The 72089-nt window shown below is 34.1% G+C and overlaps 4 protein-coding genes and 1 pseudogene across 6 annotated transcripts; 2 read left to right on the forward strand and 3 right to left on the reverse strand.

The window, feature by feature from the left end:
- Positions 1-4021: 4021 nt before the first annotated feature.
- LOC111613003 lies at positions 4022-6488 on the reverse strand. The gene is made up of 2 exons (XM_023354297.1): positions 5849-6488; positions 4022-5142 (listed from the first exon to the last, which is right to left on the reverse strand). Exon 2 carries the CDS (start codon positions 5135-5137, stop codon positions 4139-4141), a length of 999 nt encoding a protein of 332 aa, XP_023210065.1. The 5' UTR covers positions 5138-5142; positions 5849-6488; the 3' UTR covers positions 4022-4138.
- A 3279-nt stretch (positions 6489-9767) lies between these two features.
- LOC111613006 lies at positions 9768-18818 on the reverse strand. 3 transcript variants are annotated; one of them, XM_023354299.1, is made up of 3 exons: positions 18752-18818; positions 18534-18659; positions 10589-11824 (listed from the first exon to the last, which is right to left on the reverse strand). In XM_023354299.1, the coding sequence occupies exon 3, from the start codon at positions 11806-11808 to the stop codon at positions 10828-10830; it is 981 nt and encodes a 326-aa protein (XP_023210067.1). In that variant the 5' UTR covers positions 11809-11824; positions 18534-18659; positions 18752-18818; the 3' UTR covers positions 10589-10827. The 3 variants fall into 3 exon arrangements, with proteins under 3 accessions (XP_023210069.1, XP_023210067.1, XP_023210068.1); XM_023354300.1 differs by lacking the exon at positions 18752-18818 and adding an exon at positions 18731-18749; XM_023354301.1 differs by lacking the exons at positions 18534-18659; positions 18752-18818 and adding an exon at positions 15174-15293 and having other exon boundaries at positions 9768-11824.
- Positions 18819-19202: 384 nt separating this feature from the next.
- LOC111613004 (high mobility group B protein 6-like) lies at positions 19203-24939 on the reverse strand. Its single transcript, XM_023354298.1, has 2 exons — positions 24236-24939; positions 19203-19242 (listed from the first exon to the last, which is right to left on the reverse strand). Exons 1-2 carry the CDS (start codon positions 24937-24939, stop codon positions 19203-19205), a joined length of 744 nt encoding a protein of 247 aa, XP_023210066.1.
- A 1135-nt stretch (positions 24940-26074) lies between these two features.
- LOC111613005 lies at positions 26075-30216 on the forward strand (annotated as a pseudogene).
- Positions 30217-33035: 2819 nt separating this feature from the next.
- LOC111613001 (protoheme IX farnesyltransferase, mitochondrial-like) lies at positions 33036-47111 on the forward strand. Its single transcript, XM_023354295.1, has 7 exons — positions 33036-33239; positions 36141-36295; positions 38171-38723; positions 45717-45841; positions 45915-45985; positions 46054-46286; positions 46613-47111. The coding sequence occupies exons 1-7, from the start codon at positions 33191-33193 to the stop codon at positions 47008-47010; spliced, it is 1584 nt and encodes a 527-aa protein (XP_023210063.1). The 5' UTR covers positions 33036-33190; the 3' UTR covers positions 47011-47111.
- Positions 47112-72089: the final 24978 nt, after the last annotated feature.

The raw sequence follows: 72089 nt of genomic DNA on the forward strand, positions 1-72089 counted from the left end.
AAATATTCTCAACATTTAAATTTATCTACAGAAAACTATATTTCTTTCAATGAGAATGGCATTTATTATTCTCGTCGATAGAACGGCGTCGGAGTATAAACACTTGGAAAACAGCGTACAAAAGTAACTTAATGTCCTATATAAATCCTCATAACCATCTTCTGTTCTATAAAATCAGTTTCTGCGCAAATCTAATTTAATTCTTGAATTAGATGCGCGTAAAAGCAGACTTTAAGGGGCGGAGGGATTGCTTTTCGTTACTTAAATTTGCTTTACTCGGTAACCGGCTCACGTATTAATTATTATATTTTAAACTAAAGTTTACCTGGCTGTACTCGTTAATTAAGTATAATACCACGGAGTAATATGGCAACGTTAATACTGTATAATACAACCCAGTCTCGTTATAACGCCCTCCCAATTGTGTCGCTCGTAACGCTCCACGGAATACTCCCGAACGGATCTTCCCAGAAATATTAAATAGGAAACTCCTCGGTATCCGCCAATTATTAAATGTACGATTTTGTACCGTAAACCACGTCGCTATCGCACGATTTCGGTCTGTCAAAATTGCGCGTACACCTCGTTACTACGCGTTAATATAAGTTAATCTTATCATTTGAAGTAGTTCGGAGGCGAAAAAATGCTGGCACTAAATTGAAGTTTGATCGTCTATAAAGTTATATATTACATACGGTAATGAAATACATCCTACGTACCGTGTGTATAAATCACCAACTTCAACTTAATTCCATTCGTTTTCGTCAATTCTCTTTAGCGTAATCTTTATAATTGTGCCATGTTCGATCGATTATCCAGAGATAATTTCTTAAATAATACAAATACGAATAACACGTACAGGATGTTGTGTTTATTTTATAGTAGTTTGTACGCCATCGCGTATATTAGGCATTTAATTATTAATGCGTGTAGTAACTTATATCTAGTTTTATGACCGCTCGCTCGATTTAAATTTTCTATTCTAACTGTAGGAGAGAGATGCCGATGACTTCAATTCGATAGATGTATACAAAAACTAGATTTTCGGTGAAATACAGTAAACATAACAGTAATTTAATACAGTGGCGCGTAATCCCGTGGGCAAAAAAGAGGCCCCAAACCAATCTTTTATAGGAAAATACTCCCCCAAAAATATCCGAAGCCAAACACTGTACACGGGGCCCCCTAATTCAAATTCGTCTTCCCCCTCCAAGTTGTAACGTTACGATTTAATAACATAAATTTTACTACATAAGTAAATATACTTAACAGTAGAGCGGAACCTGGCTTTACCAGCGCGTGGCGTAACCAGTGACCGGGAGCGCGTTTAGCACTCGTTCCGCTAGCATCTTAGTGTCGCCGGTGATCGCACATATTATTTATAAACGTTATATGATCAACGGGCCAAAGACATGCCAAATTCTTGGCCTATGTAAAGGCTATGAATTCGTTTGACCAGAGCATAGGAGATGGCAGTTACGCCGCCATCTCCTATTAAATTTAATGAGAAATTCCAAATTAAATTTTACAAATGTTTTACTTAAAAATGAATTATTTATAATTATTAAATTTAGTAGGAGATGGCGTCGTAACTGCCCGCCTCCGGTCGAATGAATCCGTTTCTAATATTTAATTATAGCCTTTACATAGGCCAAGAAATTAGAATATGGTTTGGCCCGTTTATCACACGTATTATCTGAAATATTTTTGTTTTCTGCCAATGGAGGTTGGTTCGTTCCGCGCTAGAAGAAAAGACCAAGACGGTTCACGCTCCTTAACCGCGTATATTGTAGGATTTTCTTTGAATAAACGTTATACGTACAATATTTGAGTATTTTTTCGGCCTGGACACGTTATCGTATTTTACATCGAATTGTACGGGGGAAATTGTTTCGCATTACGCTGGTTAAGCGAGGTTCCGCTGTATTTTTATACGTATAAGAAGGACGTGGCGCGATATTTAACTGGCTCTTACGCTACACTTAACTGTTTTTATTCTTTTATTCAAATTAACGCAGTAAAATCGAACGAGTATTAGGCCTATAATTTTGACTTAATTTAATTACATCCGCCATTAAAAAATACGATAAACTCGGGTTAAGTCGATAAAAGAATCAAAGTTTGCTGACCTTTCCGCGTGAGAGAACCGGATTTTACAGATAAATTGGCTGTCGTCGATAGAAGACGAAAGTAGTTGCCGTCTTATATTTACAACTGAGTGACGAAAGGAAACAAATTCGATGGGAAATATTTAGAAAATGGCCGAGGTTTCCGGGGGAAGACGACAATTTCGATCGTAAATGCTTAACAAAATAACGACGAAAGGTAAATATTAAGTTACTATTTTACACTAAATGGAAGATTAGTTGTAAGACAAGACTTAAATAGCTAAATTGTTAAATTATCTGGCTACATTTTTATATACGTTAATCCCTCGTACGATTATGGAAAAGTATTTTACTCTTATCTAGAATTTGTGGCAATATGCAATGCTTCTTACGTCCCATTTTATTTACTTCATTTTTTGTTAACTTAATTCACTAATTTATGAAATTACCAGTGCCACGTGGTCATCGTTGACTTAATAGTCATTGAATCATTGACAGTCGAACGACGTTACGCTCCAGGCTATTTTAAAGTGTTTTAAAGAAGCGATTTAAGTACCTAACCTATAATAAAGGATCATTAATATAGAAAAAAATGTGTGTGTATTTTATTTCAATATTTCAGTGTCGTTTACTCTAAAATTTCTTTTAAAATATATCGATATAAGTTTCAACCTTAAAGCAATTTTTATTGTAAATATTAACTTTAAATGTACCTTTATTGTTTATAATAATTGTAAATACGTTGAATTGTGTTTAAGTGTTTTATTTTAAGAGAAATTTTGCGACTTATTTTAAAATTCTGTAAGAATATTATAGGATAGAAACTATATTCGAGTAATAAAAAAGCGTTTAAGTTATTAATTTGCCTGTGTGTCCGTCCATAAAGGTTGAATAAAAATCTCGAAAACTTAGGAATTTCCTCGACCAAAAATGAGCTATTTTTAACTTTATCTCTATTATTTTCTATGACAGCCATTCGTTTACGTATTGTGATAATCTATCCCTCCGTTCTTTTTTAATCATCTTGACAAAAGTTGAAACTCCAATTTTCGAGACAGTTTTAAGAAACTAATTTAATAATATTCTCTCGTCAATTTGATCGGAATTGGATCGAAAAGTCGCATCGATTATCATATAAAATCCCCATTGAACAGAGACCGGGCCTTTAAACGACTCTTTTATTACTTTTATTTAGCAATCCATTTCGGATTGAAATGGTTTATAGCACTTTTTATAGTTTATTATGACGTCATAATAAACTGGTACGGTCACGGTATGGTTATAAACTGTATGGTATATAAACTATAGTCGTGAACTATGACCTTATCGTAGTACTTCATAACACGTCATACAGTTAGTCGTATGACGTTTTGTTTTTATACCCTTGTAAAATTGTGGTTTATTTGTGAAAGATATTTATATATAGGATTTTTTTAATTTGTAGCCCGAGATTTTTTGTTTTCAGATGGAAGAAGACAAGAAATCTTGTTGCAGAGAACAGTCGGCTCAGTGATGATAGGCGAAAAGAGAGACGAAAGAATCCTTTACGTAACATTATACCCGTTTCTATTTTAACAATTTTATTTAAGTTTTTAAGCAAGTATAATTGTCATTTATTTAATTTTATTTCGAGAATTAGCCTATATCTTATTCTAATTTAACAAATTATAATATCGATATTTGATTTGTAATGCTTACTTTAGAATGAATTTAAAATAAAACAAGTGACTGCGCAATATCATGCGCTTATATATGTCTCAATGTAAGCATTGATAAGCGCAATAATATGCGCTTATCAATGCTTACATTGAGACAATTAATTTAACCAATTTAATATTAATTAATGTACTTTCAGAAATTTTGAAGAATTACAACACATTTAAAAGTAATTAACTTTATTTTATTTCTTTCGTATTACAAATACAGAATTTGATTAAATGTGTACAGAATCTGAGCGACGAGGCAAATGCAAGCTCGTTAATACAATTCTTCCTAAAAATAAGCGTAACGGTTAGCATCCGTGTAGTGTATTATTTACCCTTTCTTCCGATTCGTACACATTTTCCACCGACCAAAATTCGATTAGAAAACCCGCAAACAACGTTACGACACTTCTTAAAAAATGGATCGTAGTATTCTCCGGTATTGCAATCGCTGGTTTTGATTTCCAGTAGAGAAGCCAAAGAAACCACTCTGCGATACAAAGACGGATCCAATTTCTCGGGGCTACACTTTAACAAATGAGTGCTTACGTAATTGCAAAGGGCGCAATGGACGTTCTTGTATCCGTTTTCGCTCCCGGTACGGAACACCATAGCCGTGTAAGATTGGCATTTGTGTCTAATGGCTTCGATCCTCCAGTTTGGAGCGCAGTGCGAAGTTACGTCCGGAAAACAGGTCCTGAAAACGTCGTCTTCGTAATCGCTCGGTGGATAAATGTTCATTTTGCCGATATGGAAAGTACCGTAAAGCCAAACCCCCCATTCTCTACAGTAGGGGTTGTAAGTTAGATGCGTTTTTATATAATTATTAACTAACATTTCCTTCTCGTTAGCTTCCAACGTCGAGAAGCGTAAAGATACTAACCAAAAATCTAAATCGTGACTATCGTAATTACAAATGGCGCAGTAGTAATTACGATAACTCGTGCTGGTCACCCCGCTGGTTACCGGAATTTTCGATAGGGGATCGGTTATGTCGGCACTTTCTTGACATTTTCGTAAAATGTAGCGGTCTTTCCAGTATCTGTCGCACGATGCAACCACGTAATAACCTTTAGAAATGCCCGTCTTATGGCATTCCATTTTGGGTTGGCTGATGTTGCTGGCGTAGTACTTAAATTTTGCGTCTAGACAGCAGTCGCCATATTGGGAGCAATATCTATCGCATTTGCAATTTCGATTATGTTGAGACCGATCGGAGCTGTGGCAGGAATCGAGCGGATAACACGACATTTGATACTTTTCCCTGTGGCATGCCATCTCTTCCGCAAACAGCAGTGTCAACAGCGATGTTACGATAAGTTTCATGTCATCTGTAAAAAATTCAAAAATTTTTCTATCTGCAATTTATAGAATAATAAATTTTAAGGATAAATGCTCAATAATTGTATTATTAAAATCAAATTTGCAGTAATTAACACGAATCCTTCAATATTATGGAATCACACGTTTATATGTTAATTTCATGCCACCTTAATCAGAATTTAAATAAGACGAAAGAAAACTTGGAGAAGTTTTTTATGTTATTTAAATTGTATTTTTTCAGTAAGGAAGAATCACGTAACGACGGTTGTTCGAGTGGAAACTGTTTTCATACGAGACCTACAATTACTGATGTTAACCATACATCACTTAAGATTTTATCCATAAATTTTATAAAGTAGTTCACAATAGCTATAAAGCGATGATTACCATAAAAATTTCCACGTTATCTATGCTAATTTTTACGCTAATCATTTTACATTTTTTCATTTTTTTGCAATTTTTAGACTAAATCGTAAAACCAAGCAAATTCTGGAGCTAAATCTTTTAATAATAATTTACATTCTTATTAGTGTGAAATTATGAAATTATGCTTTCTTGGATAATCAGAAATGCTTCAATTTAGTTTAATTACGAAGATATAGGCCATTAAATTCAGAAATGATAGGATGTGCGATATCTGAAGAACAAAGGTGACGATGATTCCCGGCTTATCTACATCAATTTATCACGAATATTGGAAAGTCGAAAACTTACCTGATGTGTAACTGACGAATAACAATGCCGATTCTGTTCTTTGAAAGGATATCCATGGATTTCGCAGAATTTTCTCTTTTTTTAATAACTTTATCTCTATTGGATAGTGGTATAAAGGGGAAAAAACAATGACCAATCTAGCGACCGTTTTCTAATTATATACATCGTCCTTCACGCCCAAAACGGCCACGATGCACTCGCAGACAATCGCGAAGTTCTCAAGGACGTGTATCTCAATAAATTTTACGAATTGCTACGAGATACGTCATATAAACTTAGTCTAAATCCACCTTTCTTCCTCTTATGAAATACGAGTTAAATAACTCCTTTCTTCGTATCGTTACAGCAACGAGACTGCCAGAACAATCTGGTAAAAATATGAATGAATGCATTTCTCAACAAAGAAAACCGCAATAAATTCAATTAATTACTACTTTAATTAGTTACTTTTCGTGTTAGACGATTCACTATCGGCTACTTTATGTAAGGAATTTGGATATACTCGAAATTATGTAAATTAAGCGAATATACGAGCCTACTTGGCTTTCGTAAACAACAATATAGTAAATATACTGCATAAAAACTACTGGGATATTTTGATTTATCAATATCATTAAAAACCTTAATAGATGCCGATGTTGCAAAGCGGAATAAAGGCAAAGTTGTAAATCGGAATATCAAGTATGTAAATAAATATAAAGAGGAAAAAAGGAGTTTTAGTACAAATAAAAGCCTCAATTTTTCCTGCTTCTCTATTTGATGACCTACCTTAATATCGTCTCAGTGATTTAACGTAAAAATAATACAGTACTATACGTGAATTAATATTAAAGACAATAGAAAATATTAATAGAATCAAAGTAAGAAGCCGAGTTAAACAATAATTAATTAATAAAACTTAAATTGGATTGAGAATTTAGTCTGCATATTCCAAAAACAAATTATTTTATACAAATTGTACAGAATAAATCGGGGTTAGATAGGTAACACGTGTTAGTCGAAGGGCACGTTTAGGCGCAGTAGGTGAATAAATTGAACGTTTCTCTTTGTGACTGGCACAACTTTTTGCACGTATTTATGTTTATTTTAGCCAAGAAAATCTCAAGACCCGGTTGAACCTATACCGACAATCTATAAAAGTAGGAATAGATCGGTGCTAAATTATTATTAATTGTTTATTGTTGAAAAAATCATTAAATATAATGAAATTTGATGTTTATCGTACGATATGTTTTTAACTTTACATTCACAAAAATATTCGCATTACGAATGTGTATAGAATAAATAGGATAATTGTACAATAAACTAATTATAATTAATTTTTTGTGATTAATTTCAAATTATCTTTTAAAAATTTTTATTTCATCTTTCTTTCAACACTCGATTCATTTTTATTTTCTCGGCTCTGTTGTAGGCCTACGTAACAGAGGAAAAGTATGGCGATGGGTTTAAAAATGACCCACCTCTAAGATTTTTATATTTTTGGACTCGGAAACTCGAAACGTCGAGAAATGCGAAAAAATTCAGGGGTTTTTTCTGTATGTGTGGATGTTAGCGTGTGCTTGGGGGCATGATTTTGTTCACCCTCTTCCAAGCCTAATAACTCCTGCAATTTCTGTCGAAAATTTCTGAAATTTTGTGGGGAAGTTTGTGTATTAGTGGGATTGATACTACTAAATTTTGGTAGTTAAAGGTCGAAGTGGTAGGAGGTAAAGAGAGTCACGTGTCATATTTTGTATAGGTTCGGACTTATGACGATTTTAACCGTTATTAGCATTTACACTTTTTAAAATAAAACTCATCCTTACCCTCAAAATTAAGCATTTTCCATTTTATAATAATTAAAAATAATATGAAAAGTTTTTAAAAATAAAATATCGTAACAGATGGCACCGCACGCAGTTTTAATTGTTGTCGGAAAAGTTAAGCAACTCGCTACTAGATTTTTAAAATTATATTATTTTTTGTTTTATTTCTAGCATAAAAATGGATTATAGATTCTTTCTTTTATCATTTCTAACGGCATCCTTCCTGTTCGTCTTCCTCTTCTCCGGATTTCCTCCATTCTCAAATTATATACTGCGATAAAGTTACGTCCAGCTTTTCAAATTTTATTTCTGACTGTAGAAAAATTCATAAAAATAAGTAAATTATCAATATTTGTTTATTAGGCTGTATTTTATATAAATTCATCTATTTTTGTTCGTTATTGCAACTAAATGTTGCAATAACCAATGAAATTTCTGATGTAAGTTATTGACCCGCGGAAGCAGGCAAATTCAGCCTGCAAATTTGCTTATTGCAACATTCAGTTGCAATAAAGAAATTTGCGTGGCTTCTCGTCTCATTGATTTGTATCAAAAAATTTAAATATAATTGCTGAATTTTAAGATCTTCTTTTACTTTTTTAACTTCATTTTTAGTTATAAGTTATAATTGTTTTCTTGTTAAATTAAAGTGGTTTGATTGGATGGAATATGGATATCTGCCAAGAAGGGAAGGTGTTAGATACGCGAAAAACACCTGGAAAACACGTGGCAGTTGGTCGGTTGACATATCGTTCAGTGTTTAGCCAATCGACTAGGGTGGAAGATTTAAAGTGGAATAAAGTGTCAATAGGTAAACATATACGAAGGACAATGTTTACAGTAAAAGTTCATTTTTTTACATTCAAAATGTATTTTCTAAAATAAATATTTTAAAGATCAATATTCAATTGAAAAATATGAAATTTTTTATATAAAATAATTTAAAAGAGTGCTTTTTAAGTTTTATTACAATGTAAAACTCTTCTTTCCATCCTTATCCAAAATACTTTCTTGCGAATAATTTTAATAAATATAAAGTTAAATTAATTAAATTTAAATGTTTTCTATAATTTGTCACATTCCTCAAGTTAAAAATCACTACTTTAACTGTAATATATTTTTAGAATTTAATAAAAGATATGAGAATTATGAGTACAGTAATTGACGAACGTATAAACCCCCGATTTAAAACTGCAAATTATGCAATTAAAACACGATATTCGACATAAAATTGCTAGAAAATATTTTATATAATATCAAAATGGCCGTTCAAGGATACGTTATAACGTAGACCGTAAAAATATTTGCCTAGGGCCACCAATTCCGAAAGACCAAACCAATTTTTTATTATTATTTTTTATTCTATTGTTGTTATAATAGAGAAAAAATGAAGGTTAATACTAAATGTGACTATTTATCCAAATATTATCTGTTTAAAAATACATTTATCTTATGCGGTACGCTTAGGGAGTGGGAGCTGAAAACGTGGCACCCCGAGATCATAACGCGCCATTACGATAATTATATTGTGTCTATGTGATGATAATAATATAATAACTTAATGTTCTGTCTGTCGCAATCAATTTTTATAAAGAAAATTAAAGAATAAAAATTGAATGGCGTGTATGTATATAGAGGTAAAGCACCAAACTCGAACCCGGCTTATTTGGCGAAAGAAGTGTTGCAAACTAGAGTTAAATGAAGTAAATACTTCAGTTCTGGTTTCTCCTCTGTTCAAATTGTGTGGGTTCCGTTCACGAAATTGTTGAAACGTGACGTCGCTTCACTCGTTCCTCATTACTTATATATACGGTAGTAGTAGAATAAAATTAAAATATTAGGCGCTTTGTTAACCGTTTCTGATATACAATAATTAACGCCGAAGCCTAAGTGCCATAGAAATAAGATAGAATGGTAAAATCAGTAAAAATATTTCGGACTATTTTAATAGGGTTTTCGTGCCGAAAATGCTGCCTGCATGTTTTATGCCGGCCATCGGATTGCTGCGATGAACTGCGGTTGGGACCGTGTAAAATGTTCGAGGGCCAAGGGATTTGTTGCAAATAAACATTTTTTACACCTCAACGCGTAAAAATGCTTCAATAAATCATTTTTTGCCATAATTTATTTTTATTTTCTCATAAAATTCCATTTATATCCGAGGACTTTTTCCAAACCGTCATCGTTGGCCCGGTTTGCTAATTTCAAAAACGCTCTTTACAAAAACTTTATAATCGTTTCTAAAGAAGGAAGTTATCGAACAAATAACCAAGCTACTTTTTTGTATTAAAAAACAATTTTAGTTTTAATATTACGGCAAAAGAATCGATAGTCCGACGTTGGTGCGCTTCTCTACACATACATATATAGGATGGATGGCCCAAAAATAAATTACAATTTAATTCATGTACTTTATGTCAAGCGAGTTTAAATTAAAGTTATGTTTTCTAAATAATAATTATAATAATGCTAGAAATTACAACAAGAGACGGAAAAAGGAATGAACGAATAAAGATATGGTGGAGAAGATAAAAGAGAACGGATGGAGATGAGCAGAATGTGTTGAAAGAGTAAAAATTTTGAGATAACGGGTAGACAAAGAGAGTGGAATAATTTGGAAGACAACTGGAAAGAAAATGGTTAAGATGACAGAAGTTTCCCTTTTCGGGTCATACATCTTGCCCAATGTCTTTTGCTGGATATAGGTTATATATACGAATATGGGCACTAAAATAAATATATATTTGTTTCCCCTTATCTTCCAGCGCTTTCTCGAGTCTTCTACCTCCCTCGAGAAGGTAGCACCCACTTTAATGTGGCTAATTACAGCTAATTTAATAATCTCGCGTGGAAATTATTTAAAAACTTTAGCATAATTTGTTAATATTGGAAAAGTCTGCTGTAGATTTATACGCATTTATTTAATTTAATAATTAATATGAAATTATCATGGCCGGTTTAAAAATATTTACTTTCAAAAATTCAATCATAAAGAATACATAAAAACCATAACATAAAACGTTACAGTTTCGATATAAGAGATTTAAAGTGACACACATCCGTAATATATAGGTCTATATATTTAGATACATTTTAAAGCAATGCATAAGCTTTAATTTATTGTTATTGCGATTTCAAATGGTTAAATCAGCGCCAACGAGGCGTGTTTTTCTATGATTTTCGAACGCATTTACCATCTCTAAGTTCGAGAAAAGGCAAACCGCAAGTGAGCTCGCGACATTTTCCGAATGCTTTATCGTGAACTTTGTTTTCGCAGGTGCAATTGCCGACACTAAAGAGGCAAACGATATTCGGCGTACCGTCAATTTGCGCTCTGCTAAAAAGATGCAAGCAATCGAGATCCATCACGCCGACTCCGTTGCAAATGGCGCAATGCACGTTTCTGTACTTTTTAGTTTTGTGATCGGCCAAGATGACGGCCGTATAAGATTCGCATTTTTCTCTAATAAAATCATCCTTCCAGTTGGGAGGACAAGTGGATATGGTGTCCGAATAACAAGACCTCAAGTGCTGCGTATTTTCGGGTGGAACGGGGTTCAAGTTACATCTTACAAACGTTTGATCCGGTGTTCTCAAACCCCACGTTCTCAAGCGAGAATCGTATACGAGATGGTTCTGAAAATCGTAACTGGAATTTGTGTCCGATTGCGAGCACGTTACGCCAATTTTCCAAAATTCTAAATCTCGATTATCGTCGTTGCAGCGAGCGCAGTAACGGTTTCTGTAGGTGATTTTACTTCTTTGACTCATAACTGGTATCAACGTGTATGGATTTTCGGCATTTGGAATTTCACATTTTCTTCTTGTTTCTAAATCTCTCCAATTTCTTTTGCAGTTAGATACTGCAAAATAACCCTGAAAGTTATTTTTCTTCAAGCAAATGTTGCGAGTCTTCATCCTTTCCATAGCTTGACGATTTGGAGCATCTAAGCAACAATCTCCGTAGAAGGCACACGAATCGTCGCATTGACAACTTCTCGATGGCACTTCCAGGTTTTCTTTAGTGGTGTTGCATTTATCGATCGGATCGCAATCGGCTCTCAAGGAAACTAATTCTTCGTAAGAAACTGTTCTTCCCCGAGAAATCCCCGTTACAACCGAAGCAAAGACGATCAACTTCCACAGATCCATCTCTAATTTATGGTATCTGTTAAAAGAAATAAAATACAATAAATTATTTATAAAATAACAATACGGATAAAATTATAATTATGTTTAAAAAATCGGGAAAAACAATGGTAAAAAGTCTTAATTTTTACTGAGAAATATCGATTATCACCATTCTTTATCAAAAAAGTATAAAGTTAATATAAGAGCATTTTAATTTACTCTTAATTGCATCTATTATTGAGTTATAATCTCATTTTCTAGAGAATTTACAACGATAAATTGTTATTATGTGATAAAAAACTGAATTTCTTATACAATATCTTTACAGAATCGAGCCAAAATACTTTAATTAAAAGTTTACAAATCAAATAAACTAAGCTTAAAATATATTTGGGGATATAACAATAATTCTTTATAAAGATATATTGTATTTTATTTTAGTTAAATAAGGGTGTGGCCACATCGTACCAGTCAGACATTGAATATTTACCGATCTTATCGATATTCGTTGGAACGTACAATAGATACACCACACGAATATTTAATTAAAGAAGTAATTGCAAAAGTAAAAAACAAATTCTTGAATATATCTACAGATAAATAAATCATTTATAAACTTATTGATTTGAGATTTCGGATGTTCTCGTTTCCCAAGAAAATTTTCCTTGAAAAATTAAAAAAAATACTTGGAAGGATCAATAATTAGAATTATTTAGAGTATCGAGTATCAATGGGTTTTTTGTTTTTAGAAGTTGTTATATCACTTTCAAAATATCTGTAATTGGTAGCTATAAAATAAAATAACGATTGAGAAATAAAAATGTAGAGGTGCAATGAACCAAATTGTTACATCTTACAACAAAGGAATGACCTAATTCGATGTTTTAAACTCTCTAAACGAGAGAATAATTATTAGTCAACTCGCCGGTAACAGAAGCTAAATAATACTTTAATAATTAATACTTCTATTTTCTTAAAATTATTAAAATTAAGTAATTAATTAACTGGCACGAGAAATTTACAGTTCAACACGTAACTTATACTCGAAATTTCATCAAGAATTTCAAAGATTTAAGTTTAAATGTTTTAAATATACTTTTATCGTTAGTAATTGCTAATTTATTGGCATAAATTGTTTTATTAAACTTGGAATCGGGTGGAGAAAGCCGTTTGGAAACAATGCCGCGCGATAATATCGATTCTATTCCAAAGTTGACAAACAACTATTATTATTATTATTATCGTGCCGTAATCGGATGATCGTGGCGTGAGTTAATGCATATTTGCAAATCCAAGCGCATAATTTCTATAAAATTATTTTATAACACGCATCATTCGATAAGTGTTACCTACGGAAGTAATAATTTCGAGAATATACAGCTTTAAGAAGGAAAATCTAAGAAAATATATATGGATAACATGGAGTTTTTGTTGCGAAATGAAAGTAAAATATTATTAATATAATAATAAATATTTTAGATAAGATAAACCACGACTATCGACGATTGAAGAATAATTTAACTTCGTGATGTTAAATTTGAAGCGGAATTGTTTTATATATTTAATGCATTGTATTTTTAATACCTAAATAACTTAAAGATATTGATTAATAATTCCTTTTACTGTTAAAAATTAGCTTATATTATCATTAAACGCTTAAATATTGAGAAATTCGGAGTTGGATGCGCAATTTCGCCTTCCGTTCGACACGGTTCTCGAACGAAACATTAAAAATGTTAAGAGCATTTCGCAAGTAGGCCTATATATTTCTCTTTATTTACGTTGATTTTCTTTTTAAATCGTATCACCTTCGAATAACTCGACTATCCTTCTGTTTTATTGTACTAGAAGAGAGCGTTGTTACTTATATTCGGCCAGCTATAAATTGAGCGCCTGCCTAAGTCCGTAGAATTTTTCTTGGCTCGGATTTTATATAAATCTAAGAGGCGTATGGTACAGTACCTATGCAAATGATTACTGGCATATTGGAATCGAGTTCGAACCTCCATCCATTAATCACGAATAAATTAGTGAAGGAAATATATCGATGCCTAAGTCATTTTAAGGCTAATTAAACACAGATTATTATTTTATTAACCGGTGACTCTTAATCTCCGAGCGGTCGCGAGTAATATTTTAGGCTTTCCAATACGATTTCAATCAAAACTCGATTACAAACATTGTAAAAAATGAATTTATTGAATATGTAAAGAAGGCGCGAGATTCGAGAACAAAAATAAGTGGAAGAGTATTTACACTTCGTTATTAACATAAAGAATAAATGATTACGCAACGCGAAAAGTTCAACGGACACGCAATTACCGTACACACCTATTAGAAAGACGTATTCGAGCAAAATAATAAAGCAATTCGAATACAAGTAGGAGAAAATACCAGGCATTTGTTGGGATAAGAAGTCTGAATGGGGAGAGTTGAACTTGTCATCGGTAAAAATGGAACTGACAACTGGTTCTTAGACGGAAAAAATGAACAAATTCTGACAGATCCGAGTACATTCATTTTCGTATCAAATCCACGTCACGAGATGACGATGATTTCTAATGAATTAAATCCTCAGAGGGCAAATCGTCTCGACGTTTTCTAATGCATTTAATGAGACAAATTACCTGAAACTGTCTGTTGTACAACTTCCCGCGTTTCGGACAATGAAATTTATATTTAATTAAAATTTTAAATTGTATAAAGTCCCTAAAAGATTAGAGAAAAATTTCTTAAGTAACGAAAATCCAGACAATTGAGAATTTGAGCGACAGTTTGTCCTCCGACTTTTTTGAATGTTTAAATAATGCCCGGGGTTATATAGAAAATTTCCTATTTAATTCTCGAAGGATAACGAAGGAAATGAATAAAACGTCAGATATAAAAGCGATAACAATTAGTTTTTATTATTCCAAATAACCTTCGTACCAAATAAGTCTTCGCGGAGAGTCTTTCTAAATACAACTATGTACCATTTATCAATTCTATTTTTTTAAAATCATGAATGTATAAATGAAGCGACTGGCTAGAATAAAATAATAATAATAAGTATTATGATTCTTCTAGTTCTTAATTATTATTAAATTAATCGAAACTCGTTTTCGAATAATCACTAAACCTATCAAAAATAAAGACTTTTCTGGCTAATTCATCAAACAGACTATCCTCTAAAGTGTTATCGTCAATGTTTTAATTAGATAAAAAAGTTATTCTTAAGTATTCTAAATAAAAATAAAGATTACGAGAGAATAAATCGACAAAAATAGTCAAAGAAGAAAGAAGCATTACGAAAAACAGGAAATCCATAATTTCCTATAGATATAACATTGTAAAAAATAATCCCGAATCAAATTAATACAAACTTAAAAAATAAACGAACGACTTACCAGCAATTAAATTATTCTTAAATGATTATCAATAAACGAAGCGGATTTATTTTATTTGACACATCCATTTGTAAAGAAATAAAAATGATTCTCGGAAAGAACTGAGTCACTATACCAACTCATCATCTTACCAGAGAAACTCGTTTTTCTACTAACAACCCTTCGAGTCATAGGTGGGTTTATGTTAATTACATTAGGCTCCTTCTCGTTTATTCATTAAAATTATTCGAAGGCGCTTGGAAAGCCGTGGTAAAACCCATTACGATAACGAGTGACTCGAGTCGTCCCACATAATTTTAGTAATTATTATTTTGTTTGCGTATTGTATAAATAAACTAGAATTGCATTACGGTACTTATAAAAAGTTGACGAATAACGCTTAAGAAGAGGAGATTATAAATTTCACAGTCAAATATCGGGCTGGCAGAAATCCTATTTTTGAATTTGTCGGACCCAAGTACTGTAGTCGGTGGCGCGTTATCCTATGGGCGCAAAAGACAATTTCCTGCGACTCCAATCTTTTATAAGAAAATCTTTCCCTTCAAAAATGTCGAATACTGTATATGGGGCTCCCTAATTCGTATTAACCCAGGCCCCGCGAAGATATATAACGCCCCACTGGCTGTAGCGATGTTCTATATTATAAGTTTGTTTGTTATTTGTTAAGTTATGGCAACGCCACACTTGGGCCGTCTGCCTAGGGGGATGCCTTCCGGGAGGTCTTTTTAAGGGAAACTGGCCCCCATTTAGGCGTTACGGAGGTGAAGAAAACCCGGAAAACTCCACGTGGCCTGCCCGTCCGAGCCAGGCGCGAACCCTCGACCGAACTTCCAGTATTTTATATTATGATTTTTAAGTGAATTAATAAAGATTTTAAGTAAAAAATTAAGTTCTTTACATTTCTTCGTTTAATTTTCATTCTAAATGTTACAGTGCACGCGGTATTCTTCATTTTAACAGGATTAATAATGATCAAACCGATCCTGCTTCAGAAGTATATTAATTCGTAAACTGTTAAATATTATTTCGTTCTTTACTTTCCACTGTTTATTTTATATTTTAAATACAGCACGTATTTAGCCCGTGTCCAGAAAAACGGAAAATCCAGAAATCCGAATTACTTTCGGTCCCAAGCTGCCGGTTATCCATTTAGAACAGAAATTTTCGGGGCCATATTAAAATGCATGGGGTAGACTCGAAAATTTCCCCGAACCCGACAGGGTCTACCCGATAGACCCTGTAGTGTTCGGGGGCCTCGCTTTCTTACAGATTTCATCAATTGCTTGTTACTAGTGCTTTGTTTTATGTATGTATAGTACCTTTATAACGCCTTTAAAGAAATTGGATCGGCAGTCTCGAAAGTGCTTAACATTGCTCGTGGCATTAACAGGAATCGAAAGGAAATAATACAGTAAAACCTGTGTAAACCGGAACAGTCCGATACAAAAAATTTTTCCGTTTTGTACAGATGTTTTTTGACATTAAAAATCGCTCTGTTCCGAATAATTTTTTTTCTATTTAGGCAGGATTTCCTTTTATTCCGGTTCCGTTTTGGACAGGTTATATTTCTTTTTCCATTAAACTTTAATTAAGCAAAATTCAAAACGAAGGATTTTATTTCATTAACATTTAAATATACTGTAATAAAAAACTTGTCCGCAGACTGCCAAGCTGCATAATTAATTAATTAATTTAGTTTAGAATTATAAATAACTTTTAAAAATTAATTTCCTTGTTTTCGGTAACAACTTCATCTTTACATAAATAATATAAAACAAAAACACGAGTATAACACAAATTGATTAAGATTTACACGCAATTATTACAATTTTATTTTAATTAAATATCAATTTTTATAATTAAAATGTTAAAATTAATTATATAAGATATAGACACATAATCAGACGAAAGTATAGTCATTTCCCTAATAATTAGCCACGATTTTGTAATAAATTAAAAATTCAAACCGCATCAAGTAACATTTTTCATGTGTAAATCTACTCGTACACGAGTCTACAATAATGATAAATATTATGAACGTTTATGGCAGGTTATCAAATTAGGAAAAATTCCCTAGTTTATAATTAGATCTTACGTCGTAACTACATACAAAATAATACGCTGTATTGTAACAGGAAAATATATTTAATTCGCTCGTCGCATCTTCGTACGAAGGATAAATATAGCATCAGCTTTTATAAATTTCTTTAAATAATAAAATATTTTTGAGTTACTAGAACTTATAATAATAATTTTTTAAAAAACAATAATTAATAGTAAAGCTGTACGAATTCACTTATTAAAAATTAGTAATTGTGTATTCAAAAAAATATATCAGTTATCAATTCGTGTATCTTATTGGATTCTTGGAAATATTCGTCAGCGGCCAGGATATGTACGTCTTCCTTATTAGTGGGCCCGGCCGAACCCACGTTGCGCAGGAAATCTGCTTTGTTAATTCGAATACCACACAGCGAGAAAAGCTGTGGCACTACCAGTCATCGGGAGATCTCTTGCGGGGAAAGTAACCTCTATTTAGGTGTTTCAAACGTGGAAAAAACTCGGAAAACTCTACGTGGCCGTATCGTGGGCCAGGCTCAAACCCGCCACCACTACCACCGTTCGGTCGGTGGTTTTATCCGCTGGGCCACTGCCGACACCTCAATTACGGATCGGGCCGAATTCATAATGGGTACGATTAAAAAGCCCTCTTAGTGCTCCCGGCGTAAGAAGAATTTTTTTAAATATTTTTTAATTATTACAGAAATCTTTATCCACGCCTCATTACTTTAAGTCAATACGAAAAATGAAGTCGTAGCATTTGTTTTAAAAGTCCAGCTCATTTTACAACAAAAATAAACTCAAAATGATAGCTCTTATAGCTATAAAAAAACCTAGGAGTAATCTGGAGGTAACTTTTCGAATTGAAAACAATTACCCCTAGATTTCTTATTCAAAAAATGTCAGTAATTAATTGACGAAGCTGCATGAATTCATTAGTAACTATTCGTAATAATTAATAACTAAGTATTTAATCATTAGCAAGTAAGAATTAATTTTTAAAATGTAAAAGAACTATGATTATTAATAACTATGAATAAAAAAGTCAGTTATGGATTGATGAATCCGTTAGTTACTTGTATTAATTAGTAACCATAAATCATTAGTTTTTTATTAGTAGACTATTACAGTATTATAACTATCAACTTTAAGAAAATGTCAGCAATGAGCCGAGGGGCCGTACAAATTCATTTTCAAAAAATATGTTATACGAATTTTTTATTGTTATTTTTAATATAAACAAGATATATCCACGTAACTTATCGTTTTTAAATCTAAAAACGTGAAAGGTAAACTTACTTTTAGTTAATCTGACCTTCGACGATGTTTTCGCCAAAAATCTCTTCTAGTTTACGTTTCAGTTCAGACCAGTGAGTCCGGTTATTCCCAAGGACATTTTATTCCCATCCAAGTTCTGAATTTATTCTAAAAAAAAGTTATTTTGTAAATAAATATACATTTTTACCAATAAAATAATGCATAAATTTTATTCTAACGAATAACTCCAGTGTATTTACTTCGGTGCTTCGGCTGTGATGTATAAATGAATATTTCGAGGAAAATTGTCGAATGCGAAATAATCTGTGGATTCAAATGACTAGAATAAACTGCCATCTGTCGCTAAATAAACACAACATATAACAATAAGTATTATATACTCGACTCACATTCGTTGTTAAGCAATTTTCAAATACAGTAATTGTAGAAATTTTTCTACACTGTTTCGGTTTACCTTGGTTTTTTCCTTTAAAAAAAAACTCTTTCTGCCCTACAGGCACTAAGGCATTTTAGTAAATGTATTGTGGATTCGACTAGGCCCACGATAGCGGGCCTGGATGGTGACGGACGAGGATTCACCCCCGGAAAATCTCCGATAGGCCAAGAACACACGCGTAAAAATTCTGGCCGAATAGGAAACACCACTGCCACTAACAGTGCTAATTTTATTAATTTTTCCCTCTCATATATCTATCCCTTTGTACCTTCCACTTTTTCTCCGCTTTCTCTGCTATAATATAAAAAAACTCGTATTCCTAATTGAAATAAAGAACGTGTGATCTAAATACTGTATATCGATTCTACTAGACTAGCGGTCGGCTACCTTTCCGACCTCACGGACCACTAAACTCACAATTTTGAATCCCGCGGACCACTATCGTAAATTTTTTAAAACGATACAAAATCTGTGGAATAATGATCATAAAAGTTCAATTTTACTATATTAATAGGAAACTCACCCGGGGCACATATTTTTTTTTTATTTTTTGCGGCCGGATGGCCGAGAGGTCAAGGTAGCAGCCTACCGCTCTGGGGAACCCGGGTTCGAATCCGAACGGGTCGAAAAATCCCCAAGAATTTTTCGGGGGTGGTCCGTTCAGATATGTTGGGCCTCGTCCCTCACCACCCGGCAGCCCCATTGTGGGCCTGGCCGAACCCATAATGGGCTTGCAAAAAGAGGCCCTCTTAGTGCCCGCAGGGCGGAAAGAGTTAAAAAGAAAACTCACGTGCTTAATTATAACAAATTAATGCGAACCTAAAGTTCATCGCTGCTTGTTTGAAACAACTTTACGGATTCTTAGCGCTTTTCCACCGAGAATGACAATCGCACTCGCAATATTGTTTATTGTTCATTATATATCGATAACAGTCGCTTCGTATTTGGTCTTAGATTCGAATAGAAACCCCCAATGAGTGAAAAAAGTAACTAAGCATTTTGCATTTCCTTCGTAATACTTCGCGTAACCTTCTGGATCAATGTCCAAAGTTTTCCACGGACCACCGGTTGCCGACCGTTGTACTAGACCTACCTGTTATTTGAAATTTAGCACCTTCGGCCATCCATAAACGTTGTTTAAATACAGTGTCTTTATACATGACACTGATGTGGTCGAACGGATTCGATAAACTCCTCTATTTCATTTATTTTTCTTTTTTCCAGACCGTCACAATTGTAAGGTTAACCCTTAATGCCGCCATTTTAAAAATAAAAACCACGTGTCTACTTTGACGTCACAAAAATGACTTCTCTTTATTAAAGGAATTTTGGCGTAAAAATTTTAGGACCTAAAAAGTAGAGACACGCTCTACTCTTTTTTCAGATATGTTTCAGCCAAAATTTCAGAAAAACTTTTACGCTTTCTGTTTCAAGCTAGATTTTATGCCAAATTTTACGCACGTGTGTTCTTGGCCTTATTGGCCGTACCGAATTAGGCCGAGACTCCACTAGCGTAAAAACTCTGGCCGTAAAATCTTTTAATCACGTGCCCATGATATTTTACACTCGAGCAGATCGTAAAACCAGCGTAAAAGAGAGTTGAGCTGTATTCAACTTTCGACGAGAATACGTCCGTAAAACGGTACCATCCACCAACCAGAAGTCGGTAGAATCTAGGTCATTGTGACACGGTGCAAAAATTAGCGCGGAAATATACCTCTTGGTCTTCGCCTAATTAAAGAATGCGAATCACCGCTGTCGCTCCGACAGACTCGAATGAAGTCCTCGATCCAAAATTATTAATTACAGTATATACATTAAAAATACAGAACGGCCCAACAATTTAACAATTCTCGAACGTAAACTGTTCAAAAATTGTTAACTTGAATTTCAAAATTGTTTAACCAGCGAATTCTCGTTCACACAATATACGAGTTACAACGCTTCGGCCCACGTTCAGAAATTGCCGATTTTCTTGCAAAAATCGCCGAATTTCTTACAAAAGGCACGGTTAATTGACTTCCGGACCGTCGTATATATATATATAAGATATTCTATAACGATGTAAAATTTCATATTTATACAGTATATTTATATAAACTGTACTATTATATTTTATAAATTTATAACAACGGAATGTTTACGCGGACTGGAAGTTAATTGAGTATTTTATTTAATCTACGATAATTTATACATAATTATATAAGCGATTCTTACGTAAGTAGACGAACGGTTAAAGTTAACAAAAAAGAATGTTTAATACAGATTCGTACTCACTGGTGCGAAACATAAAAATGCTATCTCGACAGCCTACCGTAAGGTTGCGCGTTGTAAATAGGATCTGACCTTTCTTTTATAATATAGAAAAAGTAAGAGAGAGACTTAACGCGATTTCCATGAAATTTCTCACAAGACGGAATCTTTCGACAAATCAATCGTGTATTAAGATCATCGTACGATAGAGATTACTCGAGTCGGAATTCTAAGTTCTTAATTACTGTAGAAGATTGGTTGCTCCGTCCTCGTCGTGCATCGCGGATGAGGAAAATTTCACATTCGAGGCCCCTCTCGACGACGAAACTGGATAACCGAAAAAGGAACACGATAGAACACGATCTGGCTTGTAGATGATTGAAATTGGAGAAGAGATTTAGTATCTTTCCAGTAGACTTGGTGTTTCGCATCCTCGTCTAGTTGATAATCGAATTCGCTGGTGGATAAATGATATTTTCTAATTTTATTCGACACAGCTGGCCGGCGAAGCGGATCGGCCACCGGTGGTCGAAACTCAAAATTGAATTTATTCCCAAATAAACGTGATTAACGCGCAACCGGTTACGTATAACGTGAATATTTCTACTCTACCAGCTAATTAATATTCAATAATCGAATGATTTCGGTTTAATTTTCCTTCGCTAGAAGAGATAGGATTGTGTAAGTTGATATTGTTCTCGTAAACTGATGTACCGTATCGACATTGGGATGTTAAAAAGTTTTTTCTCGTCTTTACTTCCAGCCAATTACGAGATATTTACCGATAAAATATTGGAAAATTTTCCCTCTATTCATTTACGACACGATTTATCCGGCTGTCGATGGTAGAACCGCATTTACTTACGTCTCGTTTTATCCGAGATATTTCCCGTTTCACCTTAAAATACTTTATAAACAATAAAATATTCCGGTAATTTATAAAATAATTTCTAAAACCCGTGTCTTTGATTAGTACGTATGTACGGCATCTTTGCTTAGATAGCAGTCATTTGTACTGATTTTTAACAGCATCGGAGGGGTATTTTTAAGAACTGTTTTGTATAAATATACTGTAGATCCTCGTTAGAAATTTCATAATAATTCACTTTGTTCGGTCACTCTTTTCCTCCGACAGTATTTTAAGTTACATCGAATATACGTTCTCAATATTATATCGTTTAATCTCTTAAAATGGAAGATATAAAAATAGCGCTCGAAATTTACGTCTAATTTGATATTCTAATTTAACCTCCCCGAATAAATATTAAAAATTACTTTAAATTCGATATATTTAATGTTTTGATAAAGTCGACACGAATGTGTTAGGAGCGTCTACGTGTCTGAAACTCGTTCAGCCAACGGTCTCATCCAACGAGTAGGTACCACGCGATATTCTCGATACCCTGGCCACCATAGGCATAGGGGTGCAAAAAAGAAACAATATACCTTACAAAGTGTTTTGTTACCCCAAGTATCCGGCTTTACTCGGGAAAAACCAGCAGAATGGGAGTGCAGTTGTCCCCCCAGCACCCGTGTCGAATCTGCTCCGCTCAATGCGATAGTCGATAGACGTCTCGGTTTGGGACTTGGCATGGCGGGCCATAGGCGGCTCAACTTCCCGTTCACTTCGCCCACTCGTGCCGATATAGACTATTCGTAACAAAATTTCGTTACGATTCGTCCATCTCGGTGTCGCCATTTTCTCTCTTTTTCGTGCTGCGAGGATTTTAAGCCAAGTATTTAAAGTATATCTGTGAGTTGGAATGTGCTTAATGTTAGAAAAAAAAGAAATAAATCTTGGCTTTTATCACGAGATATTCGAGAGATAATGCAAAATTATTCAATTTTTCTAATAAATAGAATAAATCGTTCCATTATGCAAAAATGTTCACATTCGAGTAATGTACTGTACATCGAAACGATTTTAAGAAAAACCGAGCTTTCGGCGTAAGGAACGTGGCTCCTTGAGGATGCCACGTTCCTTAGCGGACGTGGGACCAGCATCGTTTACCGAGAATAAACACAAATTGTGAAAATAGTCGATTAAACATTTCAATATAATCAGCGCATACGATTGTATCGTAACACCTATTGGTGCCGCAAAATTCCTTTTTATAGAGCTATGGTCACAAAATGGAACTGGCATTGCCTCGTTACATAAATTGTAACCAGGCTTAAATTAGTTGAAAGATCTCATTTTTAACACACGGTATGAATTAATTTTCCAATAGTACTCGATCCTCAACGTCATCGCGCGGAAAGACGTTTCTACGACGAATCCGTTCCAGATTCTTATAACTTTTCATGAATATTTTATGTAGGAGCGTCATTATCGATGTTAGTTGATCTCGTCGAGGGTGCAGCCGCTCGCTAAATGCAAAAATCCAGGTCGGTGGTATAATATAAACCTTAATAATTGAGGGAAGTAGTTACTATGTATCTTAAGCTATGTATTTATGAGTGATGTTCGGAGATGGTAACTATTTGTATTTAGATATTTATGTAATCTTTAGGATTTTTATACTTCCGTTGCTAAGTTCACAATGACGTCATAAATTGCAACGATTTACATTTTGTTATTTTATTTGCTTTATTTTTCTTGAGAAAGGTCTTTTAACAAGACCGAAAGCGTTAGAAGTAATAAACTTCGGCTGCAAGATAAGGTGTATTAGTAAGTTTTTTGATATTATATAGTACAGTATGCAGTGTCGAACGATTTGAAAATAATTATAGTTGTGTAGAATGTATACTCGGCCTGTAATCTACCCGCAGCTCTCCTACTGAGCAAAAGTGATTCTCTCTATAATCTCTAATTTCATCAGTATAATAAGTTCTATTAATAGACTATAGTCAAAACAGACTAGTATTTTAAATTTAAAAAAAATAAATTTTATTCTTTTTTTAAATTTATAATAAATAAATTTTAAAAAAATAAATTTTATTCTTATTATCAAAATCATTATTCCAAATATTCAAAATCATTATTCCAATTTAAAAACCGAAGAATTTTTTAATGTATATTCCGAATCTGAACAATGGGAAACGACCGTAATTCAATGGGAATCGTAATTCTTCATTTTCAGTGAGTTCCCTTGGTCCTTCTTGTGTTATTGAAACGTCTTCATTTTCAGTGAATTCCCTTGGTCCTTCTTGTGTTATTGCAACATCATTTTCTTCGTCAACAAAAGTTAACGGGTGGAAAAGATCGTTGTTAGACGTTTCTTCTCTTTCTGAGATTTCGTTTTCTGCTTCCTCTTCTTCAATTTTTAATTTTTTGGTTTTTAGTTGGCAGTTTTCTTCGTTGCCAGCTGGTCTTTTTGTGTTCATCATTTCAACGTTTTTGCCAACTTTTTCTATTATTTCCAATTCTTCCTTTTCTTCGTCAATTCGATATTCGGATCTTTCTTCAACCGATATTTTTGATTCGGTATATTCACCAGTTACCTCTTCCGGATTAGAAGGAGAAGCTTGAAATTTGCAAAGATTTTCAGATCTTACGGAAGAATTTGGAAGAGACTTTTCTCTTCTATATCTTTCCCACTCCGCGTTTGATTTTTCTATGTAAGGCTTCTTAGCATCGAAATCCAGATTTCTCCATTTTCTTCCCAATATCTTTGATGCTCGTTCATTCCGCCTTACCTTAATATCTGAACGTTTAGCGAGGTAATAATAAAAAAAAGACGATTTTGGTCTTTTGAGATCGCTCCCGAATTCTTTGTCATTCTTTTTTCCTTCCATATTGCTTATCCTTTTTTGATCTATTCTCGAAAATTTTTATTGTTGAAAACAATTACGAAAAATTTTTATTGTTGAAAACAATTACGAAAATGTTGATACGTTTTAACGTGCTTAATAATTGCGTGACGTTAATTCAGAAAAGTATTTTAATTAAAGATTTTGATTCGACTTGAGATTTTTAAGAGAATTTACAAAAAATTAAAAGTGACAAATTTCCCAAGTCAATTAACTGTCTTGTATGAGAGACAAAAAACTGGAGTGGCAAAATACTTTTTTGCCACTTCAGTTTTTTGTCTACTACCAACAGCACGACGAATACTACCGGTCGAACTGCCTGCGCCAACAGCACGACGTTCGACTGGTGACAGTCACAATCGAGATCGAAGCGAGTCGTGGATTGTGCGCGGTAGCCGCTATACCGGTTTTTTTACTCTTTCCGTCCTGTGGGCACTAAGAGGGCCTCTTTTTGCAAGCACACTATGGGTTCGGCCAGGCCCACAAGGGGCTGCCGGGTGGTGAGGGACGGGGCCCGACATATCCGAACGGACCACCCCGAAAAATTCCTGGGGATTTTTCGACCCGTTCGGATTCGAACCCGGGTCCTCCAGAGCGGTAGGCTGCCACCTCGACCGCTCGGCCATCCAGCCGCGCCGCTGTACCGTTGGTCCAAAAGAAGTGACACGGAGAATTGGCATTGAAAATTAACCAATATAAAATTACAACTGCCCGGCTGTATTTAAAAGATTACCGGTGTTCAGATTGTCTTAACTATGAAAATTGAAACTTATTGATACAGGAATTATTAAGTTTCAATAGATAAAAGTGTTAAAAACAAAAAATCCATGGATATAAAAAATAATTTATTTTTGAATTTACTGCTAGTTACTACCCTCAAAAAATATCATAGCCGGCGTTATTCATTTGTCAATTTAATTTAGGGAATACCGCTAAATTATTAATTATTATTATGAAAAATAAAAAAAATTATTTTAAGNCAAGAATTATTAAGTTTCAATAGATAGAAGTGTTAGAAACAAAAAATCTAGTAATCCATGGATATAAACAATTTATTTTAAAATTTACTACTGATAGGCTGAATCAATTTCTTGTCCAATTAATGTTATTCATTTGTCAATTTCTTTTAGGAAATACAGCTAAATTATTAATTATTATTATGAAAAATAAAAAAAATTATTTTAAGAGTCGAATTTTGAGGCCCCAGGCGTATATTCTGTAAATTAAAGCACATTTTACAACAAATGTTAGAACTGACTCTTTACGAGTCGCTTTAATTTACATTCCCCTAATTGATGGCCGGACGTCCGAGCGGTCGCGATGGGATGAAGTTCTCCTCGTACGCGTGTTCTACTAAAATTATAATCGGAAAAAAGCTATAGTAAAGTAAATTGTTACCTGTTACAAATTATACCCGAAAAAAATAATTATTTTAATGGAACTCGAGGCGACGTAATGCGCGAAATTAAAAAAAATGTAAGAAAATTGCGCGCATAGAAAGGAGCGCCCTCTGATCTTTCGTCGGTTGGGGTTTAGCGTCGGAGACGAACGTTTATAAATATAAAAAAAATTGCGTTGTTCGAAGGAATGACTGCGAATTAATTAAATGAACGTGTTTGTCGGTAAGAAATTTGTAATGTCGTCTTTAACACAAGAAGTGTTAAAAACGTATAAACAAATCTTACGTGCTGGTAAAACGTAGCGGTGGCCGTCCGGTCAAGTCGATCAGACGGAAGCTCAGAGAAAATATATTATATCGGAGGCTAAAGAATTATTTCGAAGAAATAAATACGTAATTAACCGTTTAAATCTTTTAAACACCAGAATTTTTCCTTAAATATCCGTTAAAAATGTTTTTATTCTTTATTTTTTAGGTGTCTGACGAATCTGTCATAAAGCAACATTTGATGGAGGCTCGAGCCAGATTAGAAATGGGTAAAAATATTTAGTCTACAGACTAAAATGTTTACGTACGTGCCCGTTCCTTCCGTTTGATCCGTCGAAAGTCGGATCGGCATTGGAATCGAACGACGAACGGAGAAAAGAACCCGTTTTGGCCGGATTTCTTTCTTTGTTGCGGTGGGTTAGATCTCCGTCGGAATCCGGACGCTTCGGGGCCACCGGAGGGTGCGGATTCCGACGGGGATTTAATTTTAGATTCCTCTGTCGTCTCCGCTGTTCCGGCTCGCTCGGACATGCGACTTTGGTTGCGTGAATGGCGACGTTTTTGTCGTCGCTTGCGTCGTTTGCGCCCTGCTAGAATTGTACGCCCGTCCTTACGCCGGCGAAAAAGTCGGAGCGTGGACCTAGGAGCCGCTCGTCGTCGGGTGCTCTTCGTTTTCCTTTCGTCCTTTGCCGTCCGACCGGACGCTCCCGAAAATCCATCTCGTGGTTTTAATGGTTTCTCTTGACTTTCTGTAGCATTTTACGGTCTATGTATGATGTACAGATTCAGATTATTCGGATTATTTGTATTAGATAATATACCTTGCGGTACATAAAAAATAATCTGAATAATCTGAATCTGTACGTGATGTACGGTCGACCCCCCTATAACACTGTTGATAATTCCGTTTTATATGAATTTTGTGTTGTACGAGTCGCTTAGATTTTACAAATATGTGTGCCGGACTGTGAATGGCTCGCGAATTTGTAAAATCTAAGTGACTCGTACGACGTGGAATTCGTATAAAACGGAATTATCAATAGTGTTATAGGGGGGTCGATTGTATATTTAATAAATTGTTTAATTTAGTTGTAGCTTACCGTGCAAGCCGAAACCCGATAAATAACTTTAAGCCGACGATATTTTTTGGGTCGGACGAGCATTTTTACTCGCTACCTTGTAAAAAAGAAGAAAATTTTGACGAAAATTCAAAATAAATAGGAATTAAAGCATAATTCTGCTTTAATTTCTTTTTATTTTGAGTTTTCGTTAACGTTTGCAAATCGAGCGTTGCGGGAAGCAACTTTTGAAGGGTCGCTTCCAAATTTATGGTGTACTAGCTGTTACCCGCGACTTCGTCAGCGAAGGTTTTGCAAGCAAACCCCATTTACATTCAATATTTCAATAACCATAGTAATTGTTATATAACACCTACCGCTGAAGAGAATTGCCGAAAATCAAACGAACTATTTTCAATTTGATCAATTTTCTGAAACGTTTACAATCGTTCTATAATCGAACCAATACGCAATAACAAATTCGAATTTAAAACAGTTCGAACATTTTTAAAATTGAAATATATAAAAATATTTAAACAATGTCTGAAATGTGATCAATTTAATACACCTAAGTACTCGATGAAGACTAAACGTAGTTGAAAACAAAAAATCGCATCTAAAATAGTACAGTAGAAGCCATTCTTCCGGTTAAGCTTAATCCTCTCCCTCTCCCCCCGCGGGAGAATTTAGAAAAATCCCTTCTTAGTGTCCATTCTCATGGCATACCCTACTAAAACGCATACAATACGAATACGAAATAACAAATTCGAATTTAAAACGGTTCGAACATTTTTAAAATCGAAATGGATAAAAATATTTATAACAATGTCTGAAATGTTATTAATTTAATACACCTAAGTACTCGATGAAAACTATATTCTCTCCCTCACCCCCCGCGGGGAAATTTCTAAAAATCCCTTCTTAGTGTACATTCTCATGGCATACCCTACTACAACGCAGATAAAAACAAAAAATCGCATCTAAAATAGCGCAGTAGAAGCCGTTCTTCCGGTTAAGCCTTAATGCTCTCCCTCACCCCCCGCGGGGAAATTTCAAAAAATCCCTTCTTAGTATGCATTCTCATGGCATACCCTACTACAACACAGATAAAAACAAAAAAATCGCATCTAAAATAGTACAGTAGAAGCCGTTCTTCCGGTTAAGACTTAATGCTCTCCCTCTCCCCCCGCGTTGGATCCCTTCTTAGTGTGCGTTTCCATGACGTACCCTAACTGTGTACCAAATTTCACCTCTTTAGGTTAAGCGGTTTGCTCTGGGCGATGATGAATGAGTCAGTCAGGACAAGCAATTTTATATATATAGATTTTAGTTTTTTGTCTATAACGGTAATTCTCGAATTGTGGACTTTGTGATCTACAATGCAAAGATGAATATTATTTTTCAGTATGACACCTGCGCTTCCTTAATGTTCTATCCACTAATTTCAATACAGTTTATTAAGAACACTTGCAGCTTACCTGTTTATTTCCTTAAATTACATCCTAAGAAAACTAGTTCTTGGAAAGGGGTGCGAGTTCTCCTATTATGGACGAAAATGCCGAGACGATGTGCTAGGTTAGCTTACGCGTGATTTTTCTAAAGACTTTTCCGAATACGTTAGTGCAAGGGTTTGATATGAAAAGCAGAAATAGTTAGCACGCTTGGAATCAATAATTATCGTGGAAACTGTTAATGGAATGTCATTGTATTAAGATTTTTTTACAGTAAAATCACTTCTAAAAACTATGTAAAGAAGTTTTTTTACTAGGCTTAATCCAAAGTAATTCCAATAAAATGGGCGTATTTGAATGCGAGAATTGGAAACTATTCTTTTATAAAAAGGTCTTGTTCCCAAGATCTTGCGCTTGGTATTTGAATATAAGCTTGTATGACTAGAGATGGGTGAATACCGTCCACAAAAACGTGTATAATAGAAAGTATTTCGAGATTCGAGGTCTGGATATTACGTCGATAAAAAATAAATTTGAATACTATGAATATCTCCAATGTGTCGTACAGTCACAGTTTCAAATCCAGAACTATCCAAGAGGAGAACTAACTCGTTATGTATTGAAATATTTAAAATTTTTAACTACCTTTTATTAACACGTGCGTGCAATCTTATTGCAAATGGTCCAATAAACTATATTTGTCGTCATAAATGTTTAATTTTCTGTGTCTATGATATTCCCTTGTATTTGCCATTACATACAGAGAACACCTCTACAGAACTCGATTTAATTTGTGATGAGAAAATAAGTAGACTAGGTCACGAATATTTTTGAATCATTGTTTTCTTAAATAAATAACAGAAATTCTTAAACTATCAAATTCATTTCAATATACAATTTTCTTTAAAATAATAAGTAATATTTTATGTATTCACTTTTCTAATTTTATTAATTAATAGCTCTGCACTACAAAAATCCGTATCCACGTCCAGTAAACTTGCCTCCGGCAGCAGTGGCTAGTCATCAAGGAAAGATAATTGATATAACGATTTTATTTAAAGCAATTTCTGACCAGTTTGACCAGTGAGTTTCTGACCAGTCGAAATGAGTAAGCTTATACATTGCTTTAAAATGTATCTATATATATATATATATATANAAAGGGGTGCGAGTTCTCCTATTATGGACGAAAATGCCGAGACGATGTGCTAGGTTAGCTTACGCGTGATTTTTCTAAAGACTTTTCCGAATACGTTAGTGCAAGGGTTTGATATGAAAAGCAGAAATAGTTAGCACGCTTGGAATCAATAATTATCGTGGAAACTGTTAATGGAATGTCATTGTATTAAGATTTTTTTACAGTAAAATCACTTCTAAAAACTATGTAAAGAAGTTTTTTTACTAGGCTTAATCCAAAGTAATTCCAATAAAATGGGCGTATTTGAATGCGAGAATTGGAAACTATTCTTTTATAAAAAGGTCTTGTTCCCAAGATCTTGCGCTTGGTATTTGAATATAAGCTTGTATGACTAGAGATGGGTGAATACCGTCCACAAAAACGTGTATAATAGAAAGTATTTCGAGATTCGAGGTCTGGATATTACGTCGATAAAAAATAAATTTGAATACTATGAATATCTCCAATGTGTCGTACAGTCACAGTTTCAAATCCAGAACTATCCAAGAGGAGAACTAACTCGTTATGTATTGAAATATTTAAAATTTTTAACTACCTTTTATTAACACGTGCGTGCAATCTTATTGCAAATGGTCCAATAAACTATATTTGTCGTCATAAATGTTTAATTTTCTGTGTCTATGATATTCCCTTGTATTTGCCATTACATACAGAGAACACCTCTACAGAACTCGATTTAATTTGTGATGAGAAAATAAGTAGACTAGGTCACGAATATTTTTGAATCATTGTTTTCTTAAATAAATAACAGAAATTCTTAAACTATCAAATTCATTTCAATATACAATTTTCTTTAAAATAATAAGTAATATTTTATGTATTCACTTTTCTAATTTTATTAATTAATAGCTCTGCACTACAAAAATCCGTATCCACGTCCAGTAAACTTGCCTCCGGCAGCAGTGGCTAGTCATCAAGGAAAGATAATTGATATAACGATTTTATTTAAAGCAATTTCTGACCAGTTTGACCAGTGAGTTTCTGACCAGTCGAAATGAGTAAGCTTATACATTGCTTTAAAATGTATCTATATATATATATATATATATATATATATATTATGTATGTCACTTTAAATCTCTTGAAACTGTAACGAGCTTCACAACCTTCTTCGTTCGCTCCGCTGTCGTAGCACCTATTTTAGAAGGTTTGCCGTGCCTCGTACCATTTGGTCTCTTCCTTAGTTGGTGAATCTGACAGATAGATAGGTCGTAACAATAAATTTTAAATGTTTTGATGAAATGTGTAGATCTGGTTCCCACCTATCTGTTGCGGGGACACGTCAGAGCACATTTTTTGATCGCGGCCATTTGGTCAGCGACTAAAGCCTATTTTGGCTTATTTTTGAAACTGCGGGCATCACCGAGGTCCCCGTTCCGGCTCGTCGCTGGCTGCAGCGGCCATAGCAGGTAGGGGTAACCAGGGGTGGTGTTTAGCGAGATCTTCGGATACCATAAACTTTGATAAAACGCAGTATATATCATTACTATTCGCTGGTTTTATTCGTTTTTAGTTAGGAGCGAGTCGCGCAACTTCATTTCTTTAATACATGTTTGGATTCCGCCTGGCAATTAATGGAAAAGGGCGAAATACAATATTCGATCAGATTTTGAGAACCAACACAATCCACTCCGCCTCAAATATCTTAATAATTATACACCATAGACCTACACACCTTAACCGAGAAAACGGGATGACCAGTGGTGATATTCAGCGGGTTCGCACAGGTTCGGCGTTGTTAACATTTTCAAAGTTTTCCGAACCCGTTGTTAAACACACGTAATATTTTTCAGTGGTTTTGTTTCTTTTAAAAAATATATTAAAATATACGTATTATATACTCTGTAACACTACTAAACTAGAGCCTTATACCCCGTTCGCCTTGGTGCAACCTCCATCGACCGTTTCAATCTCGATCGACTCAAGAGAGTTCTTGAAACTAGTCCAGTCGTACGAGAGATCCCACAATCCCACGCCCGCGAGAAAATACAAGATGGCTGCGGAACACGTGTTGTGCTATTGTCAGCGAAATAAAAAAGATATTGTATTTCGATAGACGATGACATCTATCTGTTATTATAATAATACCTAATGATAAAATAAATGATTTAGAAAAGTTTTTTTGAGGAAAAGTCATAGGGAAAGCAGTTAAACCTGACTTTTTCTGATTAAAAATAAGCCAATTTTTATGTTTATAAAATACTTCGAATGAAAAATATTAAAATATGTACAAAATAAACCATTTTGAACACTTTTTTTATTATTTATCAATATATATATATATAGTTCTGGCATAAACAATGTTAAACTTTAACTGACTTAATTTTGCGAACGCATATCTTTTATTTATATGGGTATCTTAAGGTCAGTTTTTGCGCAAATGTTGCTAATGCACCATTTGAGCGAAAAAAAATTGTTAAGGAAAAATTTTCTGTTAGCGAACCCTTTGTTATATATTTCGAATATCACCACTGGGGATGACCATCTACAATGTAGGTTGCACGGTGACGTTAAGTATAAATTATAAAATAATAATCAAACAATAAAAATTTCCGATTGCTCTTAATTCTTTACTATTATTATTTAGACGTATTTGGGCGAAATATTTTTCCAGTTAGGACGTCATCGGGCACTTAGGAAGGAGAAAAGCCGGTGGCGGTATGGAACTCGTGGTAAAAGTAATTTCAATTCTACCGAAAATATTTTACTTTAAATTACTATTACTTCTGATTTTTAATATGATAAACTATTTGCTAAGAAAGACTGGCGGGAAGAAAATAGACGCGGTTACTTATATTACGATATATAATGTAATTTTATGTACCGGTACCCGATACCACATTATATTATGCTAAGACATTAAATGCCAGCAAATGTATATTGCCTACGTGTGTTTACATACCTATGCACGGGTACGTACGCCTGCTGGCTCAAAAGTCTGTTAACCGTTCTTGCTTTATTCAAATACATTAGTACTTATAAAAATTGCTAAAATTCTGTTTAATACGCCTCTTTCAATGCTTTGGTATACTCGCAAACTGCCGACTTTCTTGTAAAATATAATTATGTAACTTTTTGCCCACCCGTATATGGGCCTACCGTGTTTTACGGCATTATTTTTAGACCCGCTTGAAAATTATAAACTTGGCCCTGGTTGATAAAAATAAAATAAATGTAACGGTTTTTTCCCAATTTTTAAAGTAATTCGACATTTATTTCGTGAAAAAATGATAATTGTTTTTATTAAAACTATCTTATTAAAAGTCATTAATCAAAAATATAATTATCGTGTTAATTCGTTTACATTTAACGCTATATGTCTGATATTTTATAGAATTAGTAAATATTATTTGGGAAGTTTCTTGTACGTTAATCGGCGCTTTTGCTTTACGCAGGACTGCCGTTTTGTTACGTCGCCGACTGTTTATTTAAGCGTGTGCCGTTCCGTGTGTTTCCTTTGGTACCGTCGTAAGAAATTTTCCGAAAATGCGTTAGAAATACAAAATCTGAAGTACAAAATTAGAAATACGTATACTCTTAAATATATTAAATAAGTTAAATTTAAATAAGTTCGATTTTGACGAAAAGTGACGAATTGAAACTACGAACTGTGTCGCCGAATAACGGTGCAACTTTTTAGTATTAAATACGCCGGCTTGCCTGCGGATGTGGGCGGAACCTCGACGGCGGAGGTCGCAAAAAGCGCCGGCGTGGTGGCTTTGTCTGCGATTAGTTTGCTCGTACTTCTCGGTGACGTTCGTTGTTTTTCTTGCGAGAGTCGGTTCGGTGTGGCCGGCGGTCGGGTATAATGGCTGGCTGCAAACGTCTCGGCGACGGAAGAGATTTGTGGACGGATCGGAGGTGGGTGCGGGTTGCTACGGAGCTTAATGTGATGTCCGGTGTCGTCTGCAATTTCTGGAAACTGTTTGAGGACCGTGTCGAGAATGCCTAGACGGGGTCGTCCGACGAAGATCGTTATTTGGCACTTTTGGCCGGGTGCCGCGGCTTTGTAGCTGTCTTGCCGGCTGCGCCTTTCCGCCTGAACGCGACTTTCGAGGGTTACCATTTCCCGGAAGCTTCGCCAGAGAAGGCTTTGTGCCGGAAGACCCGCTGTTTTTGTCCCGTTTGCTTCGGCACACGAGAGAGTGCATTTAGCACGGTGCAGACGACGATAGCCTTGGACCAGACTTCGGAGGGTACGGTTCTCTTCGCAGACGAGTTGTGATTCTGCCCGGATGCGGGTTCTCGATGCACCTTCGTTTGGAGAGAAACTGGGACTCGATTCTTTTCTTCCGACGTCGAGAAAGGGACGGCTATTGCAGTGGAGATGTCGTGACCCGAGCGGGAATGGTGTTGGACACGTGCTCCCTGACTGCTGAGAGATATACAGATGAGATCTTACAACCCTATTTTCAACTTTACAGTGGTGCAGTTGATCCTCGGTTAATTTTTATGGATTACGACGCTTGTTCACATAAGGGTCGTCTGGTCGACAGTTAACTTGAAAGTGAGGATATTTGCCAGATAGATTGGCCAACCAGATTTCCAGACCTTAATTTTATTGAACATGTCTGAGATGCTCTTTGGAGGAGAATTGCAGCTCGCAATCTTCCTCCAAGAACTACCGAGGAGTTGAAAAGTGCATTGCTGTGGGAAAGGAAACAGCTGCCATAGGAACTCATAAGCTGCCTCATTTCCAGTATGACATAGAGATGTGAGAGGTAATCATATCCCATATTAGTCATTTTATGTTTGATTTTGCAATGTAGGTTTTGGACATTCCTGTGCTGATGAGCTTTCCTGATGATCATGAGTGCATACTGTGACTGTTGTGTAGTCTGTGTAGAGTTACATGCTTTTTCTCTTATGTATCCACACCAAATTTCATTAAAATGCACCCATTAGTTTTCAGAAATTTAACAAAATGTGCAAATTCTCTTAATATTGAACACCAGTGTAAATAGTTCTGTAAATATTATATAAATTTTTACATATTTTTAGGTAGTTTGCTATATTTAAATAATACTTATTTTTAATTTTATGTATATATATAACATTATATTATATACATTATATATAATAAATTTTAATTTACTGTATTTACTCACATATAGGACAAGGTGTGACTTTAAAGATCAAAATAAGGAAACTTACATTTATTAATACAATTCTAATTTTATTTTGTTTAAGAAATAAAATATCAAATGCATGTAAATGCACACTTTGTCCTGCAAAAATTACTGGCATTTTAAACTTGAAGGAATAAGGAAAAATCTTGTAAAATTGACAACATAATTTGTTCATGTAAAGCTGGACAATCGGGAACCTGTTTTTTGCCAATTCTTAACAGTCGAATTCACTCTTTGTCGTTTACACTTACAAGTTTCTTCAAATTTCCAAATAATCATGTTTTCACGTGGGAATGAATTAAAACTTATATTGGGTTCTCATGTAATTTAGGAATTCAATTCAAAAGCTTTGCTTTTCCTATTGCTATTCATTTATTTTTACTCCTGACAATACACAAGAACGATTCAAACAACCCAGATAAAATACTTTGTTTTTAAACTCCAGAAGGTGAGAATCTGGTAAAATATACGAATACATAGTTTACAAAAATTATACAAAAAGGAAAGAATCCTTCACTCACGCGTATAGGACAACTTAGGTTTTTGAAGCAGTGAAAAATGGACAAAATCTTCATCTCATATGAGAGTAAATACGGTAAATGAAACATAAAAATTCAATTTTAAATTATATATAGTAATTATAGACTATTTAAGAAGAAATTTAAAATATATATTTTTCAACAGGTATATTTAAAATATGGAAGAAAATTTTAACAACAGATTTCAAGAATTTATATATCATGCTTTACATTACTGTGCCTTTGAGAAGCTTCACCATTTTGAAAAGAAAGGGAAGCTTTACATATTTGAAATTTTTGTCATATATTAAGATACAAAATGTAAGTAAAAGTTTTAATATTTTTATTCATATGATTTTAATAAGATAATTTTTATGTCTTAAGGTATTTGAACTTAGTGTATGTGATTTATTTGCCAAGAATTACTTATTGTAGAAATACCTCTTATACATTCTTTTATTTCTGTATCATTAATGTTTGTAGTACAGTACATAAAAATTGCATTTTTACATTCAGTATTTACTGCAGTCACATAGCTGAACAATTACTTGTTAAAAGCATGTTATGAAATTTTCATTAATTAGATTACATTTATAAGAATGCAACTTTCATGTTTTTCAGATAATTTTCTTATGCTTATATATGAATATATCTTACTATATGTTAAAGACTGATATTTAACGTGTTAAGAATAATATGTTAGGAAATAACTGTTGAAAGAGATAAGTTGTAAAATGATAGTCATTTAATTTATTATATTATAATTTAACAAATTCATCTTTTTAATTGGAAACATCATTTTCCATCATAGAGACATCATAATCATGTTTCATATCTATATATATATAAAAATGGACATGTATGTCCCTATATTTCACTTTTTTGCCAAAACTACACATCGCACGTGAATGGTGTTTGTATGTGGTAGTAGCCCCAAGTCTCCATTCGTGCATAGGGGTGGTTGCGTCTTGATAGCTATAAGGGTACGGGAGATATGGGCTTGAAAGTGGTTGAAAGTGGCTTTCTATTTCGAATGTTTTGTTCGAATTTGTTTGAACAAATTCAAACATAAAATTTGAATATTGGTTCTATTATAGAATGATCGTAAACGTTTCAGAAACGTTAAAAATAGTTCGTTTGACTTGATGTGAACAGGAGACGTTCAGAAATAGAATCAGGACCAGGAAGTGTTAATATAAAGCGGCATGCAAGATTTACAGGCGGTTTTTTGCGCTTTTGCGGGAAATCGAACATATTTTTATGCTCATGTAAAAATTCTCTGGAAACGTCTGGAAACAGGAGACCTAATTCTTGCATTTTGTGAAAACGGGTAAGATTGGCTATAATGTAATTATCTTAATCTTTACTATCATTACTTTTTGCCCACAAATAAAAACCCAGCGAAGCGGGTCCTTGCAGCTAGTATATATATATATAACTATTACAGTGTGTGTGTGTGTCACAGAATGCAAAGAATGAAACATGATTATGATGTCTCTATGATGGGAAAATGATGTTTTCCAATTGAAAATATGAATTTGTTAGATTATAATTACAGGTATACCTCGACTTACGTCGTTTCGAGTTACGTCGTTCCCGATTATACATCGTTTGTCAAAAAAGCAAATGGAAAAATAAAAATCAAGTTTAAGTCATTTTATTCGACTTTACGTCTGTCCGCCACAAATATTGAAGTCGTAATATCACTAGAAAAATGTTTAAAGCACATAAAATCATATTAAAATATATACATTTACAAGTATGTACTGTATTTACAGTACATGCATTCGTAAATTTAGATTACTTTTTTCTGTACTGTATTAAAAACTAAAATTTATTTGTTTGTAAGCTTAAAATAGATGCTTATTAACCATACATTATTAAAAATGCATTAATAAATAAAATACAGAACCGGAATTGGCAATTTATGGTTTAGCCTAGTGACAAGTAGATTTGGAGACAAGTAAATTCGACTTATGTCGTTTTTCGACTTAAGTCGTTCTCCTGGAACCAATTACCGACGTAAGGCGAGGTATACCTGTATTTAGATACGTATCTATTTCATTTTTATGTTAACAACTTATAACTAAAAAATTAAATGAGAACATATAAATCTGAAATATATAGAATTAATTTACATTTTATTTCTTTTAAATTTAATTTAATAAAAAATTATTATTATTTTTCTTCTTATAGTACGCTGTTAAAATACCAAATTTGGCTACAAGTACAAAAAACAAATTAGTTTCATCTGTTACAGTGTCACCTCCTGAAGTTTTGGGAAATGAACATTCTGAAAGCTTTGTTCATAAAGAAAATGATTCTGTTATAGACACTGCCACCGAGAAGCGAAATCCTATAATAAGCAAGCAAATGTCTGATAATTCTAGAGCAATAAACAAGAAATCTAATATTACATTTTCTTTAGGAACAGATATTTATAAAGAACTTAGCTATATAATTAATAGTGTTGACTCAAAACCTCTTATATTTATTTCAAAACATAAGAAAATTATAGATTTAGAAAAAGTATCAAAGAATAGTTTCCTTCAAAATAATGGTTGTGTTTTATCAACTGAAGACACCTATTCTTTAGAATATGATAATTTATTAAAGGAGAATGATTTGAAACGGAAATTTACTCTTGTTAATGCCTTAAATCCAAATGTTCTAGAATGGCAAGAACAAGTATTGACTTTGAAATGGCTTCCTCACTATTATATGAAATTATCAAAGATACGTTTAACAGGTAAAATTTATTATTAATAATTGTAGATCCTATAATTTTTAGTATAAATATTTTTATAAATGAATATATTGGAAAGAAATAAGTTTTTAGCATATCTTGTGTTGTATCTCCATATACCAAAAAAGTTCATACAGCATGTTATTTTAATCAATCTCTAACTTATCCTTCAATAATATCAAACAGAAAAATTTTGTATACTTATAATTATTTTATATTAGTAATTTTTTATAATAACTGAGGACTTTCAACATTTTTCATGTTGGTAATATTAATACATAAAAAAGTTATGAGCAGTTGAAAAAAGCATGTGCGACAAAAAAAGGCTTGGATGGAGTCATCTCTGACAAATAATACCTCAGGCAGTACAATAATATTTAACCTTTGGCTTGTATAACAGCATTTATATGATCATTCGTTTTATGAACACGAGTCAGGCATTCATTTGGAGTAATTTCATTCAAATTTGTTTGACTTTTTGTTTTAAACCATCCTCACTTCCTTGAGGACATTTTCTCAATATTTTTTAAATTTTACCCTACATATTTTCCTGAAGGGAAAGGTTGAGCCTGCTCGATGGCCATTTTAATGTGTTAATATTATGTTGGGCCAGCTAAGCCTTGATGGTTTTATATGGAATTTTGCACTATCCTGCTGGAAAATAAAATGTTTATTGTAATTCTTCTTATGATAGTAATAAGGATTTGTTGATATTTTGTTGCATTTACTGATTCCTCAATGAAATGTAAATCTCCCACAGCTTGGGCTGACATGCAACCCCACACCGTAATACTTGTTGGGAATTTTACGGTGCACGATAGAATGCCTCCTCTTTCTTTCTAATGACTTTTTTCTATTGCCTCCGATGCAGACTTCAAACTTTGTCTCATCACTAAAAACAATCTGCTTCCACTGCTGTTGTGTCCAGCATTGGTGCTCTTTGGTCCACTTCAATTGATTTTTTATTTGTGTTTTTGTGAAACATGGTTTTGCCTTTGTCTAAGAAAAGAAATTACATGTCATAACTGTTAACTAAAAATAATATTTTCTTACTGGATACAAGCTGTAACCAAGTTTGTGCAGATGGATACGACAAGTTTCTTTTGTAACTTCCTTTCCAGTAACTTTATTTCATTCGTTCACTAATTCTCTGAGTGATGCCCGTAAACTTTTTAAAATTATTTTATGAAGGTGTTTGTGAACAGTTTTCATTATGGATGCTGGCCTTCCAGTGGATTTTTCTGGACGATTATTACCAGTTTTCCAATATTTTGAAACAAACCCCATACTGTGGAATTACCAAGTTTTAATTCTTTTGCAATTTTTTTTAAGGATTTGTCCTCTCTATGGAGGATGATAATTACTTCATGTACAGTACATCAACACTTACAACCATACAAGGTGCTGTTTTCATTAAACAAATACACCTCAGTAATGTTCATAAGAAAAATATGCAAGTATCACATTTCAGCTCATTTACACATTTAGGAATAGATCATTTAATGTACTGTTTAGGTATTTTTTGTCAGAAATGGCTTTGTCCAAGCTTTTTTTTTCATCACACATGCTTTTTTCAACTGCTCATAACTTTTTTATGTGAAATCTTCAGTTAGAATAAAAGTTTACTAATATAAATTAATTATAAGTGTACAAAACATTTCTGTTTAATATTATTGAAGAATAAGCTAGAGATTAATTGAGATGAAATGCTGTCCAATTTTTTTGTCAGGATTATGTAAAATAGAAGCAAATAAATAAAAAAAACTAAAGCAAAAACTTCAAAATCATACTAAAGTTCTTGAAAAACCATTTCCCTAACAAAATCATCAACCATACCAAGTATACAAGTCTTTGGCAGCCTCATTTTATGGAAATTTTCTAAAATGAAACTTGTTTAAAACTGTTTAAAAGGCATGCTAATAAATGGAAAGTTTTTGAGGTTCTCAATTTCATACTATGTAAAATTTTGTATACACAACTAAGATAATATTTTAAAACTATCTCAATCCTATCAAATATTTAAGCATTGATTTTCATAAGATAAGCAAAAATTATATTTTAATCATCAAAAAATTTAAACTTTTTATGTATTTCTATAAACCACATATTAAGAGGACAAGAACTAATAAATATTAAACAGAGCAACTCTGCCACTTTTGACAAAAAATTTTTTTTTCAATTTTTGGAATGTTTTTTAGGTCCCCAAATTTTTNAGTTTTTAAGTAAAAGATTTATTATTTTGTGGACCTATTACATATATTTAATTACAAATGTTTTCCAAACTCTCCATCTCAGAAACTCGTGTATTGAAATTAACAGAACAGAATGCAAATCTCTTAATTTTGGATTTTGAGTCAAACTTAGGAGATTAAATTCTATTCTATGTGAAATTATAAATGTTATGGATATCAGATTTATATTCTGTTATATCTTAATGTCTATAGATATCAGTGGCATGCCATGACATTTGATGATAGGGGAGCTGTGTTTCTGTAAGAAGCCGACTTACAGGGGCATTCAGTTACTTGCATGTCGGGGTCCATTCATATTTGTTTGTTCGATAAGCCAGTAAAAACTGTACACTTCTTTAATTAAATGTATTTTTAATAGATTATCTGACGTACTTAATAGATAAACAAGTTCAATATAATTACCTCTGTTATTAGATTTAATAGATTCCCTATGTTTGTTTTAATAAAAATAATCTCTCAGCGAAGGATAAGGTGTTGATTGCATATTTAATTATTTTCTTCTGGGTATAGTTGTGGTTTATATTTTCTATGTCCTCTAAATCAGTGGTCGCCAAACTTTTTGACCTCACGGACCAGTAAATTCATCCCGCGGACCACTAATAGGATTTTTTAAGTGTTAAATGTATTTATAAAAAAAATTGTGATCTAAAAACACATAAAATGTACCTAGTTAATAAAATGAAACTATTAATTGTAACCAAATTATGAAAGCTTTATTAATAAACCATAATAAAATAAACAATTAAAGTAAACAAAAACTGTAAAAAGAAAACAATTAAAAAATGGTTTAAGTATATCAAACTTTTAGCAACCGTAAAAATGGGCATAAAACCCCTTGCCGTAAAAGCTTTTAATCACGTGACCGATTTGCGTTTGCGTCTGGATTGCGGTGGAGGTCTGACTAGAGAAGCTTTTTCGGCGACGGTGATGCCCCAAGTGTTGAAAGTAAATACTTTTTCACACGTGAATTGGTGGAAATGAAACACTGTTGTATACATGATATATCGATATAAAGACAATGATTATATTATATGAGTTTTTATAACTTTTCACGTATTGTTATGAATTGAATTATGTTTCAATCCATCTTAAAACATAATTTAGCATGATGAGTAAGTATATTGCACATTTTTCTGGGGACCAGCGAAATTTTCTTGCGGACCAGTACTTTGGCGACCTCTGCTCTAAATGCTAATTCTTGCTTTGAGTAAAAACATATAACATCTATTAATTTAGATATAATATATCTATTAGCCATAATTATCTTGTTATATTTATTTTATATTGTTTACTAATGTTAAATTCTATTGTGTTGTAGCCTCTGAGGTAGGACGGAGTTGTACCTCTTTTTGTTGGCAACAGTTTGTGGGAACTGCCCACTTGTCAGTGGATGGCTTGTCCAATTTTTTCCTATCCTGAAAAGTTGGGATTCGTTTTGTCAGGTCGAGTGGAAGAGGAGAATGAGGTCGTCGATAAGACTGTGGAAATATCTGAATAAATGACACCATTTTAACAAGGAAACAAATTAACTAACAAAATGAACAATGACAAGACTAACTTTGGAATTAGTGATTAAGTACTACTACTCGGGGGAGGTCTGAGAGAGAGTTCACATAAATTTGGTTCTCATACCTTGTTGACTTGGTGGATGGTGTGATGGGTCCTCACACATAGAGGAAAAATTCGGATCTCCGAGGGTCGGGTAGCAGGGCCTGTTCTTGCGTAGGAAGGTCGTATCAGTGGCGGTACGGGTTCGGCTCCAGTCGTCGGCTCTCATCTTGTCTGGGGTCCTTTTCTCACAACAAACCAACCAACCTTTCTATGGATCTCTCCCTTTTATGCCCCTGATCACGTTACTGGTTTACTCCAATCATAAAATTTTAGTGTCTAGTTTCTGGTGACGCATTCCCAAGTTCCATGGGGAAAGGAAATGACTCTGGGGGAAGGAAATATAGTCATTCTCTGGCCTTAAGTAACCCTCTGGTCTAATTCCCAACAGAAACCGAAATCAAGGGAAAAATAATCACGGCGAACACAGGAAAAATGGAGAGTCCTTCTCATTTCTGGTCAGTCCGGCCTTCACACTATTCTGCGTTCATTTCCAAATTCAATTTTACGAAAGAATCGATGTGACATTTACAGTTTTCATGTCTTTTGCCAGCTTTACTCAAATTATTTAAATTGTCAAAGCCATTCTTATTCCACACACTAATTTTATTTGAAAATAGTAGGCAAGGCCAACAAAACAATTTTTGCATTTTATGCATCCACAAAGCCATTTTATGTCTTCATAAATTTTATCGTGAAAATGTCTAACAAATATTTTTGTTGACGTATTTATATTTAATTTAGGCATTGGTCTTTCTCTTTTAATAATGTTTTCTTTTTCATTACATGGTCTCGAGCCAAAACTTTTTAGAAATAAATTTTCAATATCGCAATTACATTCTAAATCGCTAGCCATTATATAAGGGCTAAAATTAAAAATAAAATTATTAATACTTGGTAAAATAAAATGTGTGATGGATATACAATTATACATACCTGGTACAAAATATTTAATTGTATGAATATATTTTTAAAGAAAATTATAATTAAATATAGTTTTGTGAAGAAACGTACTGTACATAAAAATAAAATAAAATATTCTTTACTTTTTAAATATTAAAACAATCCACTTAGTTAAAATTGCTTCCTACCAGTGGCTCGTGGATGGAATCAGAGGCGATCTTGGTAGGTGTGCAGTGCGTGCATGCGTGCCAAATCTCGAGGGTGCCTATACCGGTTAATGTCAAATGTCTCTTTTGTAACTTAATCAACACCTGATCACTCACTGAGAGATTTATTCTTAAAACTAACGTTTTCAATCATCAATGGATCATCATGGATGCCTCTTTTGTCGCATCACTAGTATATCTCAATGGACACGACAGGGTTGTTGTGGATTTTAAACGTTTCTCACCATAGCTGTAAAAATCTAAATATGTTAAACTTAATATTCATTTGTTTTATAATTCGTTTTAGGATTGGGTGTCGACAAAAACTTCCAAAATTTACTACTTTTCAGTCATTCTTATTGAACTGGAAAAATTTCGTACTTTATTACATCTAATATTACGAAGAAATCGGTCTCCACTGTACTCGGCTAAGGATTGGTTCAGTTAAGCATTTCGGTTAAGTAAAATTCCGGCTCTTTCATCAGGGTTTTATTTATACCCCTAATTCCCTAATCTCTTAATTATTTAACTATTTCTTAAGTAGAAATAAGTTGAAACTAGTTACTTTGTACTTGAATATTTGTAGTCTTTGGAAAAAAAGTGGAAAGATAAATTTTTATGTTTGTTTGTTAAGTTATGGCAATGCAACACTTGGGTGATCTGCCTAGGGGGATGCCTTCTGGGAGGTCTTTTTAAGGGAAACTGGTCCCTATTTAGACATTACAGATGTGGAGAAAACCCAGAAAACTCCATGTGGCCATCCCGTCCGAGTGAGGTGCAAATCTACGACCAAACTCCCAGTATTCAGGGTACGAAGACCGCTTGGCCACTGGTGGGCCCCAAATTTTTATGACAACGGATACATAAATCGTAAATTTAAGGAAAGTAAATTCTAGAGCGTTTTTGTACCTTGTGGGTCTCATTTATTAATTTTGTTGTAAATGATGCTGCCAATGTAACAGTTAATTTTTTAACATTGTACAATTTTTTTTATACATTCCCTTATAGATGGGACATACTAAATCATAATATCACTGGTTTAACATTGAAATCCGTAAGTAATATAAGATGGGAGAGCAGAATGAAAGCAGAGTAAATATATCAAATATTCTAATAGATTTTTTTGAACTCCTGTCAACTATACAGAACTATCATAAAAACACACCAGTATATTACTATCAGTTGGGTTAAGTTATAAATCTACTTATGATTCATATAATTGGGCGAGGGTGGCCAAATATCTAGCAGGCAGATGGCTAATAGCCAGAACCGGTTCTGGATTGAATCTTTGGAAGCGTTATACAATATTTTGGTGTGTAGCTTCCACCTGCTAAACTGCCTGAGGTTGGTGCTCTGTAAAGCACGTGCGCGAATGCCTATAATCTGGCCGTTTGGAAGCTGACCTGGTTTTGAAATACAGCGCTTTCATTCTGCCACTGATATTCGAATATACAATAGCAATCTTATTGTTTTTTCACATGTAGTATAGAAATTTGTAATAAGATACATAATGTGGTTATAATAAAATATTAATTTTAATTAATTCAAAGTATGTTAAAATGTGAAAATAATCGCGCAATATGTATTTATATTTTAGAAAATACAAGAGAAGTGGCACTTCCACCACTTCCAAGGACGGCATGCCACTGATATATACTATAAAATAATAACTGTACTATAGATACTATAAATATACTATACTATAGAAAACTGTAGAGTTTGTTATAAATATAGATAGATTAAAACTAGTGTGTCTCCGTGCAAAAAAAGCTGAAATTTTTTATTTATAATAGATACTATTATTATTTGAATGATTTTAGTTTCCATTACTTCTCATGCTTGTATTCAAATCTATATACATCTTGATTTGAAATATAATTTTAATAATAGAAGGAAAACATGTTTTAGATTAATTTTCTTATATTTTAAAAGAATGGAAATTCCAAATATGTAATTATTTATTTTGTTTATGGAAATTATTGTTTTCATTCAGTTTTTAAAATATGGTAACTTTTAATGCTTATTAGGTTTAGTGGTTATAACAACTTTAGCTGGTTACATCATGGCACCTAATCCAATAGATGTTTCTACAGCATTGATGATGATTATAGGAACTGGATTAACATCTTGTGCTGCTAATGCAATAAATCAAGTATATCATTAATATTTAAGATTATGTAAAATTTTATTTCAGTTCTTTAAATTAAAATATTTCTTTTTCTTAGTTTCTTGAAATTCCATATGATTCACAAATGGCTAGAACAAAACATAGAGTCCTTGTCAAAAGTCTTATCAGGTTTGTTAAAAGATATAAGTATAACTTAGTGTATTATATAATTTTTTATAATGTAAATTTTTTTATAGCCCTCTTCATGCTGTATCATTTGCTACAATCAGTGCAATATGTGGATTATTCGTTCTTTATTCCGGAATAAATGAATTGACAGCAGCACTCGGTGCAATAAATTTAGTTCTTTATACATCAGTATATACACCTTTGAAAAGATACAGCATCCTTAATACTTGGGTAGGATCCATTGTTGGAGCAATACCGCCTGTGATGGGATGGGCTGCTTGCACCGGAAGTATAGATGCAGGTAAAACCGAATTTTATTTTATTTTTTAATTTTATAGATAATTATTGTGATGGTAAAAATATTTGTATCAGAAAGTAATTATTGAAAGACGATTTGATTATTTATTAAATCCCATAATGCCAATTAAACTAAAATATATAGATATTCTATAGCTTAAGTTAAAAATATTAGCTAAAGCCTCGGACATTGCCATTGCATTTGTTTTTCCAAAAGTGGAGCAAAACTATATTTCTGTATTTTCTAAATATTATAAGATTTGTTTATCATTATATTATTATACACATTCATCTTAATTTAGAAATTATTTCTTTTCTATATTCCCGTAGGTGCTCTTATAATGGCTGCAATCCTTTACTCTTGGCAATTTCCTCACTTTAATGCGTTGTCGTGGAATCTTAGACAAGATTATTCACGCGCAGGATATCGCATGATGTCCGTAACAAATCCGGATCTATGCCGTCGAACTGCCCTTCGCCACAGTTGCGCAATAGTATTGTATTCCCTATCGGCACCATATTTCGATCTCACCACCTGGACTTTTGCCATAGATTCATTACCTTTAAATTTATATCTCGTATACAGTTCTTGGAAGTTTTATCAAGAAGCCGACAGTAATCGTTCGAGGAAACTATTTCGGTTAAGTTTAATTCATTTACCTGGTTTAATTTTATTGATGTTTATAAGTAAAAAGTTTGTTAGAAAGGATGAAAAAGATGCAAGATAAAAGACTTTTCGATATTTTATTTTAGTGGCAAGAAACTGTTGGAATAGTGATTGACAATTTTTATTGTATATATTCATGTACATATTAAATAATGATTGAAAGAAATTTGGATTTTATTAAAATACTTTATTTATTTAATAATAATGGTATAGGAAGAGAAATTTCAATAGGTTTATTTTAAACTCATCTTTTTTAAAGATAAATTTATCTAAAAAAGTAAATTATTTTTAAATATTTGTATTATATTATTGATGCAATATATTTTTTTAAACAGTTGTTTACATCAAATGATCCATATTTAACCAACAAACAGCAATTAAAAGCAATGTAGTAAAACTGTTTCTTTGATAAAATAACATGGATTAAATATTGCAGTGTGTTATATCAAATGATAAAGTTGTTTTAGAAATTAAACATAAACAAGTAAAACTATTTGGCACAAAACTATGTCTGGGAGACTCACTAATAAGCGGGATCACTTTGACGCTTGAGGCGGGTCACGTTCCCATTCTCCAATCTTTGGTATGGCTGGTTTTGAGCGCAAACTTTCAAACTTCGCTGGCCACGACCACCTGGCATTTTCGGTGAAATTAACCTATCCAATATATATTAATAAATGTGAAAGAAAACAAATTATATTTCGGAAGTTAGTTTTTAATATAAAATTATAACGACTAGCACCATATACTTTCAAAAATGTTCCGATGAAACGAGACAAATTGGGTCAACCGGTCAAGGTCAGCATGTGTCAGCAGAGATATGTCCGGAATAATACGGAACAGGTAAATGGGTTTTTTTTTCAAAGATTCATTTGTCAAAATTCGATTTTGCACCGTTCACATTTCCAACCAGCAACACATGCGCAAATCTTGCACTACTGCCTATTTGTATAGAGTGTCGCCATTTTGAATTTTATTTTGACTTGGTTCTCGGTCCTTTGAGTACCTATGAGTCTGGTTTTTTTATGCGCGCATGATTTGGGCACCTAATACTCTGTGCCAAATTGCAACTCCTGACATGTACTCCTTCATACCTCTAAGCGGTAACGCAGCAGGCAGTACGATTTTATAAACAAGACAGTCTTGTCAATATTATACTTGAGTTAATTTAAAATATCTCTTTTTTAATTTGTTGAATTGGTATGTTACATTGTCTCAAAGTCATTTCTGGATTAGACATGAACTGACAACTGAGACAATCCCAGAAAACTAGTTTGGTAATCTTATATACAGAGTTATTTGAAGATGGTTGTACAAAACTTCCCAAATGAATTTTCTACCATAAAATGTGACAAAAATATATAATCAATAGGGTTGTAATACAGTGCATTTTTGAGATATTAGCCCACAAAGATCACATCAGTCCCATACCAATGTGCCTTAACAGAGACAAAAAGATACAAGTGTATGCATGAAACATAACTGTTTCTTGCTTACTAATAGTGTCCTGTGTGCTGTCACATGCCTTTAGCCATCTTTGCACTGATTCTCTAACCCACTCAAAAAAGCTAGGCACTTCATATGTAGTATCAGAGGCAGTTATAACATGTTTAGTGTGCACACTGTATAGAATAAAGGTATGTTCCATGCATACACTTGTATCTTTTATCTTAAGGCATGTTGGTATGGGATGTTTACAGGCTTAATCTCAAAAGGCATTGTAATATGACTCCTGTGGATTATAAACTTTTGTTGCAGTTTGTGATGGGGACTTCATTAGTGAAGTTTCATACAACCGTCTCGAATCATCCAGTATACATTAGCGTATATATAAGTATAGAGAATTTACCAGTAGCTGAGTACACTGAACACTAGTAATTAGTCACGGTTCACACTTCACCAATGGGCTGCTTTCTTTGCCTAACACTTATAAGCCAGTTTCTCAAAGTCTTCCCCGTAGACATCCCTCTTGGCAGATGGCCCGTGTGTTGCATTGCCTTATTCCATCAATCCCAATCTCCAAGTCCCAAGTACAATGGCTGAGAAAGGTGAGATGAAGCTCAGACCAGTTATAAATGTGGCCCCATCCTTCCGAAAGCCATAAAAACACGAATAAAATCATAACAAGTGAAAATAGAATTTTTACTATTTACACCAAATAAAACCTATATTAATTTTGTATTATGTTTCTTACCTAAAAAATTAAATTTGCAGTAATCTCTGCATGATTGTACCGAAACCATGGGCACATATCTTGGTACCAACCAAATTGCTGGGCGGCATCCATATTATCGAAATCCTACCTACTGAATCGTAATCTGTTTACTTTTCACTTTTTACCTTCGTACAGAACCTGTCTTTCACTACCCAGTCACCCAATTGTGGACCTGGCTGAACCTATAACAGGCTTTCTAAGAAAGAGATCCTGTTAGTGCCCAAAGGACAGAGTTTAAAAAAACCTTACGGAATATAATGCAAGATTTGTTTTCACATATTAGTAAGACTTTATAAGTAATGAAACCAAACTTGAAAAATTTTTTGATATTCAAGTAATAACGTTTTTCAAAATCAAATTTCACCTAGCAGGTGCAAATGCTAAATTTTATAAATAATGTGACATCAATCGCTCAACGTCATTAGTGGTGACAATGGAACAGAATTTTCCATAATTGTTAATGAATCAATAATACAAATCCAATTGTTCTTTGTTCAAAAGAAGACACCATTGTCAGATTTCTTACAATTTTCAAGAAATATACTGAAATTTTTCTCGAATTCATAACAACATAAGAAGAGAATAATCACGGAAAGAAGGAAGAAATGAAATTTTAGAAAATCAATAACGAAACAACAAGTTATTGTAGAAGGAAGCCATTTCAGATGAATTCATGTTACAGGTAATCATTTCACTTAATATAAATCTTATACGTCAGTGACATGACTAAAAGTTTTATCTCTTAAGCAAAATATGGTAAAGGGCTTTCCAATGCATACGGTCAAGATCCTCCACATTCACGATGGTATAGGCATTTAGAGAAAACTTTTAAATTGCCAATTTTAGAATGTTAAATGGTTATATAAGAAATTTCTTTTGTTGTAGGTAGGCTGTGGGTTTCCGCCGTTGCTGGGACTTTCGAAATGGGGGATTAATTAGGATGAGTTTGGAAACAGTCGTGAATATTCTTGTAACTACTAGGAAAATACTATGGGGTTCTATCCTCAAAACACTCTTAAAGCCCACTCCTTGTTAACTTAGCCTGAGCAAATTTTTATTATTGTAAATACTCGGGTCAGTCTTATAATCGAGATGGGTTGATGATAATAAGCGCAGAGACCAAATGGTTAGGAGTTGAAAGTTAAAATTTCTTCTGAAAAACTTTTTTGGTACACAGTTAGGGTATGTCATGAGAATGCATACTAAGAAGGGATTTTTCGAAATTCTTCCCCGCTGGGGGGAGGAAGAGGGTTAATCTTCGTTGTCGTTACTTTTTGCCAGGTTCATCCACTAGTAAACACATATTTTAGTTACTCGGACTATTGCTTTTATCACCCTCTGCCAACCCATAACCTAAATTCTGAGCGAGCATTAGTTTTAAATTTTGCCGCTGTGGCAAACAGTACCAATAGCCGGAACTAGTTTCGTGGAACTTTTTGCTCATAATTACGAATGTTTTATTGGTAATTACTTTTAGTTAAAAATGAAAATGAGCTACATTTTCGGATAGACATCTTACTTATAAATGAATGATTTCTCCATTAAAAAAATACGATTATACTTAAAATGGATTGTTCGAATTTTGAATAAAATAAAATACAAGGGACTTAAAATTTGATATTTTCTCACTAAAATTCTTCTGGAAAACTTTTTTGGCTACGAACTTCTACAATTCCAGAGTTATGTTAGATCTGTAAACAAGAAATCATACTATGGTGAAACTTCCATTAATGGACACTTGTACTTTACAGGCATTTTTACAGTCCCCAGACCCTTCAAATAGGACATCTATCATATTTACTTGTAAACAGTGGACACACTAAATAAATAACGGATGCCATTGTCCATAACCAACCTTACAAAAACACAATGTCTCGCCTTAAATATTCTGAAAGAATTAATTATTTAAACATAAAAGAATCGATTCAAATACTTTCAGAGGATGAATATTGATCATAGGCGTCGAATAAAGACACTGAAAATAGTAATGGGGAGAAGGGCAGGTTGTAAAAAGCTGAACAGTATCTATTAGAAAACACTAAACTGGTCAAGTTGTCAATCATCACTTATTGTCATACATATTAATATTATTAAACTTCTGTTATATTGTTGAAATTAAGCTTATGGTACAGAGAAACCATACTTTTCCTGGTTATTCATTCATTTGAACGAACCTTAGTGTAAGGACCCGGACGGGGGTCGACTCGGAGGTCCGAAGGGAGGTATTAATGAGATCTTAAAAATCTCCTTTTACAACACGAAAGGGAGAAATTAAAGGTCTCAACAATAAAATTTTTTTTGTAAAATAATAAAACAAAGGAAGAATGTTGTTGAAAAGACCAAAGTCGAGGAAAATGTGTTAGAGAGGAGTCCGGTTTAGTCGCGAAGTTGATCTTTCCTGCGCCTCCTCGACAGGTGTCGATTGGTATTGGGTTACGAAAAAAAACAAACAGCGACTTTAGGAAAAAAATTTAAAAAACCACACGAATCAAGGACGTATCGTTCATGGTTCGTAGTTCATTCATCCTGTAAATTGGTGCTTTACGGAGAGATCATTGGGAGGTTTTTCGTCAACCTGGGAATAACTTTCGATCTCTGGTTTTGCCGAGGTTTACCTTTTATCCGGAGACTTTCTCCCGAAGCTGTGCTGCATGCCCTGGGGCCGTCAATCTCATCGTCTGTCATCGAGGGACAGAGAAAGAACTTCCTATTGAATGTCAGACTCTAGTGTGAACTTTTAACTCGCTTCCCGAGCTGTGTTGCGACAAAACTTTGCAAAACATTGTAAGAGACTTTTTGTAATATAATAAGCGGGTTAAAAGATGGAAAACCTGTCTCAGGGAGGTTTTTCCACTTCCACATGATAGTTGTGATCGCATGACGACTCTGACAAACACATAACCTCACAGTGGTGTCAGTGAAGAGATTTTTAGCCCAAAATTACATTGGTAGTTAAAGGCAGTAGTGCCGGCCGCCAGGATTCTGAGGAAGACAATACAAAAATTCTCTGGGTGAGAAAGAAAACTGGGTCAGAACATGGCTACTGAGACAGTGCCACATCACGAACACCGTAAGTTGGCGGAGGCTCAATCGCGGCGTTCGGTGGCATGATTGCAACCTTTTTTGATGAAGGTGGGTGCGTCACCGACTGTTTAGATCAACGGTTCCCAACCTTTTTCGGGTGGCGACCCCTTTTTATAAAAGCCAAGTGACCCGCGACCCCGATACTATAGAAAAAGACATTTTTAATAAGGTAATTAAAAAAAACAACGAAATTAGTTTTTTAGTATAATTTTATCATAAATTATGTCTAATGATTTAATGCGATTGTTTAAATTGTATGTTATTAGCCAGCCTTAAAAGTCGCGGGTGAGTTTTTGTTGACGCCAACCTCATGTCATTCTCAACATGTAATTTATTCCTCTCAAACTCTCAACACATGATTCAACCAACTGTGACGGAATAACGTACCTAGATTACACTTATTTTAATTTTTAAAAAATGCAGTCGACCCCCCATAACACGGTAGATACGTTCCGTTTTTAATGAAATTGATGTTTCAGGAGACCTTGCCAATCACAGCTCGACACGTGTGAAGTTTACGGACTACGGCTGTTTGAAATGTTTCCATCCATAAAATTAATCGATTCCTAGACTAATTCTACTCAACATTTCAAAAATACATATATTTTTTGGGAATAATCCGTATAAACTATGCTATAAACAAAAAATGTAGGATTACTTACCGAGTGTGCACCGTTCGACGTCGCCATTGCTTAAGCTTGTTTTCGTCGCGGAGCGGCGCACCAACCGGCGGCCGCGATTTCTGATAAGTTATTTTTCTGCAAAAGCTTCGTTGAACTTTGGAGACACCATTAATATAAATAATTTTTATGGCCGTTGAATAAGAAATGTTTCTTTCACAAGAAATGTATAAAATTAGTGCTGTATTAGACTTACGGTACATAATTTACATACTGTACAGACGATAGTAAACTCAACTTACTCGCCTAAACTCTCCGTAGTGTAGCGCTGGACGGCGGAAAGTAGTTCGGCTGCCCGATGACGTTTTACCGAATTATAGGAGTTTTTTTACCATGTTTGTATGGACACCGTCGCAATTTTTTCGCCGTCATATAGGAATCCGAACTATAGGAACCCGTGTTATAGGGGGATCGACTGTATATCAAATTATTCAAACTTCAAGACACCATTAAAAATAAAAATTGTATTATAGTGAACATTTTTTTTAGTTAACCGTATAAGTTGGCGACCCCACAGAAAGCCCGTCGCGACCCCCTTCTGGGTCGCGACCCACAGGTTGGGAACCCGTGGTTTAGATACATTGGACGAGGTAGCTAGCCCTACGGGATGGACAGTACGACAGTGCCTTAGCATCACGAAATGCAAACTGGCAGGGTCGTCCGAGATAGGATATGTGGATGAAAAATGTCGGGGAGTACGATGATTTTAAACATAACCACAAGCCATGTTCGATCTGTGTGCAAAAATTCAGCGATGCAAGGAAAGGGTTCAAGAATTTGCGGTCGGGCTGCAAACTAGCCAACGCAATGTCCATCCAAGAAACGGGAACGACAGAACAGAAGCACGCCATCACACAATGTCATCAACGAGAGTTGGACAAAAAGCTTTGCGTCCAGTTTCTGCATGGGCTGAACGAAAAAAGTAAATGAAACGTTATGTTGCAAGACCCCGCCACGTTTTCAGAAGCGTTGAGGGTAGCGATCAGGAAGGAAACAATCGAACAGTTGATGGGGAGAAATAGGAATTTTGTTGCGGGGCAATTGCGCAGCAGAAAGGGAGAACAAAAACGTGGACCGAGAACCCGCGCTTGATGCAAAAATTAATCAAATTACGTGGCAACTGAAAACATTAGGGAAAAAAATTGAGAATTGGTCCTCAAGAGGATCGATGAACAACCCTCGCAAGGAGGTGTACCCACAGTTTAAGCGAACACTCCAATCTGCCACAAGACCAAATTTCGGAAGCGGAAAAGCGCAGAATTATTTGAGCTGGCAGCATTAGCCTGCGAATTTTATAAGACCGCCGAATGTGCGCGATTGTCTAGACAACCACCCGTGACATATAATCCAACACCCTTACGGCAATACCGCGGATCGAATCCCTTGCCCCATGGACAGGTAGAAAGGCTTTTAAAGGAAGTCCTTATATTTATCCAGCTGTATCAGGTATGGCCGGAAATTAATCATCGCAATCTGTCGGTGTCACGGGGACAGACCCCAATAGCCCTTTTCTGTACCCATCGTATCCGTGTTATACGAGTCGTGCACCTTTTTATCGGGCACAGTATAGACAGTTAGAATAAAAAATGACCAAAATTGGGAACAATTGCCTTATTTTTTGGCGCATTATAGTCAGGAGTGGTCCGAAAGGAGTTTTAGGACCCAGCGAACACCGATCAGCGCGACCGCCAGCAAATGCTTAGCCTTACTTGGTCTGGAGGGGAGCTTCAGACAAGTAGATAATCAAAGGGAAGGAAATCGAGATGATTTGAAAGAGAATCGTGGCAATAGAGTTATTTCGGCTAAGATTAGAGAACAACCGCGCGACTTAGAGCATTTAAGGGATACGATTCCATTAGCGGGAATCGTTAGGTCAAAGAGTGAGGATTCTCCGCTCGAATTACCGCCATGCACCTTAGTCTGAGAAATAGAAAGCAAAAGAGCGCAACTTACAATAGATACGGGTGCAGCCGTTACACTAGTATCTAGATCTCTCTTCCAAGATTTAAGCAAACGAGCGCGTTAGATTTAATTAGTGTAACAGGTCGCGAGATAGAAACAATTAGGAAATATAGCATAAAATTTAAAATCGGTAGTGTAGCGTTTTCTCACGAACGTTACGTGGTAAACCCTAAAATAACCGAACCAAATGAGGGGATTTTAGGAAGAGATATAGTGTATAATTGAGAAATATGATATAACCATATCCATTAAAAACGCGAAGCTAATATTCCCAACAGAGATGAGATAACCTTCTGGGAATTAGCGAGTTTTCACAACAATGTTAGTAATCCGCAAGGAAGAGAAACAAAGGATAGAAGACAGAAAGAGAGGAAGCAACGCGTTAGGTTTGAAGAAAACGACGCCATTAGATAATGTTAGCGAGGATGATAAGTGTAATAAATCTAATAAGTATATAAAGAAAAGGAGAGAAAGCCCCGCGCCGATAAATAAACAGAGAAGTAGTTTAGAAACTGTAAACCGGTAGAAAAAACAAAAGAGATGATGACACTGGGAAAGACATTGTGTTGTTAAATAATTGCGTAGTTCCTCCGTGATCAGAAGTCATTGTGGAAGGAAACCTGAGAGTTGTCGACCAGGTAGGCATTGCACTTTGGATAGAGAAGGAACGTTTATCGCAGGTGTCTTAGTGAAAATGCGACACTGTGGCAGAATACAGATTAGGATTATGAATGTTTTGACTCAACCAATAAAATTAAATAGGGGAAGTAGGATAGGCACTTTTTTTAAGGTGGAAGAAGAAACAAAGGAAATAGGGGAACAAAATAATTCAGAGCGACCTAAGGAAAAAGAGTTGACTAGAGCCCAGGTTGCAAATTTATTCAATTTAAGCAAAGTGGGAAAGGACAAGTTGACTCCTTTGCTGAATTTATTATATAAATACAGACAAGTGTTCGCAAGGGACGATTTCGACTTGGGATATTGCCATTTGACCGAGCATAAGATAGATACAAGCGATAGTCCTCTACTCCATCGAGCTCCGTATGGCATTCCATATGTGCAGCAAGAAATTATTGACAAATTAATAGAGGACACGATGGAAAGTGCGGTTGTTGAACCATCAAGCTCCCCATGGACCTCGCTGGCATTATTGGTCGAGAAATCTGATCTAAGTTATCGATTTGTCGTGAATTATAGATAATTAAATAAATAAAGTAACGAAGATAGACCTATACCCCTTAATGTTGATCCAGGAATCATTAAGCTTGTTAGGCAAGACTAAATAATATTTCGTAATAGACACGTTGAGCGGTTATTGGCAATTACCGCTGAGCCCGGATTCAAAAGAGAAAAGTGGGTTCAGTACTCCTTCGTGGCATTATCAATTAATCGTCTCGCGATGAGCCTTTGCAACGCAGCTGCAACATTCCAACATTGCGCAGATTTGGTATTAAGTGGTCTGAAGAACAAATATGTTTGGTGTATATGGACGATATCCTTGTGTTTAGTTCCGACTTTACCTCCCACTTAGAGAGGTTAGAACTAGTTTTTCAGAAATAAAATTTAAACCCAGGAGATCAATGGCATGCTGTCATTAGAAGCAGTGGATGCTCCGTATCTCTTGTATTTTCTAAATAATAAATACATATTAATTTTAATTACAGGTAACCCCCGTATAACACGGCACTTCTATAGCACGGATTCGCTCTAACACGGTTCGAGAATTGGTACCATCCCCCGTATAACACGGCACTTCTATAGCACGGATTCGCTCTAACACGGTTCGAGAATTGGTACCATCCCCCGTTTAACACGGTACTTTTATAGCACGGATTCACTCTGACACGGTTCGAGAATTGGGTAAACCCTCATACAACAGGAAATGTAATAAATTTTTACATACACGTGGTCCTTCTCGAAACTTGTTTCAATGTTGCCAGATCGCGACGCTTCTGCTTCTGATGTTGCCGAATGTTTTCTCCTTATTCCATACTTGCTTTATTCTTCATAAGTGCTTAGCACCATATAAGGAAATTTATAAAGACCTTTTAACTAGAAGCAAGCAATCTAAAATTACATATTTTGCAAAAGGTAAAGCATGGATCTGAAGATAATGCAGAAAAATGCTCAGAGGATAAGGATAACTTGCCAAAAAGAAAACGCTCTCGGTTAATTAATAGTGTTTTTAGTAATGACGAAGAAAACATTGTTTAATTTATATTAATATGTATCACTTAAAAAAATTTTAATGAAGATATTTATCTTAATTTAATTATGAAAATATACTAGCATTTTTTTTAATTTTTGGAACCTAACCCTCCTTTTCGTATTAGTTCTTTGTTTCGTATAACACGGATTCGCATAACACGGCAATTTTTGAACGTAACTACCGTGTTATACGGGGGTTACCTGTATATGAAAATAATCGCACAATATTTTATTATAACCACATTACGTATCTTATTACAAATTTCTATACTACACGTGAAAAAAAGATTGCTATTGTATATTCGAATATTAGTGGCGGAGTGGAAGCGCTGTATTGTCAGCATCCAGATTTATAACTTAACCCAACCGATAAGAATTTACCTGTATGTTTTTATGATAGTTTTCTGTATAGTTGAAGGAAGTTTAAAAAAATCCGTTAAAATATTTGATATATTTATTCCGCTCTCCGATTTTATATTACTCACGAATTTCGATGTTAAACCGGTGATATTACGATTTCGTACATCCCATCTTTCAGGGGATGTAGAAAAAAACGTGTACAATTCTCGTATAATGTTAAAAAATTAACCGTTACTTCGACAGCGTCATTTACAACTAAATTTAACGAATGAGCGAGATGCACCAGGTACAGAAAAAAATAGAATTTATTTTCCTTAAATTTACGATTTATGTATCCGTTTGTCATAAAAATTTGTCTTTCCACTTCTTTCCCGAGACTACAAATATTCGAGTACAAAGTAACCGGTTTCGACTTATTTCTACTTAACAAGTAGTTAAATAATTAAGCGATTAGGGAATTGGGGACGTAAACAAAACCCTGACGGAAGAGCCGGAATATTACTTAAACAAAAGCCTAACCGAACCAGTCTCTAGCCGAGTACAGTGGAACTGATTTATTCGAAATGTTAGATGTATTAAAGAAAGAAATTTTTCTAGTTTGACGAGAGTGACCGAAAAGTTGTAAATTTTGGAAATTTCCGTGGACCCTGGTCCTAAAACGAATTAGTTAGAAAACAAACGACGGACAATCTATTAAGTTTAACATATTTAGACTTTTACAGCTACGGTGAGAAACGTTTAAAATTTACAAGAACCCTGTCGCGTCTTTTGAGGTATATTAGTGATGCGACAAAAGAGACATTTGAAATTGACCGGTATCGGCACCCTCGAGATTTGGCAGCGCGCGTGCATGTACGCACCGCACACCTAGCGATTCTTCGATTCTTCTAGTCTTCGATTCCGCTCGTAGGGAGCTATTTGACTAAGTGGTTAAGATTTAAAGAGTAAAGAATATTTTATGTTATTTTTATGTACGTTTCATTACAAAGCTGTATTTAATTATAATTTTTTTTAAAAGTATATTCGTACAATCGAAGAATGTTTTGTACCGGGTATGTATATCCACCGCACATTTTATTTCACCAAGTAAGTTTTTATAATTTTATTTTTAATTTTAGCCCTTATATCGTGGCTAGCGATTCGGAATGTAATCGCGATATTGAAAAATTATTTTAAAAAGGTTTTGGCTCGAGATCGTATAATGAAAAAGAAAACATTATTAAAAGAAAAAGGCCAATGCCTAAGTTAAATATAAACGCTTCGATAAAAAAATTTGTTCGACATTTTCGCGTAAAATGGCTCCGTAAATGCATAAAAATGCAAAAATTGTTTTGTTGCCTTGCCTACTATTTTCGAATGAAATTAATGTATGGAATAAGAATGGCTATGATGATTTAGCTGGCAAAAGACACGAAAAATCGTCGATTCTTTCCTATTTGAAGCAATTTGGAAATCGAAGCGGAATAGGATTTAACATTAGTAAACAATATAAAATAAATATTGAAAATTATAACGAGATAGTTACGGTTAATAGATATATTATATCTAAATAAATAAATGTTATACAGTAATACTCCGAACTTACGCGGTAGATGGGACCGAGCGATAACTGTGTAAGTCGGGGTATAATTTCGCAATTTGTGTAAAATCCAAGTCGGACGTATGTAAGCTATTAAATGTTCTCGTTAATCTTATCTCGTCTTTTGATTCGTTCACGGTTACAAGAAATCACCACATAGAGTCTCTCGAGTATCCGTAGATATAACAAACACAAAAATAAATAACACAAAATAAATTGTAGCTATATGTACAGTGACCATACGTCCTTTATTTCACTGCTCTGTCCCTTAACTTTATTTATTTTTTAAAATAGGCATTTTGTCCTTTATTTTGTAAAGTTGACACAAAGTTAAAAAATTTTTTTTTTTAATAATATATTGAACAAGTTAGTTTTGTGTACCCCATCACGACCAGTGTTGCATTGCTACATAGAGCGCAGTAGTGCAGTGTGTCGCTAACCAAACGGCCCACTGACAGTACCAGGGGGTGGACACACTTATGCGGATTTTTGTGATGGTTTTTTTAACTCTTTAGTTGGTGGATGATACACTTGTTAATTAAAGCTAAAGTTAGTTAAAAGAAAAATGAGGGGTTTCTTCCTATTGTTATTAGAAAAGTGGTTTTAGCATTAGAAAAATCAGAAATTTCCAAGCCAAAAAATTCATTAATGCTGTGTACACATTTTATCAAACGTGCATAGATTATCTAAATAATTGGGACATGTTTTTTATTGAAATAGAGGTGTTTGAATGGGTCACATTACGCGAAGTCCCTTTGTGGGCGAAAGTAGAGGAAAGCTATATCTTTATTTCGAATCATTGGTCCGTAAATATACTCGACGGTGAATTATTTGATGAAGTTTCGTGTGTAAAAAAATATGTGACAAACGAAAAGATCGACGAATGGTGACAGAATAACCAGCCCTGCCATCAAAGGTGGATTGAGATTTTTGAACATTTTACAGCAAAAAAAAAAAAAAATTGTTTTCAAAAACATTTGTAAAATCATAGAATTTTCTTTGTTTCCCTGGATCTAATGCCCCCGTTGAACGAATATTTTCATTGGTGAATAATATGTGGACGAATGAAAAAATCCATTTAAAAGTAAGCACATTAGAAGCATGTATTTCCGTCAAATACAACTTTCAAATGAACTGTATGAAATTTTATAACTTTAAAGTGCGAAACGGCACTATAAAAAAAAAATTAATTCTACTGAAAAGTATCAAAATTAATGTTATTTTAATTTTTACAATGTGTGTATGTGTAATAATTCAGATTGTTTAAAATTTTAATGTATGCATTCTTGTATGCTACTATTTTCGTAATAAATGTTATAAACTTATGAATTTTATAAGGTATTTTTTGATTTTATTCTATATGTCGTTTATTTTCCCCCAAAAAATATGGTCACTGTAGCTATATGTCGATTCCGCACGACACGCCCGAACATGTAAGCAGAACAATAGGTGTGGGGGGAGTGAGTAATCAAGGGTTGAGTGCCGCTCAAACAAAAGACGAATCGACGAGATTTGAAAATCGCGTAACTCCGGGGTAGCGTAAGTCGAGGTATTACTGTATGTTTTTATCAAAGCGAGAATTGGCATTTAGAGGGCGTGTGGAATATATTGGATCTAATAACAGAGGTAATTATATTGAACTTGTTTATTTATTAAGTACGTCAGATAAATAATCTATTAAAAATACATTTAAAGAAAGAATTAACTGATTCCCCCTGGAAGTCGGCTTCTTATAGAAACACAGCTTCCCTATCATCAAATGTCACGGCACGCCACTGCAGGAGATGTCACTTTTTGAAAAGGCAGATAAAATTTTTAAGACACTAGGTCTCCGAAGAGGGAATCCAACCAGATTCAGGAAAAATAGAATCTGTTCGAGACTTCCCACGTCTAAGAAATGAATGAGATGTCAGAGCATTTTTAGGATTAATGGGTTACTATTGGAGACATATATTGCACAATACGGGAACATTTCTAAGCCCTTATCAGATTTATTAAAGAAGGACACAAAATTCTAATGGAATGAGGAACAGGAACCGCTTTCGAGAGGTTGAAGAAAGTGTTGATGTGAGGACCCAACCGAGGTCCGAAATCATGTAAATCGCGGTATTCTTATGTTTAAATAATAACGATAGATTATTAAATATGAGAGGGAGAGGAAAATCCCATAATTTAAACAACGCGGCACAAAATGTAGACAACGAGACTCGGATGACTCCAACACGTGTTAAACGAACTGTCAATGTCAGAATGAAAAGTTATAAGTCAGAGACAAGTGGTCGTATGCGGGTAGAACTTTGACTCCAGCGCTCATAAACAGTCAATCTAGGGAAACAATTTCGGAAAAGAAGGAAAGATTTAAGAGAGATAAATCATTGCATATGATCGTTCGAGTACCCAGACGACAGAAATCGCGAGTTGAGGAGCTAAATTATGAGCGCGAGTCTTGCAATTTTGTCAATAATCCCCAAGAACAATCGACAGAAAGGCGTCGAGCAGACACCTGGAATCGGACCTTTCCCGTGACCCGAGTCGGTCTCGGTTTTCCCCAAAACAAAAGAGAGACCAATCGGGAAGCGAGGAAGGGGACGAGGAGCCAATCTATTATTGTATAATTCTGTGCCTATCAGCATAGCATTTTCAGATAGTTTATCAGATGTTATTGCAATTAAATTATTTTCGAAAAGCAAACTCCCACAACACACCGCTCCATCCCCCAGCCGCCGCTTCGATACATCACTGCACAAAGAGTTATCATCAACAGCCCCTTCGTCACAACGTGAAGAAACCGCTTCTCTTGATGATATTTCCCCAATTATAAAATAATTATTCAAAACAAATTTCACTGCACAAACACGTCCATTCGTGTCAAAATTCAGAAACGAACCGCCAAAGAGTGAGTGAAAAAGAACTCCGATAGAAAAAACGCTTCTAGTGAGAATCAGATCGGTCACCGCCAGTGACAACAACTAGATGGGAAAGCCGACACACAGGTGTCAAGAATGCGCCGCCACTGTCAACAAAAGCAAAAAAACACTAGAGTTGGAATAGTAGAAACCAAACCAAAATAAATAAATAATAAGAAACAAATGAACTACTCGTTCATTTGTTTCTTATTATTTATTAATGTATTTATTTATTAAATAAATACATTATAAGTATTTATGAACCAAAAAAAAAAATTACACGCGAGAATCGAACCCAAGAACTCAAGCCCACGAATCAGACCCGCCACCACTCAGCCACAGGACGCCCGAACAGGAGCACGCATAACCTATACATAAAGTGCTCAAAAAACCTTAAGTTCGCCTTTCTCGACCACATTCGAGTACTGCACTTTAGTGCTTTACAGGCAGCACACTCACATGGTGCACCACCTCTACACCAAAAATCATCAAAATCCGCCACCCCAAAGCCGTAGGCTCTCCTTTAAGAAGAAAAACACCAAGAGAAAGAGAATTACCTTCAAATAAATGCATCTTTGGTTTAACAAATGTTTTTAGGACATTAAATATTGCTTTTACAGATTTAAAAATATAAAAATTAAAACTTTCAGTCATTTAAATTATATTTCATAATAATTAAGAGTAATTTAACAATACAAATTGCATATTGCAAATGGACGAGGAGCCAATCAGAAGTCCGAATAGTGGGAGAAAAAACTATAAAAATCCGAAAATCGAGGTCGGGAGAGCTCTCCTCCGACTACCCGAAACGTCGCGACTGATATTGTGGTGTGTCGACTGCACGAACTTTGGACTCCGCCGCTTCCAACTTCATCTCGTCCGCCTTGATCAACGACATCATTTCGTCCGCCCCGGGGCCAGACAGACGCAGAACTTCTCGCCTCTCCGCATCTCATAGAAGAACATAGTGAAGGACTGTTGATTGTCGACGTAAGCATAAATGTTAAAATTAATAAAATTATTTATTTTTTCAACAATGAAATAAAGCTATTGTTACAACGATCGCAGTTTTGAAGAAACCTTTCCTAATAAGTTAGCCAATAATATGGCGAGAAAGAATATATTATCCAACAGCGTCACTTATATACAGTACTTTGTATATACAGAGTGATGGAGTTTTGGTGTCACCAAAAATCCCTCTGACTCCGACTCCTTTTTAATTTCCCAACTTATGTATACAAAAAAACAGAAAAGTATTTGAATCGTGTCACATTTGACCCTCTCGAACCCAAAAAATCTCAAATAAAGGGAAAAAGACACGTTGGCGTCTATTTCGTTTAATTTCTATCTTCTGATAAATACGACTTTTTTACAAAGGTGAAATCTTGCTTCCGTCCTTTCTTCGCTGTTCGCACCATCAGCGATCCATGAAAATTCGTAAAGTTACGGAGACGACCTTTCTAGGATACTGCCTCTTCGATAAAAAATGTAAAATCAGGTAGAGCGTCCTCTGGTGTTCTTGCCACATTTAGGTAAAATCAAAATAGCAAAAGAACGTAGCTGGCAGTTCTTGATTCTGCTCTGAAATATTAAAACAATAGTGCAAGGAACGCTTTAAACGTTTTAAGATTAACGGCACGGGAATAAAGGCCCATTCACAATGAAAATTAAGCACAAACCTAAAACCTTGTATCTATGTTATTTAGTGCAACCATTCACAACCAGTTACATAAGTGTAATCCTAAACTTAATCATAAGATATTAACATAAATAAAAAGCTTGCAGTTCGCAAATTTTGAAAGTTTACCAACTTCAAGTTTTTGTACGTTTTACGTGATTTAAAACAAGAAATAATCGTAGTGGTTATGGAATTCTCACTGAGGAATTTTTCTCTGGTACAACAAATAAATCCTCATCACCTGTTGCTTGTACTTTTAAAATGCGCTATCGACCCCTTAATAATTTGGCCGCCGCGTGCACTCACGACTCGCGTGCACCTATCAGAACAGGCTTTGTCGATGATACACTTGTTATAGAGGAGAGGAGGGTATTATGGAATAGTCGGGTAATATGGAATACCGAGGTTTCGGCTCTGTTTGTTGCTGCTATTAAGTGGGAATACCACGAACTACTCGAGAAAGACTCCCACGATGCAGTGCAGCGAAAGTTGACCGCTCGTTGTCGTCGTACCACTCGCTACAGAACAAAGCGTGTTTTGTGATTTTCAAGAGTTTTTGAAGGCAAGTTTTCAAACATTTTAACCGACTAGTACACGTGTGACTCGAACATTGATGCTAAGCATAATGTACACTAAAAGAATTGTAGTTTGTTATACTGTAGTCGTTTTTTTAGCCGACAATGTTTTGTCCATCAGTTTAAAGGTTCATTTTCCAAGATGGCGTGTCGGGTATTATGGAATACTAGGATAAATGGATAAACTGAAAGAAAAGGACAAAAAGAAGGAACCAGAAAATTCAAAACAACAAAAGAAACCGAACATTCAAAGACCACCTGTTAAGAAATTAAACTTAGACCGACCTTCTAGACCTAAACCTACTAGATATAACTAGTGTTTGCAGCAACGAATCGTTCTATTCCGATGTATCGTCTGTAATGGACTCGTGCCATCAACTAAAAAACCAGAAAACGAAAATGCTGAATGTATCATCTGTAACGGAAAATTCTCCGAAGATGATCGAGGAAAAATTTGGATTCGATGCTTCGGCTGTTCACTGTGGGTTTATCTTGATTGTACCGGAGCAGAGAAAGAAAATTATATCTGTGACTTTTGTTAATTGACTCGAAGCAGGAATGACATACACATAATCTTAAAAATATGGTTTTTATAGTTAAGAATAACTATATTTTATGAAGTCGAATTAGTTTTTCAATGGTTTAAACCAGTGTTTCTTAACAGGGGGGCCGCGGCCCCCTGGGGGTCCGTAAGAAGAGCCGCCAAATTATGCAAAATTTCCTTCAGAATATAATAAAAAGAAAATTGATGTATAACCGAATATCGTATCGAAAAGTGAAAAAGTGTGAATAACTTTTAACAACTTGTTGTTAAAAGTTCAAACCACTAGTTCAAATTCAAATGAATTTCGAACTAGTGGTTCCATTGGAACGAACAATGTTAAAGCCTGAAGATGGCTTATACAAATAGGCCAAAAACGTTCGAATAAAGAAAATAACTCGGCAAATACAAATCAGGTGTGTTTGTTTATTAATATAAAGTTTTTGTATTTAGTTTTTTTTATTTATTTCTTATTTCTTCCTACATACAACTTTGTTAGTACAGAAGAAATAAATGCAAATATGCTACTTACACCGCAGTATTTACTTCTATTATTCCAAAGTAATTCTAAGAAACTATTAATGCTTGAAATTTAAAAAATAAAGCAATAATAAAAAAAATTAATTTATTATAGATAATTTAACAAATATAAATTATTATTTAAAAAAATGGAGGTCACAAAAAAATTATGAAATATTTGGTGGGTCGCGAGTATAAAAAGGTTAAGAACCACTGGTTTAAACCACCTATTCCATATTACCCTCCATTTATGATTTTTTAAATACATTTTTTTTATAACAACAAAATAAATAGTATTTTTTTTACAAGTGACAATTCATTACAATTAGTTATAGTATGTACTCGTGATGATTTTGGGATTTTTATTCAAAAACCAGTAAAGTTATTTTTAGAAATGTAAATGTTACTCCATAATACCCTCCTCTCCTCTATCTAAAACTAGTTAGTTTTAGATAAATGGTATAAATGGGGCTTTGCAAGCAAACCACATTTATATTCAGTATTTCAACAACCATAATACAGTAATTGTTATATAACACCTACCGCTGAGAATAATAAGAATTGCCGAGAATCAAATGAACTATTTTCAATTGATCAATTTTCTGAAACGTTTACAATCATTCTATAATTGAACCAATATGCAATAACAAATTCGAATTTAAAACGGCTCGAACATTTGGTTAAAAAATCGAAATATATAAAAATATTTATAACAATGTCTGAAATGTTATCAATTTAATGCACCTAAGTACTCAATAAAGACTAAACGTAATTGAAAACAAACAATCGTCAGTAAAAGCCGTTCTTCCGGTTAGGTCTTAATGCTCTCCCTCTCCCCCGCTGGGAAATTTCGAAAAATTCGTATTTAGTGTGCATTCTCATGGCATACCCTACTAAAGCGCAGTTAAAAACAAAAAGTCGCATCTAAAATAGTACAGTAGAAGCCGTTTTTCCGGTTAAGCCTCAATCCTCTCCCTCTCCCCCCGTGGGGGAATTTTGAAAAATTCCTTGTTAGTGTGCGTTTTCGTGACGTATCCTAACTGGGTACCAAATTTCACCTCCTTAGGTTCAGCGGTTTGCTCTGGGCGATGATGAATCAGTGACTCAGTCAGTCAGTCAGTCAGGAGAAGTAAATTTATATATTTAGATATGGACATTTGAGGAACATTTTGACGCCGGTCCTAGCACCAAAATTTAGCAAAGCAGAGTTTTCCCAAGTCGTGAAGACCTTTCTGACGAGTTTCAGCATAAACAAACAGGCTTACACGACATCGCTATTATCAATTGAATACAACAACCGCTAATCAGTAAAGCGGCATCAAAACAAACAAGATGGACGACTTTTTCAATTATGGGAAGTCACGTAAAGTGCTAATGAGCGTAATTTGCCTAATTTTTTGTGCTTACAATATATACAGTGTTTGCCAACTTTCTCGTACATACGTACGGCATAGTATACGATCTTTTAACATAAGTTTCTAGAGAATAAAGAATAGCGATCCGAAGAAAGTGAATAATTTCAAGTACAGGCATTTCTTATATGTATAAGATAAATAACGGATATTTCCCCGGGTGTGCGAGAAATCCGTTGTTCGCGATATAACAGATTTTCGGAACAACGGATGATGTCCGGCGGCCCGAGCGATCCATTAAAACGAGATTCTACTTTAATTTCTTGCCAACGTTACTAGACAAATGCATACGCAAAGCAGTGTCTTTCTTAAACGCTTTTCGGTCACTCCGGTGTACGATAGAGTTCGATGGCTGACAAAAACGAGAAAACTTTTATTCGTAACATTCTTGTCTCGAGATATTTTATTTCTTAAACTTCAAAATCTGTAATTTTAGAATTAGAAAATATTCTACACCGCCGAAATAAGAAACTCATTCGATTCCATCTGTCTTTGGCTTTTCTTTCCATCCCGTGGGCGCTAAGATAGCCTCTTATAGTAAACCCATTACGTGTTCGGCCAGGCCCACAATGGGACTGCCGGGTGGCGAGGAAAAGGGCCGACATATCCGGCCTGATTATCCCAGAAAAAATCCTGGGGTTTTCGATTCGTCCGGATTCGCTTCCGGATTCTCCAGGACATTCAACCGCTGGGCCATTCGGCCTATTCAATTTCATCAAGAAAAACATCTCCGGATAATTTTAAAAAAATAAACTAAAAGTTATTTTCGTACAGATTTTAGTAAAATATAAAAAAATAGATAATTCTGGCAGTTATTTATATATAACGTGTACACGCGAATTTCAATATTTTATCGGAGGCAGACGACATTGTAATTTTGTAATACAATGTTTTGTGGTGGCGCTTCGAGTGGTTGAGTAGGCCATCCGTCATCCGATCCGATGCATTCATTCATTTTTACATAAATTAGATAGAAAAAATGGAAAGGTATTCAGTCGGGGAGAAACGAAAAGGAAGCGCATTAGACATGAACGAGAAAAAAACAAAACGCCTGATTCGTGTGTGGTGCGATGGTTGGTACGTAGCAATTTTAGTTTTTTTTTTTATAAATCGTTATGTCAATTTCTACTCAATTATTTATTGCACGAGTTGTGTTTATGTTTTCTTAACACTAGCCATTTTGTTTTTTTGTTTGTTTATTCGCTACGAAAAGTAAATCGATGTTAAAAAAAAATAGGGAAATTAATAACAATTTAAACGCGTGATCGGGTGATGGCGTCATTAGAAATTGATATTTTATGATTCGATCGAAAATTTACACATTTGACCTTGAAGTAATAGCATCAATTCGAGGCAAAAATTAAATTTAAATTAACTTGTAATATATATATTTTTTTAAAAATAAGAATACCATTTTCCTTTTATTTGTTTTTAATTGGAGATGAAAATAAAATTACAAAATCTTTAATTTTGTGCTTTTGTAAATAGAAAATCAAGCAAATATATTTGTATATTTCATTTGTATGCTTTATTTATGGAAGGTTACGTGTACGTTTTCTGTTTTCTTCCTTTTATTTATTTATTATTTTCCTATGATAAATAAATGGATCGAATTTAAATTTCTGGGATGCGTTATAAACTTTTTTTGGACACTTTACACACATTTCCCAATAATATTTAAAGTTAAAAAGTCTTTATTATTATCGGAAACTTTGTTAGAATCTAATGCGGAGGTGTGGCCGAGAGGAGGGAGGTGCAGATAAGAGAGTGTCTTTAGATGCTAAATGAGAGAGTGTGCTATGAAGTTTTTTAAGTGAAAATTCTTTTATTTTTCTTTTTTTAGCTATTTATGAAAAGTTAAATGTCGTGTTGATGTTATTATTGAGGATGTTAAAAATCTATTTGTCTGTTTGTAAATATATTCTGTTGTTACAACAGAATATATAGTATAGAATTACGTGTTATTCTATAAATGCTGCAAAAGTACAATATTTCCGATCTTGTTTTTGGCAATTAAATATACTTCTCGTTTGATTTTAAATAAATTTTCATATCTTGCAAGAATCTTCTATAAATAGAATAAACTTTAAACATAGCTTGTTTGTAAGTTTTACTAACTTTGAATCAATAATGTATTCATTTGAAGGTCATTCATTTACTTGTTTAAATTATTGTTATTAAAGAAAAATTTCCTGAGAAAATTAAAGAATTTTTATCTTCACTTGCAAATAAATGATTCTTACATATCTAATTAATAACAATATACAAACAGTAGTAATATCAAAGTTGATAACACTGATCTAGTTATGTTTATTCATTGAACTTGATAAAAATAATTTTATGTTGGAATATGAAATTTTTAATAATAAATATATTATTAAAAATTTCATAATCCAACATATATTATTAATAAGTTAGCATGAGATACCAAAATTTAATTAAAGTGACATGCTAATAACTCCAAAAAATTATATATTTATATTTTGTAAAGATTTTTTGGAATATTTCTCACTGAAAGGAAATTTAATAGTAACGTTAACCTATTGATTTGTATAATTTTAATAAATTGGCATAGTTCATCAGTTTAAGATAAGTTTTTAAATTGTAAAGTCACTGTTTCTGGTATCTGCATTATTTTAATATAGTTCACTCTATAAAATACTTATTTGTGGTATATAATCACATTTAATTAAATTATTGAAAAATATTAAATTGTTACATATTTTATAATGTAAAAGAGAAGTATGCTTTGCACCAACATTTAACTTTATAATGAAAGTTCACTAGCATGTTGTGTTGACCTTTAGCAAATAAGAGTTCACGAATGATGACCTTTTAGCAAATAAGAGAGTTGACAAGCACATTTGAATAGCATAAAGCTGTCGTCATTGGGTAAAAATTTGAATACAACTGTTTCCAAGTTTTGGAAGATTTGTTACAGCTTATGGATTTAAACGAAGCATGTGGATAGAATATTAATTTGAATTTGAAATACAATAAAATTCAAAAACTCTTGAGCTGCCATATGAGTATTGTAATATCCCAAAAATGTGTAGTGAACAATAATAAAGTACTAGAGATGTTGACTAGCTTGCTTAAATAATGTTGTCCATATTTATGGAATTTCAATAGTAGTAGTGTTGCACGGTGTTAAGGCCGAGATGTAAAGGTTCTCCCAAAGTTGGAAACAGTTGTATTTAATTTTTACCTGGTGATGATAGCTTTATGCTATTCGAAAGTGCTTGTNATACATTGAATGTGTCACCCAGAATCTATGAAAAGCAAAAGAAAACTAACTATTGGATGGTGGTGAACAAAAGTCCTAATAAGGCAGTGGGAAAAACCCAACAATAGCCCCTTTATAAAAAGGAGGGGGTCGATGTGTCAAGGAGAGTCTCCAGTTTTGAGTGAACTGTGTATGTGTGTGAATTAATAGCTGCTGCCCTTGGATGTTCTAATAGCCGCTGTCTGGGAAGACCACCTCCTAAAGGAACATCGTTGTCGTTCTGAAGGACTTTGTGCCATCTCGAGACTCGTGGACTAAATTTCCAACTATTCTACAACTTATATCAAGATATTTATCCTTGCGTGCAATAATTGTAAACTCTCTCTCTCATTAGTACTTGTTATCAGGGTAATAATAACTATGTCAACTGTAATACAAATGATTTGTATATAGTTAAATCGAATAACAAATGGGTATTATGTATATAAAGATAATCTGTAGAGTAATTCCTCTGTTTCTCTCCTTCTGCCTTCATTCTGGAACCAAAAGTCCGCACGCACGACTGTTTGCGTAAAAGAAAATTAATGGCCAATCGGGTTTCTGTGTCTGTCCACAAGACACAATGGTGTTATCCTGACAGGATGCTAAAGAGGTGCTGACCCTGCGGTCATACTGTTATCATAAACAGTTCCAAATATTAAAAACATTCTTCAATTACAGTTTCACTATAATTACAATTACTTTTAATTATAATTTTTCTATTGTTAAGAAATTTTGTTATATTACTTTACAATTTTTCAAAAAAGTTTGTCCAAGTTATGTGAAGTCCATGTTGGAAGTTACTTAAACAGTATTGTTCAAATATGTTGCTACATAAGCATATAAATTTTTAAGCTTAACTATTTAGTTATACAATAATAATTGTTTGACAGTTTTGTATTTCGAAATTATCATAGAATATTCTATGATAATTTCGAAATACAAAACTGTCAAACAGTTATTATTGTATAACTAAATAGTTAAGCTTAAAAATTTATATGCTTATGTAGCAACATATTTGAACAATACTGTTTAAGTAACTTCCAACATGGACTTCACATAACTTGGACAAACTTTTTTGAAAAATTGTAAAGTAATATAACAAAATTTCTTAACAATAGAAAAATTATAATTAAAAGTAATTGTAATTATAGTGAAACTGTAATTGAAGAATGTTTTTAATATTTGGAACTGTTTATATATATATATATACAGTGGAACCTTGCTTAATGAGCATAATTCGTTCCAGAACCTTACTTGTAATGCGAAACAATTTTTCCCATAGAAATTAATGTAAAATATGATAATGTGTTCCATGCCGAAAAAAAATACTCAAATACTGTATTTACTTACATATAAGACTAGGTTTTTATTCATTTTTCACTGCTTCAAAAATCTAGGTAGTCCTATATGTGCGAGTGAAGGATCCTTTGCATTTTTGCAATAATTTCTGTGAACTATGTATAGTTCATGCTATCGTTATAGCAGTGCTATTGAGGTCAAGGTGAATGTCATTTTTAAAGAGATGATCCTAAAATAGCTGGTCATTTAGCGATGATTATAAATGTAGTTACTTCATATTTGTTGAATTGGTATTTTTAATGAATATTTGTCCATTCTGAATCATTAAAAATAAACTTTTTCTTGTCACGTGCATTATAATCTTTTGGTTTTGCTATGTGGGTATCAGGTGTGTGGAAAAGCAATCTTCAAAAGCTGATAGCAGTCATTCAGGAAATACTGCATTTTTAAATTCACTCTACAGATCCAGAGGATGATGCTCTGTGGAGTAAGAGTGCAAAAGAGAATCGTAACAAAGCTTTGAAGGGCAAGTCTGAGTAGACAAAAGGAGATAGAGTGAACAAAACATGGTTGTTTGCTTAATATGTGCATTTGATGATAAATTATCTGTGATTAAATGAAATAAAATTAGAATTATATTAATAAATTAATTTTCTTTATTTTGATCTTTAAAGTCACACCTCGTCCTATATACGAGGTCATCTTATACGAAATACCGTATTTTACGTATAACATTTATTCAAAGAAAATTATACAATATACATTGTTAAGGAGCGTGAATCATCATCATCTTTTCTTCTAGCACAGAATGAACCAACCTGGAATGTGAATTTGGTTTACAGAAAACAAAAAAA

The sequence above is a fragment of the Centruroides sculpturatus genome, unplaced genomic scaffold (assembly GCF_000671375.1).
Source record: "Centruroides sculpturatus isolate CEXI.00-Female unplaced genomic scaffold, Cexi_2.0 scaffold1792, whole genome shotgun sequence".
Taxonomy (NCBI): domain Eukaryota; kingdom Metazoa; phylum Arthropoda; class Arachnida; order Scorpiones; family Buthidae; genus Centruroides; species Centruroides sculpturatus.

Coding starts and splice junctions, on each gene's coding strand:
- LOC111613003 (XM_023354297.1), bottom strand. CDS start 5,137: ATGAAACTTATCGTAACATCGCTGTTGACACTGCTGTTTGCGGAAGAG.
- LOC111613001 (XM_023354295.1), top strand. CDS start 33,191: ATGCCAGCAAATGTATATTGCCTACGTGTGTTTACATACCTATGCACG. Junction 33,240..36,140: donor GTTTACATACCTATGCACGG/GTACGTACGCCT, acceptor ATTTTTCAACAG/GTATATTTAAAATATGGAAG. Junction 46,287..46,612: donor CACCGGAAGTATAGATGCAG/GTAAAACCGAAT, acceptor ATATTCCCGTAG/GTGCTCTTATAATGGCTGCA.
- LOC111613006 (XM_023354301.1), bottom strand. CDS start 11,808: ATGGATCTGTGGAAGTTGATCGTCTTTGCTTCGGTTGTAACGGGGATT.
- LOC111613004 (XM_023354298.1), bottom strand. CDS start 24,939: ATGGAAGGAAAAAAGAATGACAAAGAATTCGGGAGCGATCTCAAAAGA. Junction 19,243..24,235: donor AATTACGGTCGTTTCCCATT/GTTCAGATTCGG, acceptor TTTATATTATAG/CAGAGAAAGCGGAGAAAAAG.